Source organism: Meriones unguiculatus, assembly GCF_030254825.1.
Source record: "Meriones unguiculatus strain TT.TT164.6M chromosome Y unlocalized genomic scaffold, Bangor_MerUng_6.1 ChrY_unordered_Scaffold_23, whole genome shotgun sequence".
NCBI classification, from domain to species: domain Eukaryota; kingdom Metazoa; phylum Chordata; class Mammalia; order Rodentia; family Muridae; genus Meriones; species Meriones unguiculatus.
Window position 1 is genome coordinate 21,480,474 of NW_026843709.1, and position 72,089 is coordinate 21,552,562.

Genomic DNA, 72,089 nt, shown 5'->3' on the forward strand with positions numbered 1-72,089 from the left:
CTGGTATCCATCCTCTTTGCCTTTTGTGATGGGGATTGAGCATTTTAGCCAGTCTTCCCTCTTGATTAGTTTCTTTAGCTGTACAGATTTTAGTAAGTTTATCTTTTTTTTCTCTTTCTTTTTTTTTAATTTTATTTTTTCTTATCAGTTACATTATTATTAACTCTGTATCCCAGCTGTGTCCTGATCCCTCATTCCCTCCCAGCCCCTCCCTCCCTCCCTCATCTCCACCGTGCCCCTTTCCAAGTCCACTGATAGAGGGGGACCTCCTCCCCATTCATCTGATCCTATTTTATCAGGTATCTTCAGGACTGGCTGCAAAGCCCTCCTCTGTGGCCTAACAGGACTGCTCCTCCCTTGAGGGGTGGGGAGGCCAAAGAGCCAGTCATTGAGTTCCTGTTAGAAATAGTCCTTGTTCCCCTCACTTTGGGAAACCAATTGGTTACTGAGCTACCACAGGCTACAACTGAGCAGAGGTTCTAGGTTATATCCATACATGGTCCTTGGTTGAATGAGATGGCTCAGAGGTTAAGAGCCCTGGCTGCTCTTCCAAAGGTCCAGAGTTCAATTCCCAGTAATCACATGGTGGCTCACAACCATCTATAGTGAGATCTGGTGCCCTCTTCTGGTACACAGGCACACATGCAGGCAGAACACTGTATACATAGTAAGTTTATCTTATATCTTATGTCAGTTAGTGAATATATACAGTTCTAAAATTATAAATGCAAGAGATGTGCAGGATGAAACTAAACGGTAAGCCAATTTAATCTATATCAATTAAAGATTAGCATAATACATTTTGAGGATATTATAGCCAACAATTTATTGGTATTGTTGAATTCAACAATTCAAGTATTGTTGAAGTTTTGGCTGGAGACACATTTTTATGTCTCAGTCAGTTTTAGAATTGTTCCCATGTAAAGGAATTAGCAATATGTTACCATTGTTATTGAACATACAATCATTATCATCAAAACAAGGCTGCATAGATTAAAAAAATCTTTTCATATCATTACCACAAGTACTTGGCTCTATCTGGCTAATAATGAATAAAAATGGGGGATATAAAGAAACAGGTGTGGGCTTATAGGAAATATTATGAGAAGCCTTAATCCCCTCGTTGAAACATCCTGCATCAGTTCTAGAACTAGCAGTGGTGGAGTCCGAGGTCTGAGTAGGTTCAGGAGACCATTGCCCCCAGGGGCGAGACATGCTCCATGCCAAATGACTAACTCCATGTTTTCCTCCACTTTTGAAAGTCATTTAAGGTTCTTAAATTATTTTTTCCCTTTTTTTTAAAATTTTTCCTCAATTACACTTTATTCATTCTGCATCCCCCCATAAGCCCCTCCCTCCTCCCCTTCCAATCCCACCCTCCCTCCTCCCTCTGCTTGCATGCCACTTGTGGTAATGATACTTGCTTTTTTGCCCAATGCTGGAATGCTAGTAAATTTAGGTATGCCCTGGTTACTCGCATGCCTCGCTGGGTGCTTGTGCCCATTGATGCCCCTCATGCTATGACTGTCTTCAGACAAAAAAGGGATCTTGGAACTACAGCCACCATTTTTACTGCCATCTCATTGGCGGCTGTTGGAGCTACCACCAGGGCATTAGCCATGAGTCATATTGGGCATACTGCTCAGAACCTGAATAATCATTTAGCCAATGTAGCTCATGCCTTAGTTGTACAAAAAGGAATTAATGCTCAACTAAAAGGAAGCTTGATGGTGTTCAAACAGAGGATTGACCTCGTGCAGGAGCAAATTGATACCCTATGGCAAATCGCTCAACTTGGCTGTCAATGAAAATATGCTGGACTTTGAGTCACTAGCATATAACATGAGATTTTTTCCTGTGCTGCAAATCTGTCTGAACAATTGTCGAGCTATATTGTAGGTAATTGGACTGGAGAATTCGATACTACGATGGAGCAGCTGAGAGTGGCCATTATCATGGTAAATTCTTCCAGAACGAATGCAGGACTAGCCACAGGATTATCATCATGGATTGCTGCAGCCATGAATCATCTGAAGGAATGGGCGGGCATGGGAGCGTTAGCAGGCCTTCTGGTGTTGGTCTCCTTGGTTTGCCTGTGGTATATATGCAAGATTAGAGTCTCACAACAGAGTAATGCAGCCATGACCATTCAGGCCTTTACAGTCATTGAAGCAAGACACTCTCCCCAAGCATGCTTGGCTACCATAAAAAGCTAAAATGTTATGCGCAGGATGCGAGACTAAGCACTGCACTCAGGGTCAGCCGCTTTGGACCCAGAGAAGAGCATGTCTGATTGCATGTGGGTTGATGCCCCAGGTCCCGCCTCTGAGAAAAAGGTATCGGACAGGTCTGATGCTCTTTGGGTGGATGACACCTAAATGAACATCAGTACAAAGTCCCAATTTATTTCTAATATCAGAGATCAGACCTCTACTCTTGCCTGATGTGTCTAAAACAAAAAGGGGGAACTGTAGAGAGCTGCGGAATATTGTGCCTTAAAGATGGAGCTGGTTTCTGCCTTCCACCTTCCCGAAGGTGAGTGCGCTCTGTCATGAACAATTCCACATTTGGCTAAGGCTGAGGATCTGGTTTGCTTCCATGTATGTGGACCTATCTGCATTGCCCATGTGGCACGCTGGGGTTGGCTACCCAGAGGCTATTCAAGCTGTGAGCTGGCTTTCCCCAGGGTCAGATGATTGTTCATGGTTCCTGAATAAACTGCATTGAAAAAGAAAGAAAGAAAGAAAGAAAGAAAGAAAGAAAGAAAGAAAGAAAGAAAGAAAGAAAGAAAGAAAGAAAGAAACCCAGAATTGCTAAAACAATCTTCTAAAAGAAAAAAAAAAAATCTTTTCGTACTCCTGCATGCATGTGATATTAGGCTAAGTTGCTACCTATTTCCCTAGAGAAACTTCCTATTAGACAGACAAGATGGTTGAGTTGAGGAATAGAAAATGCATATTTTAAGTAAACTTTATATAAACTCCTTTTTGGCCTTTATAACCAAACTTCTTTATATAAACTCCCTCTTTCTTTAGCATTTAAGCATACCTTAGCCATCTTGTACCTGGGCTTTATATAGATAGTGGCTACTTTTTGGCTTGTCATTTTTTTCTTTATACAGGATGGGCATTTATGCATTTATAGCCAAATTTTATATAAACTCTCTTAGCATTAGTATATGAATATAAATACTTATACACTTAGCATTTAAGTATATCCTAGGCATCTTGCACCTGGATTTTTACATTGGCTTTGGCTATTCTTGGGCTTACCACCTTTTTGATATGGGAAGGACAGTTTTGATTTTTAAATATATGAACATATATTTTTTAGGACTAAACTAGGTTGGCATGTAGTTTGCCATCTTTAAGACTTTTATCTAGGCATAACTAACATGTTTCCCCTGTGAAAATTTCTTATGTTTAAAAGGATAAGGCAGTTTTCAGAGCAGTGTGACATTAACATTAAGGAAATTTTGTCATTTTGAATCTTATAGTATCTCTGCAAGTGGCTAAAATGCAGAAGTTGCCATTCTGGGTTTTATTATGTAAATAAACTTGATCCTGAACTCAGAGATCTGCCTGTTTCTTTTTACTTTGTGTTGGGAAGGAAGGCATGTGCCTTCACCAACTCGTTCAGATAAAGAGACAAGAATATTTTAAATTTGGGGTCAGTTGTGACAATGTAAGCTGTAGCAACCAAAGCTCAGTTGGTTATTTATTTTTTCGGAAATTAGTTGTTGTTTCAGTAAATTGGCGGACCCTTTCCAGAAAAAACTGAGCAGCCAGAAAGCTTTGAATTTTAGCCATTATTAATCTAATTGTTAGGAAGAATGCCCTTTTTCTCATCTGTAACTTAGGACTCCAATGTTTGGCTTTTTCCCATTATCTCCTTGAAATTTCTTGGAGAAGGAATGTCGAAGAACCAACACCATTGAACATATTCCAACCTGATCCATGAATATGACAGAATGAAGCCAAAAGGGATTAAAACACCCTTCATAATGCTATTATGATATCAGAATGTTATTAAGACATTACAATGATATGAAACCACAATGCTTATTACAATGTCACAAAGGTATTATGATATCATAATACAATCATGACATTACAATGTTATGACATTGCAATGGTATTAAGATTTCATAAGTTTGTTATCACATCACAATTCTTGTTCACATCACAATGGTCTTACAACATGATTGTATTATGATAACAAAATAGAATGACGACATTACAATGCTATTATGACTTCACAACAGTATGACTTTATAATGATATTAAGACATATCAATTCTATTATAACATTGCTATATTATATTATAACAATGCTATTATGGTGTCTCAATACTATTAGGATATCACAATGATAAGAAATCACAATGCTATTATGACATCACAAGGTATTTTGAAATCACAATGCTTTTATGACATTAAAATATTATGACATCCCAATGGGACAAATATTTCACAATTTTATTTTGACATCACATTGCTATTAACACTTCACAATGCTATTTCAACATGGGTGTGTTATGACACCAAAATGGAATTTTGAAATCAAAAAGGTATTATGACTTCACAACAGTAAGACTTCACAATGATATTAGGAAATCATCACAATGCTACTATGACATCACAATGGCATCATGACATCAAAATTCAACATAACATCACAATGCAATTATGATATCAAGAAGGTTTGTTGCTGATTGGCTGAGAGGAGGAATGAAGTCATGAAATAGGTGAAAGCCAGTAAGAGTTTCCAGAGCCAGTTATTAAAAGGACCAAGTAGACAGCCTGCTTGAGAGAAAGGTTGAACAGCCCTACATGCATCAGTCTGGGCAGGTGAAAGCATACAATTCAAAGATGACAGTTCCTGTGTCCAAGACACTTAGTTCAGGAGAGATGCCACATATTTCTTTCAAGTTGTCATTAATAAAGTCCCCTGTCCTTGACATGGAACTTCATATTATCACAGATTCCAATGTTATTTATTAAATGCACAGATATGTCCTCAGTCAGTGAATTACTTCATGGGAAAATGCTCCCTGACCAAGGCAACTTTTTGAACAAGTTGGGACCTTGCTTATATTTTTTCCAGAGACATTCCATGATGTCACATCAGCAAGCAGACTACTTGTAGTTCTTCAGCAAAACTGAGAGCTTTTCATACTGAATCAAAAGAAGCAGACACAGAGAGGGAGACTGAGAGACAGAGGGAGAAAGAGCTAGAGATAGAGATTCAGAAATGGAGAGATGAAGACCTACAGAAATAAAGATATAAATTGACCTAGATCAAAAGACAGAGACTCCATTCTGCCTGGACACTTCAGTGGCATAGCAACCTCAAAGCACACCCTTCTAAAATATAACTCCAATAGGAATTATATTATCTAATAAGGCCATACCTCCTAAATCTCACCAGATGTTTCCTGACTGGGGACTCATGCTATAAATAGATGAGCTTCAAAAAGACATTGCAATTCAGATCACCAGGATGTGGAAGAAGATGGATGGACTACTAGGCTAAAAGAATACAGTTATCCTGATAGTTTGTCATTTAATGCAATGATTATAGTCCCATCAACTTCCAAGTTCCAAACAGCAGCACTGACAATCTCCTTTAGGGAAAATATAGAATATTTTCAGCAAGCAGTATTATTCAGCTAAGAAAATGACATCATGGTATTTCCTGGCAAATAGATGGAACTAGGAAAAATCATCCTGGGTAAAGCAACTAAAATTGAGAAAGACAAATATGGAATGTATTCACATATTAGGTGGTCTCCTAATAGTAGGGATAAAGATATAATGGGCCAATTAATTATGACAAAACCAGTCTTCTACAAGTGGGATTGGGTGGCAATAACTTGAGCTCTTGGGCAAGAGCATCCTACAGCAATTTTCAAGGAGCTCAGGCTGTTGTTATTAAAATATGCTTCTCTCTGTCCTCAACTAATTGATCATGTACTTGGATCCACAGAGATGCTTCCTTCTGCATCAAATCGGATTGCATACAAAGACCCACAGTCAGATATTATGCAGAGAGAGAGAGAGACCTTAAAACACCCAGCATTGAATGGGATTTCCCTATGAAATTCTACATTCCCTTCATTCTCTGTTAAGCTTGAAGGAGAGGAGGCAGAAAGAGTGTCATAATTAGAGGAAATTGAGGACACAAAGACCACAATACCCTGAGAATCAGACTGGAGATGAAGATGATGCAGCCAGCTTTGATGAGACCTGATAAGCTTGGTTGAGAAAGAAAGAGGAGGAGGACTTCAACAATGAGGGAACTAGAGAAAGGTCATTTGGGTGGAAGAAGGAGGGTTGTTGGGATTGCAAGAAGAAGGGGAGGGGGCAGCAGATGGGGATACAAATTGAAAAATATGTAATAAATAAATATATAAGAAAACTGTGATCAAGGTGATGCACTATACAGCTCTTCAGGATTGATGGTTTTTTCTTGGCGGTGGAACCAGCGTGCAGGAAAGATGAACTCAGTTTTCTTTAAAGGACTTGGCATTGAGACTCTGACCATGTTTTAATGAGTATATGAATAATACATACTTCAACTGATGTATTTTAAAGACACAAAATTTTAGTCTGACACATAGGTAGGAATTTGAACCTGGGAGCAATGGAACAGTGGTGTAATATATAGTATCAGAATTTCCAACATAATCAATAAAATGATATGTTGTCAACTTTTACAATGAGTTTTAACCTGGAGAAAAGAGTCTACTAAAGGAAGGCAGATTTTGACTCTGTAAGTCCTGCTTTCCAGGAACTCATTATGTAGCAGAGAATCATAGCTTTGAACTAGTGGTTACACAGCTACCACAGACCTCATGAGCTCAGGTGTCACCTCTGAACAAGCACTACTGGCATTAACACTATGTTTGGAGGGTGTTCCTGTAGACCACTGCAGGAAACAGTGCTGTTCTTGTGTCCTAGGCATATAACAGAACCCATTTCTTTGTCCTGAAGGATGAGATTAAACTGGAAACCAAGTCAATGAGAATTGCTAACTAACCACTGAATAGGACACAGCTGCCAATCCATCCAGGTGAGACAAGGCAACCATGCTCATAGAAGTTTGACAACCCTACTTTGAAACAGACCAGCTGTCCAGTGCTTCAATGCCCCTCAGATCTCCTTTTATACTCACAGAACTTTCTCTTTTTCAGCCAAACTAGTCCCAGGAATTACCTAGTTTCCTTCTCTTTTCCCTGCTCTAAAGACTTAATACCCCTGGGATCACTAGGCCTGGCCTGCCTATTATATCAATAAGAATGTGAATGTACATTAGATGAGTAACTGCTCAATTCAAAGTCACAACCTAGGAAATTTCAGATCCAAGAACACAGTAGGAGAGCACCTTGTCATTTGGTACATTAACCTTAAACCCACATCACTGTGAAACTTCCCTACTTAGGAAGTTTTCCAATTCAATAAACAGTAAACTTTCATTTCCTTCCTGACATTGTCACAGAGGTATACAAGAGTAAATGCGTGAGATCTGGATAAAAGGATGAGATAAAGGCATGTTGGCTTTCACAAGAAAAAGTCACATGATAAAAGTACAGGATAAGAGATACTGGAAACAGAGGAAAGATTGTTTACTCATCTCCATGAAAACCTCAAGATTCTCTCAGGTACTGATTGGCTGAGAGGGAGAATGATGTCATGAAACAGGTGCCATGTCAGCAAGTAGTTATCTTGTTTCAGTGTTTCAGCAGAACTGAGAGCTTTTCATCCTGAACCACAAATGAAGGCAGTGAGAGGGTGACAGAGAGAGACAGAGAGTGAGAAACAGATTCAGAAATAGGGAGACCAAGACCAATAGAAACACAGATATAAATTGGCCCAGACCGAGAGACAGACTCCATTCTGTCTGGTCACTTTTATTGACATATCAACCTACAAGCACAACCTCCTATAATATAAATCCTAAAGGAATTATATTTTTTAATATTTTTTTTCATTTTATTTTATTTTTGCCACTGAAAAGCAGGAAAAGCTGCAAAGAATGCAATTACTAATTGTCTACAGGACTTTAATGTTCTAGAAGTTGCTAAGCAATTGTAAACTGACAATGGAACAAGATATACTAGCAAATATTTTAAAAGATTTCGTCAACAGTTTCAAGTTTCTCATATAATTAAAATACCTTATAATCCTCAAGGACTTGGCATGGTAGAGCATGCCACCCAAACAATTAAGATTTATTTTCACAAAACAAAGAAGGGGGAAACCTACTCCACTGGACACATAAGAATCATTTTAGTTATGTTCTTTTCATTCTGCATTTTTTTTAAATTTAGATAAGCATGGTAAATCTGTAGCAGATAGATTTTGGCATACAGAAACCAAGAAAACTTTTGCTAAAGTAAAATGGAGGGATCCTTTAACAAATCAATGGCAAAAACCCGATACTCATATGAGGAAGAGGAAGTGTCTGTGATTTTCTTCAGGAAAATGGTGCATCTCTATAGCTACTGGAACTTCTGGTGCGAAAAGTGGATGAGGAGTTTTCTCCTCACAATTATAATGATGTCAATGAAGACTCCTTCGTTCAAGATGACTGTTGGTTGGGCGTACTTTCCTAATCCACCTCTACTACATCCAGTTTCTGTTGATGATCCAGATGTCCTTGTTTATGTTGACAACCCTTGGTTGCCTTGTTTTCCTGCTTTTAAAGGAAGGCAAGTAAAATAGATACTTAACATTGAGGAAGAAGAAGAGGTCATCCTCTTTGCTTTACCAGAGAGTGTTCATCAGGACTGCTTACCAGTCTCCGCTGTCCAGGAAATAGGTCAGAATGCCTATTACTTTAAATTTAGGGTGGCAGCTCAAGCCTCTCTTTTCAAGCAGGCAAAGTGGAACATTGGAGGGATATTATTGACTGTTCCAATGGGAGTTAAAAATGACAGTCTTACATCTCCAATGAATTACCCACCCTGTGAGAAATGTGATCAACACAATTATCCTTCACTGATGGTTCCTTGGACAAGATATATGGGAGAAACACCCACTATCTACTACTGGGACAATGACCCTGCATTTACAGTCTTAGACTTGGCTCATCTATTGTTAAGGATATTAAGAACGTGGCTTCTGGTAAAGGCAGTCAGATTCCATTTGTTTTAGAAAAAGCTGTTAGTGCTGGACTTTGGAGGACTTCAAATAAAAATTGGCAAACTTATGTATGGAAATTGGGGATGTCTTGGGATATATAGGAATTCTCTCTGGGAATGCAACTAGCTTTGCTAAATTAATCAAGTATACTTCTGTTTTGGCATGTGTTATTCCTCCTTATTTACTCCTAATTGGAAACATTATGGTAAGACATTTTAAGAACAACAATACCTATTCAAATGAATGTGTATATTCCAATCTTATTAATTTTGTTAGTACTGATAATAATGCTCTTTCAGTATTAGTTGTTATTCAACCTGCTTTTGTTATGATTCCTGTTAGGATTTCTGATTCTTGGTATGATGAAACAGAATTTAATTTGACTCAGGTTCAAAAATCACCTTTCTTGTATTGGATCTAGCAAAAACTTCTCATTGGACATTTTGATAATGAAAAATAAGATCCATGACAAAGAATCTGCCAAGAAACCTAGGTTAGAATTGGCCAATACAGCCTGGGATATATTTACTAGCCTTAGGAGGAGCTTGCCATCCTTTGACTCTGTGCTTATAGTGGGGACTGACATTTGCAGGCATCATGAGAGTGGATTTGTTGGCCAGTGCTTGCCTTCCTTTTGTGTTACAATTCCTTCCTCTACAACTTCAATGCATGCAAGTGCAGATGAATGAATTTAAAGATCTCTAACAACCCCAATTGATATGGAGGTAAGTCAATGATGGGGAAGATTAAAATTGAGGTTTTTTCCAAATTAAGACAAATAAAAATAGCAACTGAGACCTTGATGACGAGTAAGGAAAAAGCGCAAATTTTGCCAACCTAAGAGAGGCTCTCCATAAAACAAAGTAGGGATAACATAAGGAGTCTGGTAATTGGAATTCTGCCTCATGGCCGTGGAATTTGCAGGTCTTATCTAAGTTTCATGTCTCAGAGACTATCCTTTTCAGTCTCTGCAAGTGAGCTGTTCTGAGCCTGAGAAATAGAAAGAAAGCTCCTTTCAACCTTGGTAAAGAGAAAGCAAACTTGGTGTAACCGTGAGTGAATTCCTGGGTGCTTTGTCTGGTGGAACAGATGTGTTGCTACTGTAAAAAAAAAATTTGCTTGAACCCTTTACTTTATAACTTGTGTTTGCTCATTCAGTAAACTGAGACTTGAACAGGAATCTGTCTTGTCTCCATTCTTCGTGTCTCTGTCCCCCCATTTACATCCATTTTTCAGGTGGACCATATTAGAAAAGCCCACAGGTCTGTTAGTTGATCTTCTCTTTTCTAGTTTCTTAAAGACTCAATACCCCGGGAACCCAAGACCTAGCCAGCCATTATATCAAAACAAATCTGAAGGTACATTTAGTCAGTATGCCAATAACTGCTCAAAGTCACAACCTAGGAAATTTCAGATTCAAGACCACAGTAGGAGACCACAGTTTCATCCCACATAACTTTGAAACTTCCCTATTTAGGAAGTTGTCCAATTAAATAAAGTAAGATTAAACATTTATTTTCTACCTGACATTGTCACAGAAGTAAACAGGAGTAAATGTGTGGGATCTGGATAAAGGGATGAAATAAAGGCTTGTTTCGTATTACAATAAAGACTCAAGTGTGCACAGGATTGTAGATTCTGGATACTGAGGTATGTTTGTTTATTCATCTCCATGGAAACCTCAAGATTCTCTCAGGTGCGAATTGGCTGAAAGGGACAATGATGCCATACCAAAGGTGAAAGCCAGTAAGAGTTTAAGGAGCCAGTTATTAAAAGGACCAAGTGGACAGCCTTCTCTGCAAAAGGCTGTGCAGCACTACATCCCTCAGTCTGGGCAGCTAAATGCACACAACCCACAGATGTCAGTTTCTGTGTCCAAGACTCTTAGTTCAGTAAATTGTCACATATTTCTTTCAAGTCTTTATTACTATGTTCATGTGTCCTTGACATGTGAATTTCCCATATTCATAAATTCCATTATTATTTGTTAAATGTAGGGATATGTCCTCAGTCAGTGAATTACTTACTATAAAAATGTTCCTTGACCAAGGCAACTCATTGTACAAAAAGCATTTAATTGGGACCTTGCATATATTTTTTACACATCTAATCCAGGAAGTTACGTCATCAAGCAGTCATCTTGTTGTAGTCCTTCAGCAGAACTGAGAGCTTTTCATAGTGAACCACAAGCAGCAGGCTAAGAGAGTGAGACAATGAGTCAGAGAGAGAATGTGCTCAAGTAACAGTTTCAGAAATAGAGATATCGGAACTACAGAAAACAAGTTATGAAGTGAGAGACAGAGATTCCATTCTATCTGGTCACTTTCATTGGCCCATCAACCTCAGAGCACAACCTCCTATCATATAACTCCAATATGAATTGTATTATCTAACAAGGTCATAACTCATAACCCTCCCTAGATATTTCCTCACTGGGAACTAAACATGTAAATGAGCTTAAAGAGGACATTGCATTTCAAATCACAAACAAGTGGAAGAAGATGGAGAGAGTTCTAGGCTTAAAGAGCATACTTATCCTGATAGTTTCTCATTCAATACAATGATTAAAGTCCCAGCAACTTCCAAGAACTAAAGAATAGGACTGACACTCTCCTTTGAGGAAATTGTAGAATATTTCCATAACAGTGTTTTATTCAGCTAAGAAAATGATGTAATGATATTTTCAGGCAAATGGATGGAACCAGGAAAAATCATCCTGGGTGAAGTTACTAAAATGCAGAAAGACAAATATGGTATGTATTCACTTATTAGGAATTCTACTAATAGTGTGGAATGAAGTTCCAACAGACCATGTGTTGTGACCAAACCATTCTTCCACTAAGGGAATTGGTTGGTAGTTAATGGAGTTGTTGGACTAGGGCATCCTACAGAAATTTTCAAGCAAACCAGGCTGTTGTTGCTAAAATAAGTTGCTCTCTGCCCTCAACTGATAGATCAGTGCCATGTTCTTGGATCCACAGAGATGCTTGCTTCTGTATCAAATAATATTGTATATAGTGACTAGCAGACCGATATTATTCAGAGAGAAGCCTTAAACAACAAGCTTTAAATGGGTATTCCATATGAAATTCTCTTTCCACTCAGTGCTCTGGTAAGCCTGCAGGAGAGGAGGCAAAAAGAGTGTCATAAGAAGAGAGAATGAAGGTCACATGGAGAACAATTTCCCAGAATCAGGCCACAGAGGAAGATGATGCAGATAGCCTAGATGATACCTAGTAACCTAGGATCAGTTAGAGGTGGGAGGAGGCCCTCCACTATCAGGGGAATTTTATAAATTTCAAAGAAGTATAAGGAGGCTTGTCTGGACTAGAACGAGATGAGTGAGGGGGCAGCAGAGGTGAAAAGAAGGAAACAAATCATAATAAATAAATACGTAAGGAAAACTGTGATCAAGGTGATGAAGTATAGAGGTCTTCAGAACTGATGGCTTCTTCTTGGGGTTTTGGCCACCTTGCCCAAGGATGAATTCTGTTTTCTTTAAGGGACTTGGCATTGAGACTCTGATCATGTTCCAGTGCGTATATGAATACCACATACTTGAATTGGTGTATTTTAAAGAAAAAAAATTAGTGTGACACATGGGTAGGAGTTTGAACCTGGGAGCAATGGAAATGGAGTGTAATGTATATTATATCATATTCCCACATAAGCAATAAAAATAATATGCTGACAACTTTTACAATGACTTTTAATATGAAAAAATGATTCCTCTAAGGAAGGCAGATTTTGACTTTGTAAGACATGCTTTCCAGGAACTCAATTTGTAGGAGAGAATCCTAGCCAGGGACTAGTGGTTAGCTAGCTTCTTCAGAAACCATGAGCTCAGGTGGCACCTATGAACAACCAGTCCTGACACTAACACTAAATTTTGAGAGTTTATCTGGAAGACCGTAGCAAAAACCCAGCTGCTCTTTTATCCTAGGCATATAACATTGAACCATTTCTCTGTTTTGAAGGATCAGTTTTAATTGTAATCTATAGGACCAGGAGGGTTTCTCACTGATACCTGAATAGGACATAGCTGCTGATCTATAAAGGTCAACGAAGGCAACTCTGGTCATAGAGGGTTCGCAAACCTGTTGTGAAATAGCACCACCTGTGAAATTATATCTTGCCCCTCAGTTCACCATTTACACTCACAGATATTTCTCTGTCTCAGCCAAATCAGTCCCAGGAATTGTCTGGTTTCCTTCTCTTTTATCTTCTCTTAAAGACACAATGCACTAAGGAACCACAGACCCTGCCAGCCTATTATAACAATAAGAATGTGAAGGTGCATTTAATGAGTACACAAGTAACAGCTCAGTTCAAAGTCACAACCTAGGATATTTCAGATCCAAGACCACAGTAGAAGACCACATTGTCATTCGGTACATTACCCCTTATATGTACATCACTTTGAAGCTTCCCTACTTAGGAAGCTGTCTAATTAGAAACACATTAAAGTTTCATTTCCTACCTGATATTGCCACAGAGGTAAACAGGAGTAGTGATGTGGGATCTGGAAAAAGTGATGAGATAAAGGCTTGTTGGGATTCAAAAGAAAAACTCATGTGTCCATAGGATGAGTGATATTGGACAGTGAGGAAAGTTTGTTTACTCACTGCCATGGAAACCTCAAGGTTCTCTCAGGTGGTGATTGACACAGAGAGAAATAAGATCATAAAAGAGGTTAAAGGCAGTAAGTGTTTCATGAGCCAGTTAATAAAAGGTCAAAGTGAACAGCCTGCTTGAGAGAAAGTCTGAGCAGCCCTACATGCCTCAATCTGGGCAGCTAAAAGCATACAGCATAGAGATGTAAATTACTGTTCAAGACTCTTAGTTCAGGAAAAGTGCCACATATTTTTTTCAAGTCTTCATTGATAATGTCACATGTTCTTGACAAGTGAGTTTCACATTATCACAGATCCATTATTATTTGTTAAATTCACAGATATGTCCTCAGTCAATGACTTTCTTACTGCAAGAATGGTCCCTGAACAAGGCAAACATTTGAATCAAAAGCATTTTATTGGGACCTTGCTTATATTTTTACAGATACCATCCAGGATGTCATGTCATCAGGCAGTCATCTTTTGTTGTGCTTCAGCAGAACTGAGAGCTTTTCATACTGAACCACAAGCAGCAGGCTGAGAGATGGAGATTGAGCAAGACAGAGAGAGCAAGAGCTAGAGAGAGAGAGATTCAGAAATAGAACAAGACCAACAGAACCAAAGATATAAAGTTATCTAGACTTAGAGACAGAGACTCCATTTGGTCTGGTCTCTTTCATTGGCATTTCAACCTACAAGTAAAACCTCCTATATTATAACAACAAAAGTAATTATTTTTTAATATTTTTTCACTTTAATTTTTATTATTTACACTTTATTCACTTTGTCTCTCCCCACTAACCCCTCATTTCTTCCCTCCCCATCCCATCTTCCTTCCCCCTTCTGAATGCATGCTCCTCCCCAAACTACTAATAGGGGAGAACTTCTCCTTACTTCTAATCCTACCCTATGTTATGTCATCTGAAGTGGCTTCATTGTCTTCATCTGAGGCCTGGTAAGGTTGCTCCACCATCATGGTGAGGAGATTAAAGGGCTTGACAATCACTTCATGTCAGAGGCTGTCCCTGTTCCCATTAATATGGAACCCACTTGGACGCTGAAGTGCCATGGGCCACACCTGTGGAGGGGTTCTACATTATCTGCATGCATGGTACTTGGTTGGAGTATGAGTCTCAGGAAAGACCCCTGACCTCAGATTTTTGGGTCCTGTTGCTCTCCTTGTGGAGTTCCTGTCCTCTCCAGATCTTACTATTTCCCACTTCTTTCATTAGATTCTATGCACTTTGCCCAATAGTTGGCCATGAGTCTCAGCAACTTCTTTCATAGTTGGCAGGGCAGAGACTTTCAGATGCCCTCTGTTGCAGGCTCCTAACTTGTTCCCAGTTTTCTCCTTCTTCTGATGTCCATCCTCTTTGACTTTCAGGATGGATATTGAACATTTTAGCCAGAGTCCTCTCTCTTGATTAGTTTCTTGAAGTGTACAGATTTTAGTAGGTTTAGCGTGTATAATATGTCTACATGTCTATGTACCTTGTGTCTTTCTGCTTCTGGGAGAGCCTACTCATGGTGATCATTTCCAGTTCCAACCACTCACCTGCTAATTTCATTATTTTCTTTTTGTTTGTTTGTTTGTTTGTTTTTTATTGCTGAGTAATATTCCATTGTGTAGATGTACCACAATATCTGTATCCATTTTTCCATTGTGTAAATATATAACAATTTCTGTATCCATTTTTCTGTTGGGGGTCATCTGTGTTGATTCCAGGTTTTGAATATTACAAATAAAGCTGCTAAAAACATGGTTATGCATATGTCCTTATTATGAATTTGAGCCTCTTTTGGACATATGCCTAGGAGTGGTATAGCTGAATCTCAAGGAGGCGCTATTTCTAGTTGTCCGAGAAAGCGCCAGATTTATTTATAGAGTGGTTGTACAAGTTTATATTCTCACCAGCAATGGAGGAGGGTTACTCTTTAATTATATCCTCTCCAGCATGTGTTATCACTTGAGTTTTTGATTTTGCCCATTTTGATGGGTGTAAGGTAAAATCAGGCTTCTTTTGATTTGCATTTTCCTGATGCCTAATGATAATGAGATTTCAAATGTTTCTCTGCCATTCGATGTTCCTTTATTGAGAATTCTGTTTAGTTCTGTTCACAATTTTTAAATTGGATTACTTGATTTCTTGATTTTCAACTTCTTTAGTTCTTTGTATATACTGGATATTAGCCTTTTGTCCCATAGAGGCTTAGTGAAGATGCTTTTTCAATCTATAGGCATTTGTTTTGTTTTGATGATAGTGTCCTATGCTTTACAGAAGCTTTTCAGTTTCATGAGAACCCATTCATTGATTGTTTCTCTTAGAGCCTGTGCTGTTGGTGTTCTGTTCAGGAAGCTTTCTTCTGTGCCAATGAGTTCAAGACTCTTCACCACTTTTACTTCTAACCGATTTAATGAGTCTGGTTTTATGTTGACCTCTTTGATCCACTTTCACTTTAGTTTTGTGCAGGGTGTGAATATGGATCTATTTGCATTTTTCTATATGTAGAGATCCAGTTAGACCAGGACCATTTGTTGAAGATGCTATCTTTTTTTCCATTGTATGGTTTTGGCATCTTTATCAAAATTCAGTTGTCCAGAAGTGTGTGGGTTTATTCTGGGTCTTCTATTTGGTTCCATAGATCCACATTTCTGATTAAATACCAGGACCATGCTTTTTTTTATTGCTATTGTTCTATAGTATATCTTGAGATCAGGGGTGGAGATATCTCCAGAAGATCTTTTATTGTGAAGGATTGTTTTAGCAATTCTGGGTTTCTTGTTTTTCCATATTAAGATGAGAATTTTTCTTCTAATATCTGTAAAGAATTGTGTTGGTAATTTGATGGGAATTGCATTGAATCTGTAGATTGCTTTTGGTAAGATGGCCGTTTTTACAATGTTAAGCCTGCCAGACAATGAGCATTTGAGAGCTTTATCTTCTGTTATCTTCTTCTAATTCTTTATTCAGAAACTTGATATATTCATCATACAGGTCTTTGTCCTGCTTGTGTATGGTCACACCAAGTTACTTTATGTTTTTGTCTGAATACAAGAACACAACAAAGATATCATCCACTATGACCAAGAAAGCTTCATCCAAGGTATGCAGGGGTGGTTCATTATACAGAAATCCATCATTGTATTCCACCATATTAACAAACTGAAAGGAAGAAAAAAAATATAGGATAATCTCCTCAGATGCTTAAAAAGCATTTGATGAACTCCAACATCCATTCAGGTTTAAAGTATTGGAGAGATTAGGGATAAAAGGCATATATCTAAGCATAGTAAAGGCAACATAGAGCAAACCTATAGCCAACCTCAAACTAAAAGAAGAGAAATTTAAAACAATCCTGCTGAAATCAGGACAAAGCAAGTTTGCAAACTTTCTCCATATCTCTTCAACTGAATTCTAGTCCTTGCTAGAGCTATAAGAAAATTGATGGAGAATTGGGGGCTAGAAATCAGAAAAAAAAAAAGAAGTCAAACTATCGCTATTTGGAGATGATATGATAGTATAACTAAGTGATATCAAATTCTACAGGAGATATCCTACAGCTGATAAACAACTTCAGCTAAGTGGCTTGATACAAAATTAACTCAAAAATATCAGTAGCCCTCTTGTATACAAAAGATAAAAGGGCTGAAAAAGAAATTAGGAAAACAAAAAGAATTATATGATCTAGAAATGGCATAATTCCTAACCCTTCCCAGACATTTCTTCACTGTATTCCACATGTAAACAGATGGGTTTAAAGGGGACACTACAATTCAAATCACCAGGAAGTGGAAGAAGATGGAGAGACTTTTAGGCTAAAAGAACATAGTTATCCAGATAGTTTGTCGTTCAATAAAATGATTAAAGGCACAACAACTTCCAAAGACTAAAGAACAGGACTGACAGTCCCCTTTGGAAAAAAAATGTGGAATATTTCCATAATGGAGTATTATTCAGCTATGGAAATGACATCATTATATTTTCAGGCAAATGGATGGAACCAGGAAAAATCATCCTGGTTGAAGAAACTAAATTGCATGTGGAAAATATGGTATGTATTCACTTATTAAGAGCACAATCTGTCAAATAGTTTATTCCCTCTCAGCTCTCATTTTATACTCAACATTATTTTTTTCTTTCAGCCAAACCAGGCTCAGGAATTGTCTTCTCTCCTTCTCTTTTCCATGCTCCTAAAGACTCAATACTCCAGGAACCCTAGACTCTGCTAGCCTATTATATCAATAAGAATGTGAAGTTACATTTAGTGAGTTCATGAGTAATTGCTCAGTTCAAAGTTACAACCTAGGAAATTTTAGATCCAAGACTATAGTAGGAGAACACATTGTCATTCAGTACTTTCCCCTTATTTCCACATCACTTTGAAGGTTCCATACTTAGGAAGCTGTCCAATTAAACATTAAATTGTCATTTCCTACCTATCATTTTCATACAGGTAAACAGGAGTAAAGGTACAGGATCGGGATAAAAGGATGAGATAAGGCTGAGATAAAGATGAGATATGTGTTGGTTTGCACAAGAAAAAGTCACATGTGCATAGGATCAAAAATACTGAGGAATGTTTGTTTATTCATCTCCATGGAAACCTCAAGATTCTCTCAAGTACAGATTGGCTGAGAGGAAGAATAATGTCATGAAATAGGTGAAAGCCAGTAAGAGTTTCAGAAGCCAGTTATTAAAAAGGGCCAAGAGAGAAAGGTTGGTCAACCCTACATTCTTCAATCTGGGCAGCTAAAGCACACAAGCCAGAGATGACAGTTCCTTGTCCAAGATTCTTAGTTCAGGAAAAGTGTCACATATTTCTTTCAAGTGTTCATTAATAAGTCACTTATCCTTAACTTGTGAGTTTCACATTATCACAAATTCCATTATCATTTGTTAAATGCAGATAGGTCCTCAGTGAATTACATACTGGGAAAACACTCCCTTAACAAGGCAACACTTTGTACGAAAAGCATTTAATTGGGACCTTGCTTATATTTTTACAGAGACCATCCATAATATGATGTAAGCAAGCAATAATCTTCTTGTAATCCTACAAAAGAAGGGAGAGCTTTTCACACTGAGAAAAAGTACTAGAGAGACAGATTCAGAAATAGAGACAGAGACCCACAGAAACAAAGATATAAACTGACCGAGACCAATAACCAGAGACTCCATTCTGTCCATTAATAAGTCATTGATATGTCACATGTCCATTCTGGACACTTTCATTACTATGTCAAACTCTAAAGCACACCCTCCTATAACTCCAACAAGAATTATATTATCTAACAAGGTCATACATCCTAACCCTTCCCAGACATTGTCACACTGGGGACTGAATGTGTAAATAGATGAGCTTAAAGGGGACATTGCAATTCAAATCACCAGGAAGTGTAAGAAGATGGAGGAATTTCTAGGCTAAAGAATAGTTATCCTGAAAATTAGTTATTCAATTATGATTAAACTCACAGCAACTTCCAAGAAAGAAAGAACAAGACTGACAACCTCCTTTGGGGAAAATGTGGAATATTCCAGAAATGGAGCATCATTCTGCTAAAAAAATGACAACATGATATTTTCAGGCAAATGAATGGAACCAAGAAAAATCATCCTGTGTGAAGTAACTGAAATGCAGAAAGACAAATTTATTATTTATTCACTTATTAGAAGGTCTTCTAACAGTGGGGGATAAAGTTCCAATGGGCCATTAATTGTTATGAAACCAGTATTCCACTAGGATGGGGGATGTCAGATAATTGAGTTGTTGGGCCAGGGCCTACTAAGAAAATTTTTAAGCAACCCAGGCTGTCGTTAATAAAATATCTTGCTCCCTTCCCCTCAACTGAAAGATCAATGCCATATTCTTGTATCCACAAAGATGCCTCTGTATGCATCAAATGGAATTGCATAGAGATACCCACAGTTTGATATTATGCAGAGAGAGACCTTAAAATACCCAGGTCTAAATAGGATTTCGTTATGAAATTCTACTTACCCTCAGAGCCTAGGTAAGACTGTAGGAGAGGAGGCAGGAGGAGTCTCTTAACTGAACTAAGGACACAAGTAGAAAAATACCCTGACAATCAGGCTGGAGGAAAATGATGCAGCTAGACTTAATGAGACCTAATAAGCTAGGATAAGATAGATGGCAGAGGAGGACCTCCCCTATCAGAGAATTAGAAAAAGGGCATAGGGAAAGAACAAGGAGACTGAATGGGACTGGAAGGAGTAGAGGGGAGGGGGCAACTGTGGAGATACAGGTGAACAAATGTTCATAAATACATAAGAAAGACATTGATCAAGGTGATGCTATATACAGCTCTTCAGGACTGATGGCTTCTTCTTGGTGGTGGTGTCATGATGCTGCATTGATGACTTCAGTTTTCTTTAAGGGACTTGGCACTGAGAATCTGATCATGTTACAACAAATATATGAACAACACATACTTGATCTGATTTATTAAAAATTAACACATGGGTAGGAATTTGAACCTGGGAGAATTGAAAAAGGAAGGTAATGTATATAATATGAAATTTCCACATAAACAATAAAAATAATGTGTTGACAACTTTTACAGTGATTTTAACATGGAGAAAAGATTTCTGCTAAAGGAGTACAGAGTTTGACTCTAAACAAGTGGTTCTGCACTAACACCACCTTTAGAGTGTTTGTCTGGAAGAACATAACAGGTAACAGAGCTGCTCAGTCCTAGTCATATAACACAGACCCATTTCTTTGTCCTGAAGGGCTAGTTTTAACGGTAAATCTCAGGACCAGTAGGATTCCTCACTGACCATGCTGTAGGAGATAGCTATCAATCCATCCATGTCAGCCAAGGCAAACCTGATCATTCATAGTTGCCAAAACTAGTGTGGAAGAGCACCAGCTGTCAAATACTTTACGACCCTACACTTCTCCTTTTAAGTACATCAATCTTTCTCTGTTTCAACCAAAACGGTCCCAGGAATTATCTAGTTTCCTTCTATTTTCCTGTTCTTAAAGACTCCATACTCTAGGGAATGCTAGGCCCTGACCTGCTATTATATCAATAAGAATATAAATTTACATTTATTGAGTACAAAAGTAACAGCTCAGTTCAAAGTCACAAACTAGGAAATTTCACATCCAAGACCACAGTAGGAGAACACCTTGTTATTCAGTACATTCCCCTTAATCCCACATCACTTTGAAGTTCCAGTTCAATAAACAATTAAATTTCATTTCCTACCTGGTATTGTCACAGAGGAAAACAGGATCAAAGCTGTGTGATGTGGATAAAGGGATGAGATAAAGGCTTGTTGGGTTTCACAAGAAAAAGTCACATGTGCACAGGATCAGAGATACTGGACACTGAGAAAAGTTTGTTTACTCATCTCTATGGAAACTTCAAATTCTCTCAGGTGCTAATTGGCTGGGAGGGAGAATGATTTCATGAAACATGTGAAAGCCAATAAGAGAAAAAAAAGACAGCCAATAAGACTTTTAAGAGCCTGTTATAAAAAGGGCCAAGTGGACAAACTGAGCAGCTGAAAGCGCACAAGCCAGAAATGCCAGTTCCTATGTCCAAGAATGTTAGTTCAGCAAAAATGTCACATATTTTTTTCAACTGGTAATTAATAAAGTCACTTGACTATCACATTATCACATATTCCATTATTTTTTGTTAAATGCACAGATATGTCCTCAGTCAGTGAATTACTTACTGGGAAAACACATCTTGATGAAAGCAAATCTTTGAACAAAAGGGTTTAATTAGGACCCTGCTCATATTGTTACAGAGATCATCCAGGTTGTCATATCAGCAAGCAGGCCTCGTGTTGTAGCCCTTCAGCAGAACTCAGAGTTTTTCATACTGAATCACAAGCCACAGGCAGAGAGAGGAAGACAGAGAGAGAGACAGACAGAACAAGAAAGAGGTAGAGAGACAGATTCAGAAATAGAGTGACAAAGACTAAAAGAAACAAAGATATAAAGTGACAGAGACTGAGAGACAGAGACTCCATTCTGTCTGGTCACTTTCATTGGCATATCAACCTCAAAGCACACCTCCTATAATATAACTCCAAATGGAATTATATTTTTAATTTTAAATTGTATTGATTAGTCTTTATTCATTTTGTATCCCCCATTCTAATAATCCCCTTCCAATCTGACATTCTCTCCCCCTTCTCCACACATGCTCTTTCCCAAGTCCACAGAAAGGGGAGTACTTCTCCTTCCTTCTGATGCTCATCTATCAGATCTTATCAGGAGTGGCTGTATTGTCTTCCTCTGTACCTGGTAAGGGTGCTCACCCATGAGGGAGAGGTAATCAAAGAGCAGGCTAATCACTTCATGTCTGAGGCAGTCACTGTTCCCTTTAGTCTGGAAGCCCCTTGGACACTGAAATGTCATGGTCTATATTTGTGTAGTGGTGCTAAGATCTCCATGCATGGTACTTGGTTGGAGTATGAGTCTCAGGAAATACCCCTTTGCTCAGATTTTTTGGTTCCATTGCTCTTCTTGTGGAGCAACTGTCCTCTCCAGATTTTACTATTTCCCCCTTTGTTCATTGGATTCCATGCACTTTGCCTAACAGTTGGCCATAAGTTTAAGTATCTGCTTTGATAGTCTACAGGGCAGACAGAGTCTTTCAGATGCCCTCTGTGGCAGGTTCCTAACTTTTTCCCTGTTTTCTCCTTCTGATCCTCTTTGCCTTTCAGGATGGGGATTGAGCCTTTTAGAAAGAGTCCTCTCTCTTAGTTTATTTAGGTGTACAGATTTAAGTAGGTTTATCTTATATTATATGTTTGTTGAGTATATACCATCTGTGTTTTTCTGCTTCTGGAATAGCTCATACAGGGTGATCTTTACTAGTTCCATCCATTTACCTGCAAATTTTATGATTTCCTTGTTTTTTTGTTTTTTTTTTATTGCTGAGTAATATTCCATTGTATAGATGTACCACAATTTCTGTATCCTGTATCCATTTTTAAGTTGGGGAGGGGAGGGTATCTGAGTTGTGGCTATTACAAATAAAGGTGCTGAAAACATGGTTGAGCAAAAATCCTTATTATGTACTTGAGCCTCTTTTGGATTTATGGCTAGAGCTGAATAGCTGAATCCCGAGGAAGCGCTATTCTTAGTTGTCAGAAAAAGTGCAAGATTGATTTCCAGAGTGGTTGTAAGTTTTACATTCCCTCCAGCAGTGGAGGAGTGTTCTCCTTTGTCCACAATCTCTCCAGCATGTGTTGTCACATGAGTTTTTCATTTTGGCCATTCTGATGGGCATAAGGTAAAATCTCCGGGTCATTTTGATTTGCATTTCTCTGATGGCTAATGATGTCAAGCATTTCTTTAAATTTTTCTCTGCCATTCAATATTCCTATATTGAGAATTCTCTGTTTAGTTCTGTTCCCAATTTTTTTTTAATTGGATTACATGATTTGTTGTTTATCACCTTCTTTAGTTCTTTATATATCCTGGATATAGGCCTCTGTCACATAGAGGCATAGTGAAGACTCTTGCCCAATCTGTAGGCATTCACTTTGGATGACAGTGTCTTTGGCTTTACAGAAGCTTTTCAGTTTCATGAGGTCCCATTTACTGATTGTTGCTAATAGAGCTTGTGTTGTTGGTATTCTGTCCAGGAAATTGTCTCCTGTGCCAATGAGTTTAAGGCTTTTCCCCACTCGTTCTAACCTATTTAATGTAACTGGTTTTGTGTTGATGTCTTTGATCCACATGGACTTTAGTTTTGTGCACTGTGATAAATATCTATTGGTTTGCATTTTTCTACAGGTAAACATCCAGTAAGACCAGCACCAGTTGTTGAAGATGTTTTCTTTTTTCTATTGTATGGTTTTGGAATCTTTGCCAAAATTCAGGTGTCCATATGTGTGTAGGTTTATTTCTGGTCTTCCATTTGGTTAGATTGATCTACCATTCTGTTTCTATGCTAGTAAAATTCAGTTTTTATTGCTGTTACTCTATAGTACACCAAGATATCAGGGATGGAGATACCTCCAAAAGATCTTTATTTGTAGAGAATGGTTTTAGCAATTCTGTGTTTCTTGTTTTTCCATATAAATTGAGCTTTTTCTTTCAAGTTCTGCAAACAATTGTGTTGGTAATTTAATGGGAATTGCATTGACTCTGTAGACTGCTTTCCGTAAGATGGCCATTTTTACTATGTTAAGCCTGCCAAGCTATGAGCATTGGAAAACTTTCCATCTTTTGATATGTTCTTCAAATTCTTTCCTCAGAGACTTGAAAAATTTTTAATACAAATCATTGACTTGCAGGCTTATGGTCACACCAAGGTACTTTATGTCTTTGACTGAATATAAGAACATATCAAAGATATCATCCATTATGACTTAGAAGGCTTCATCTCAGCTATACAAGGGTGGTTTAATATACAGAAATCCATCAATGTAACTGAACATATTCAAAATATGAAAGGAAAAAATACATGATATACTCCTTAGATGCTGAAAAAGCATTAGATAAAATTCAACTTCCATTCATGTTTAAAGTATTAGAGAGATCAGGGATACAAGGCACATATCTAGATATAGTGAAGTCAATACACAGCAAGCTTATAGACAATATCAAACTAAAAGGAGAGAAACTTAAACCAATCCCAATGAAATCAGGTACAAGGAAGGGTGCCCACTCCTCCATATCTCTTCAACATGTTTCTGTAAATTCTTGCTAGAGCAATAAAACAATTGAAGGAGATCTAATAGACACAAATTGGAAAGTAAGAAATTAAAGTATTGCTACTTGCAGGCGATATGATAGTTTACCTGAGTGACCCCAAAAATTCTACCAGGGAACTCCTACCGCTGATAAACACCTTGAACAAATTGGCTGGATAAAAAAGTAACTCAAAAATTCAGTAGCCCTCCTGTATTCAAAAGAACAAAGGGCTGAGAAAAAAAATAGGTAAACAAAAGGAATTATATTATCTAACATGGCCATAAGTCCTAACCCTAAAAATCATTTGCTCAAAGTGGACTTCACATGTAAATAGATGGGCTTGGAATGGACATTTCAAATCAAATCACGAGGAAGTAGAGGAAGATGAAGGGAATTCTACGGTAAAAGAACATTGTTATCCTGAAACTTTGTCATTCAATACAATGATTAAATTCCCAGCAACTTTCAAAGACTAAAGAACAGGCCTGATAATTTTCTTCTGGAAAAATGTTCAATATTTCCATAATGGTGTATTATTCAGCTAAGAAAATGACAACAAGATATTTTCAGGGAAGTGGATGGAACCAGGAAAAATCACCCTGGTCGAAGTAACTAATTTGCCAAAAGACAAATATGGTATGTATTCACTTATTAGCAGGTCTCCTAATAGTGGAGGATTAATTTCTAATAGGCCATCTATTGTGTCCAAACCAATTTTCCAGTATGGTAATTGGATGTCCGTTAATTGAGTTGTTAGGCCAGGGCATACTATGAAAATTTTCAAGCAACCCAAAATAAGTTTTACTAAAATAAGTTGCTCTCTTCCCTCAACTGATAGATCACTGCCTTGTTCTTGGGTCTACAAAAAAAATCTCTTTCTGCATCTAATGGGATTGCATGCAGAGACCCACAGTCCAATATTATGCAGAGAGAGACTTTAAAACACCTTGGTCTAAATGGGATCTCCCTATTAAATTCTACCTTCCCTCAGTTCTCTGCTAAGCATGCAGGAGAGGAGGCAGGAAGAGAGTCATAAGTAGAGGGAAATAGAGGACACAAGAACAGTGCCCTGAGAATCAGGCCATAAAGGATGATGATGCAACCAGCCTTGATGATAAGCTGATAAGCTAAGGTCAGATAGAAGGGTGATGAGGACCTACCCTCTCAGGGAACTAGAAAAAGTTCATAGACATAGAAGAAGAATGGTGGGATGTGAATGGAAGGAGAAGGTGAAGGAGGGCAGCATAGGGGACACAAAGTGAGCAAATCATAACAAAAAAATATAAAAGAAAACTCCAATCAAGGTGATGAACTTTCGAGCTCTTCAGGAATGACAAACTTCTTCTTGGGGGTGGTGCTAGGGTAGGTCATGGATGAACTCAGTTTTCTTTAAGGGACTTGGCACTGAGACTCTGATCATATCCAATGAATATATGAAGAACACTTCAATTAATATTTTTGTTTTTGTTTTAAATTAGTTTGACAAATAAGTAGGAATTTGAACCCGAAAGCAATGGTAAACGAGTGTAATATATGTAATATGAAATTCCCACATAATCAATAAAAATAATATGTTGACAACTTCTACAATGACTTTTAACATGGAGAAATTATTCCACTAAATGAGGGCAGAGTTTGACTTTGCCAGGCATACTTTCCAGGAGCTCATTATGTAGCAGAGTCCTTGCCCTGAACAAGTGGTTACACAGCCATATCAGATGCCATGAGCTCAGGTGGTACCTCTAAACAAGCAGTCCTGACAGTAACAGTACATTTACAGGGTTTGTTGGAGGACCACAGCAGGTAATACAGCTGCTCTTGTATCATATAACACCAACTCATTTTTCTGTCTCAGTTTTAACTGTAAACTCCAGGACCAGGAAATGTGTTTATTGATCACTGAGTAGGATACAGCTGCCCATCCAGCCATGGCAGCCAAGGCAAACGTGCTCATAGAGGGTTGCCAACACTAGTGTAGAATAGTAGCACTGTCATATAATATCTTGGCCTTCAGTTTTGCTTTTACAGACATAGATCTTGTTCTATTTCAGCCAAACCCATCTCAGGAATTATCTAGTTTCTTTCTCTTTTTTCTGCTCTTAAAGAATCAATACCACAAGAAACCCTAGACACTGCCAGCATATTATATTAATAAGAAAGTGAATATACATTTAGTCAGTATGCCAGTAAGTGCTCAGTCCAAAATACAACCTATCAATTTTCAGATCCAAGATGACAATAGGCAAACAAAAAGGTCCCCAGAAAAATTACCCAGTTTAGGAAGATGCCCAGGCTCGCAAAGGCCAGAAAGGCAGAGCCACACAGGTCTGTGCCTGTGGGTTCTACTCACCATCACAGACAGAACTGTGGTCCCCAAAGCAAAGACTGGGTGTCCCTGTCAGGAGGAAACTCCACAGAGGGGTTAGATCATCAGGTCTAATGCTCAGGGTACCCAGCACCATAAGACTTTCTGGATTCATGCATACTCTAGGCTCAAGCTTTCTAATGCAGGCAGGAGCGCTGTGCTTACCCACCAATATTGAGAACCAGTAGGGCACTGGGGCACACAGATGCATCCTCAGACCTACAAAAGCCAGAGTGACATTACAGCAGCCCTCAGATACTGTGCCAAGGATCAACCAGTTATCCCTCGATAGACTAACAAAACGTTGGGAATCCCTTGTCCTTCAAGAGGGCTGCACCCAAAAAATTACACCTTAAGAACAAAAGCTGCTGCTCACTAAATTCAGAGCAAGAAACCCAGCAGCAGGGCAGCCATCATCAGGACCTCTCCTGATGAGAAGAGAGCCTTCCTGAATACCACAGTTACCACACAGGTCCATACATCTGAAATGAACTGTGACGATTCCTGAGAAGCACCAACATTCAGTTGACCATACCCAAAAAGCAGAAAACTTCAGAACCCTGCCAAGTGGATTCTTCCTGCCCCATGACTCAGCAGGCACCAGAAATTAACAGACAACATCTGAAACAGATAGATGGGTGGAGGCCAGCAAAAAAGCACAACCAACAAAAGGCAAAACAACATGGCATCCCCAGAACCCAGTTATCCAGGGGCAAGTAGTCCTGGACACCCTAACATAAGTGAAATTCAAAAAGATGACCTTGCATCTATGCTAAGGAAGAGATTAATGGAGGAAGTAAATAAAATGCATAAAAAATTAGGGGAAGATATAATAAAACAGATTATGGTCATCTGTAAAGAAATATAGGAAGATGCAGCCAAACGATCTGTGTCACTGAAAGAAATGAAAGAAACAGAGGAACGTTCAAACAAACAGCTGAAGGAATTGAAGGAAAAACAAGAAAATACAGTCAGATAGGTGAAGGAAATCAACAAAATGGTTCAAGATATGAAGATAGAATTGGAAGAATTAAAGAAAACACAAACAGAAAAAATCATGAAGAAGGGGAACCTAGGGAAAAAAATACAGGAACTACAGAGGTAAGCATAACCAACAGACAACAAGAGATGGAAGAAAGAATCTGAGGTGTGGAAGATACAATGGAAGAAAATGATGTATCCTTCAGATAAAATAATAAATCTAAAATAATTCCTGACACAAACCATCCAAGAAATCCAAGACAACATAAAAAGACAATACCTAAGAAGAATAGGAATAGAGGGAAAAGAAGATTCCCTCCTCGAAGGCCCAGAAAATATTTTCAACAAAATCGTTGAAGAAATTTCCCCAACTTAAAGGGGAAGCCTGTAAGAATACAAGAGGCCTACAGAACACCTAATAAATTAGACCAGAAAAGAAAATCCTCCCATCACATAATAATCAAATAAGTAAGTATACAGAACAAAGAAAACTTATTATAAGTTCCAAGGCAAAAAGACCAAGAAACGCATCAGAATCACACCTGACTCCTCAACAGAAACTATGAAAGCCAGAAGAGCCTGGACGGATATCATGCAGAACCTAACAGAAAACAGATGGGTACTGTGCCCAGCAAAACTTTCAGTCCTTATAGATGGACAAAACAAGATATTCAACAACAAAAACAAATTTCAACAATACCTACACACAAATCCAGCATTACAGAAGTTACTAGAAGGAAAAATACAACCCAAGAAAACTAACTACTTTCAAGAAATCACAGGAAATAAATAACCTCACTACAGCAAAACAAGTAGCCAAACACACCAACACACTACCATGGGCAACATCAATGCCAAAGATCTAACAGCTACTGGGCATTAATCTCCCTCAACATCAATGGACTCAAATCTCCAATAAAATGACACAGACTAACAGAATAGATGCGTAAACAAGACCCAACAATTTGTTGCATACAAGAAACACACTTAAATCACAAAGATAGATATTACCTGAAAGTAAAGGGTTGGAAGACAGTTTTCCAAGCACGTCGACCCAAGAAGAAAGCAGGAGTAGCCATCCTAATATCTAATAAAGTAGATTTTCAAATAAAATCAATCAAAAGAGATAGAAAAGAACACTTCATACTCATCAAGGGAAAACTCAACAAGATACACAAACCCTTAGCCAAGCTACCTAAAAGACAGAGAGACACCACCCAAATCAACAAAATCAGAAATGAAAAGGGGGATATAACTACAGACACTGAGGAAATCCAAACAATCATTAGGACTTACTTCAAAAGTCTATATGCCACAAAATTTGAAAATCTAAATGAAAGGGACAATTTTCTTGATCGATTTGACTTACCAAAGCTGAACTAGGACCAGGTAAATCAACTAAATAGACCTATACCCCCCAAAGATATAGAAGGGGTCATCAAAAGTCTCCCATCCAAAAAAAGCCCAGGACCAGATGGCTTCAGCGCAGAATTCTACCAGACCTTCAAAGAAGAGCTAACACCAATTCTCTTCAAACAATTCCACAAAATAGAAACAGAAGGAACATTACCAAACTAATTCTATGAAGCCACAGTCACCTTGGTAACTAAACCTCACAAAGACTCAACAAAGAAAGAAAATTCCCAGCCAATCTCCCTTATGAACATTGATGCAAAAATACTTAATGAAATACTTGCAAACCGAATCCAAGAACACATCAAAGATATTATCCACTATGACCAAGTAGGCTTCATCCCAGGTATGCAGGGGTGGTTCAATATACGGAAATCCATCAATGTGATCCACCATATTAACAAATTGAAAGAAAAAAAACCACATGATAATCTCCCTAGATGCTGAAAAAGCCTTTGACAAAATCCAACATCCATTCATGTTCAAAGTATTGGAGAGATCAGGGGTACAAGGCACATACTTAAACATAGTAAAGGCGATATACAACAAGCCTATAGCCAACATCAAACTGAATGGAGAGAAACTTAAAGCAATCCCACTGAAATTAGGGACAAGACAAGGCTGCCCACTCTCTCCATATCTTTTCAACATAGTTCTGGAAGTCTTTGCTAGAGCAATAAGACGGTTGAGGGAGATCAAGGGGATAAAAATTGGAAAGGAAGAAGTCAAATTATCACTATTTGCAGATGATATGATAGTATATGTGAGTGAGCCCAAAAACTCTACCAGGGAACTCCTACACCTGATAAACACCTTCAGCAAACTGGCCGGATACAAAATTAACTCAAAAAAATCAGTAACCCTCCTGTATACAAAAGACAAAAGGGCTGAGAAAGAAATTAGGGAAACAACACCCTTCACAATAGCCACAAATGACATAAGGTACCTCAGAGTAACCCTAACCAAGGAAGTCAAAGACTTGTATGAAAAAAAAATTTTCAAATCTCTGAAGAAAGAATTAGAAGAAGATATGAGAAGATGGAAAGATTTTCCATGCTCATGGCTTGGCAAGATTAACATACTAAAAATGGCCATCTTACCAAAAGCAATCTACAGATTCAATGCAATGCCCATCAAATTACCAACACAATTCTTTACAGACCTGGAAAGAAAAATTCTCAACTTCATATGGAATAACAAGAAACCCAGAATTGCTAAAACAATCCTCTACAATAAAAGATCTTCTGGGTATCTCCATCCCTGATCGTAAGTTGTACGATAGAGCAACAGTTTTAAAAACTGCATGGTACTGGCATAGAAACAGAATGGTGGATCAATGGAACCGAACAGAGGACCCAGAAATAAACCCACACACTTATGGACACCTGATCTTTGACAAACACGCCAAAACCATTCAATGGAAAAAAGATAGCATCTTCAACAAATGGTGCTGGTCCAACTGGATGTCTACATGTAGAAAAATGAAAATAGATCCATACTTATCACCCTGCACAAAACTGAAGTCTAAGTGGATCAAAGACCTCAACATAAAACCAGACACATTAAATCGGCTTGAAAAAAAGTGGGTAATACCCTAGAACTCATTGGTACAGGAGAAAACTTCCTGAACAGACCACCAACAGCACAGGCTCTAAGAGCAACAATCAATAAATGGGACCTCTTGAAACTGAAATGCTTCTGTAAAGCAAAGGACACCATCATCAAAACAAAGTGACCGCCTACAGATTGGGAAAGAATCTTCACCAACCCTTTATCTGACAGAGGACTCATATCCAGTATATATAAAGAACTAAAGAGGCTGAAAAGCAGCAAACCAAGTAATCCACTTAAAAATTGGGGAACAGAGCTGAACAGAGAATTCTCTGTAGAGGAATACCGAATGGCAGAGAAACACTTAGAGAAATGCTCAACCTCACTAGCCATTAGGGAAATGCAAATCAAAACAACCCTGAGATTTCACCTTACACCCATGAGAATGGCCAAGATCAAAAACTCAAGTGACAACACATGCTGGAGAGGTTGTGGAGAAAGGGGAACCCTTCTCCACTGCTGGTGGGAATGTAAACTTGTACAACCACTCTGGAAATCAATCTGGCACTTTCTCAGACAACTAGGAATAGTGCTTCCTCAAGATCCAGCCATACCACTCCTGGGCATATATCCAAAAGAGGCTCAAATACACAAAAAGGACATTTGCTCAACCATGTTTGTAGCAGCTTTATTTGTAATAGCCAGAAGCTAGAAACAACCCAGTTGCCCCTCAACCGAAGAATGGATGCAGAAATTGTGGTACATCTACACAATGGAATATTACTCAGCAATGAAAAATAAGGAAATCATAAAAATTGCAGGTAAGTGGTCGGATCTGGAAAGGATCATCCTGAGTGAGTTGTCCCAGAAGCAAAAAGACACACATGGTATATACTCACTCATATAGACATACAACATAGGACAAACCCACTAAAACCTGTGTATCTAAAAAAACTAAGCAAGAGAGAGGACCCTAACTAAAATGTCCAATCCCCATCCGGAAAGGCAAAGAGGATGGACATCAAAACATCAAAAGAAGAAGAAAACAGGAAACAACCTAGGAACCTACCACAGAGGGCCTCTGAAACCCTCTGCCTTACAGACTATAAAAGCAGATGCTGAGCCTGATGGGCAACTGTTGGGCAAAGTGAATGGAATTTTAGGTAAGAACTTGGAAATAGTAAGAGCTGGAAAGGACAGGGTCTCCACAAGGAGAGCAACAGAACAAGAAAATTTGAACACAGGGAACTTCCCAGAGACCCAGACTCCAACCAAGGACTACTCAGAGAGATAACCCAGAACCCCTACACAGATGTAGCCCAGGGCAGTTCAGAGTCCAATTGGGTTACATAGTAATGTGAAGAGGGACTGCCTCTGACATAATCTGATTGGCCTGCTCTTTGATCACCTCCCCCTGGGTGGGGGGGGAGCAGCCTTACCAGGCCATAGTAGAGGACAGTGCAGCCACTTTTGATGTGAACTGATAGACTAAGATCAGAAAGGAGAGGAGAACCTCCCCTATCAGTGGACTTGGGGAGTGGCATGCAAGCAGAGGGAGGAGGGAGGGTGGGATTGGGAGGGAAGGAGGGAGGGGCTTATAGGGGGATGCAGAACGAATAAAGTGTAATTGATGAAAAATTAAAAAAAGGGAAAAATATTTCAAGAACATTAAAGGACTTTCAAAAGTGGAAGAAAACATGGAGTTAGTCAATTTACATGGAGCATGTCTCGCCCCTGGGTGCATGGTCTCCTGAACCTACTCAGACCTCGGACTCCACCACTGCTAGTTCTAGAACTGATGCAGGATGTTCCAATGAAGGGGTTAAGGCTTCTCATAATATTTTCTATAAACCCACACCTGTTTGTTTATATCCCCCATTTTTATTCATTATTAGCCAGACATAACCAAGTAATTGTGGTAATGATACTTGCTTTTTTGCCCAATGCTGGAATGCTAGTGAATTTAGGTATGCCCTAGTTACTAGCATGCCTCACTGGGTGCCTGTGCCCATTGATGCCCCTCACGCTATGACTCTCTTCAGACAGAAAAGGGATCTTGGTAGTACAGCCACCATTGTTACTGCCATCTCATTGGCAGCTGTTGGAGCTACCACCAAGGCATTACCCATGAGTCACACTGTGCAGTCAGCTCAGACCCTGAATAATCTTTTAGCCAATGTAGCTCATGCCTTAGTTTTACACAAAGGAATTAATGCTCACCTAAAAGGAGACTTGAAGGTGTTCAATCAGAGGATTGACAGAGCAAATTGATACCCTATGGCAAATCGCTCAACTTGGCTGTCAATGGATGTATGCTGGACTTTGTGTCACTCGCATACAATATGAGAATTTTTGCTGCAAATCTGTCTAAACAATTGTCTAGCTATATTGTAGGTAATTGGACTGGAGAATTAGATACTACGATGGAGCAGCTCTGAGTGGCCATTGTCAGGGTAAATTTTACCAGAGTGGATGCAGGACTAGCCACAGAATTATCATCATGGATTGCTACAGCCATAAATCATCTGAAGGAATGGGCGGGCATGGGAGCGTTAGCAGGCCTTCTGGTGTTGGTCTCCTTGGTTTGCCTGTGGTATAAATGCAAGATTAGAGTCTCACAACAGAGTAATGCAGCCATGACCATTCAGGCCTTTATAGCCATTGAAGCAGGACAGTCTCCCCAAGCATGGTTGGCTACCATAAAAAGCTAAAATGTTACGCTCAGGATGCGAGGCTAAGCAGTGCACTCAGGGTCAGCCGCTTTGGACCCAGAGAAGAGCATGTCTGATTGCATGCAGGTTGATGCCCCAAGTCCTGCCTCTGAGAAAAAGGTATCAGACGGGTCTGATACTCTTTGGGTGGATGACACCTAAATGAACATCAGTAAAAAGTCCCAATTTATTTCTAATATCAGAGATCAGACCTCTACTCTTGCCTGATGCGTCTAAAACTAAAAGGGGGAACTGTAGAGAGCTGCGGAATATTGCGCCTTAAAGATGGAGTTGGTTTCTGCCTTCCACCTTCCCGATGGTGAGTGCTCTCTGTCATGAACAATTCCACATTTGGCTAAGGCTGAGGATCTGGCTTGCTTCCATGTACGTGGACCTATCTGCATTGCCCACATGGTATGCTGGGGTTGGCTACCCAGAGGATATTTAAGCTGTGGGCTGGCTTTCCCCAGGGTCAGATGATTGTTCAAGGTTCCTGAATAAACTGCATTGAAAAAAAAAAAGACATGAAAAAAAAAAGAAAAGAAAAGGACACTTCATACTCATCAAGGGAAAAATCCACCAAGAATATATAACAATCGCAAATATCTATGCTGCAAATGCAAGGGCACCCACATTTTTAAATGAAACTTAAACCACACATAGACCCCCACACATTAATAGTGGGAGACTTCAACACCCCACTCTCAACAAAGGACAGGTCAACAAAACAGAAATTAAACGAAGAAACAATAACTCTGACAGAGGTCATGAATCTAATGGACCTCACAGACATCTACAGGAACTTTCACCCAAACTCAAAAGAAGATATCTTCTTCTCAGCACCTCATGGGACCTTCTCCAAATAGACCATATATTTGGTCACAAAGCAAGACTAAACAGATACAAGAAGATTGAGATAATCCCTGTATCCTATCTGATCACCATGGACTAAAACTGGACCTCAATGACAAAAATAGCAAAAGGCCTACACACACATGGAAACTGAACTACTTGCTTCTAAATGAAAGCTGGGTAAGAGAAGAAATAAAGAAAGACATTAAAGACTTCCTAAAATTCAATGAAAATGAAGGCACAACATACCCAAAATTATGGGACACAATGAAAGCAGTGCTAAGAGGAAATTTCATAGCACTATTTGGCTTCAAAAAGAAATTAGAAACATCTCAAGCAAGCAACTTTATGGATCACTTAAAAGCCCTAGGGGAAAAAAAAAAAGAAGCAGACCCACCAAAGAGGAGTAGACAGATGGAAATAATCAAACTCAGAGCTGAAACCAATAAATTAGAAACAAATAAAACAATTCAAAGAATCAATGAAACCAAGAGCTGGTTCTTTGTGAAAATCAACAATATAGACAAACGCTTAGCCAAACTAAATAATAAGCAGAGTCTATCCAAATCAACAAAATCAGGAACGAAAAGGGGGACATAACCACAGACGCTGAAGAAATCCAAACAATAATTAGGTCTTACTTCCAAAGTGCATATGCCACAAAATTTGAAAATCTAAATGAAATTGACAATTTTCTTGACCGATTCTACATGCCAAAATTGAATCAAGACCAGGTAAACCAATTAAATAGTCCTATATCCCCTAAGGAAATAGAAGCTGTCATCAAAATCTACCTTGCAAAAATAGCCCAGGGCCAGATGGTTTTAGCACCGAATTCTACCAGACCTTCAAAGAAGAGCTAACACCAATACTCTCCAAATTATTCCACAAAATAGAAACAGAGGGAACACTACCAAACTCATCTATGAAGCCAGAGACACCTTGATACCTAAACCTCACAAAGACCCAACAAAGAAAGAGAATTTCAAGCCAATCTCCCTTATGAACATTGATGCAAAAAGACTTACTAAAATACTTGCAAACCGGATCCAAGAACACATCAAAGACATCATACACTACACCCAAGTAGGATTCATCCCAGGCATGCAGGGGTGGTTCAATCCTGGAAATCCATCAATGAGATCCACCACATAAAGAGACTGAAGGAGAAAAACCACATGATTATCTCCTTAGATGCTGAAAAGGTATTTGACAAAAGCCAACATCCATTAATGTTAGTCTTGGAGAGATCAGGGATACAAGGCACATACCTGAACATAGTAAAGGTGATATACAGCAAGCCTATAGCCAACATCAAACTCAATAGAGAGAAACAAAAATCATTCCCACTGAAACCAGGTACAAAGCAAGGCTGTCCATTCTCTCCATATCTTTTCAACATTGTTCTTGAAGTCCTAGCTAGAGCAATAAGACAATTGAACAAGATCGAGGGGATACAAATTGAAAAAGAAGAAGTCAAAGTATCACTATTTGCAGGTGATATGATAGCATACCTGAGTGACCCCAAAAACTCTCCGAGGGTACTCCTACAGCTAATTAACACCTTCAGCAAAGTGGCTGGATACAAAATTATCTCAAAAAAATCACTAGCCTTACTGTATACAAAGGACAAAAGGGACGAGAAAGGAATTTTGGAAACAACACCCTTCAAAATAGCCACAAAAAACATAAAGTACCTTGGTGTGAACCTAACCAAGCAAGTCAAAGACTTGTATGAAAAAAATTCCAGTCTCCGAAGAAAGAATTAGAAGATATGAGAATATGGAAAAAATCTCCCATATTCATGGCTTGGCAAGATTAACATAGGAAAAATGGCCATCTTACCAAAAGTAATCAACAGATTCGATGCAATTGCCATCAAATTACCAACACAATTCTTACAGACCTTAAAAGAAAAATTCTCCCCTTTATATGGAACAACAAGAAACCCAGAATTGCTAAAACAGTAAAAGATCTTCAGGAGGTATCACCATCCCTGATCTCAAGCTGTACTATAGAGCAACAATACTAAAAGATTGCATGGTGACTGGCATAGAAACTGACTGGTGGATTAATGGAATTGAATACAAGACCCTGACATAAATCCACACAGTTATGGACACCTGATTTTTGACAATGATGCCAAATCCATTCAATGGAATAAAGACAGCATCTTCAACAAATGGTGCTGGTCTAACTGGATGTCCATATGTAGAAAAATGCAAATAGATCCATACTTATCACCCTGCACAATGCTAAAGTCCAAGTGGATCAAAGACTTCAACATAAAACTAGACACACTAAACCGCTTAGAAGAAAAATTGGGGAATACCCTTGAACTCATTGGCATAGAACAGAACACCAACAGCACAGCCTCTAAAGAGCAACAATCAATAATGGGACCTCATGAAACTTAAAGCTTCTCTAAAGCAAAGGATACTGTCCTCAAAACAACAGTCTAAAGATTGGGAATGTAAATTTGTACAACCACTCTGGAAAGCAATCTGGCATTTTCTCAAACTACTAGGAATAGTGCCTCCCCAAGATCCAGCTATAACACTCCTAGGCATATATCCAAAAGATTCTCAAGTTCAAAATAAGGGCATTTGCTCAACCATGTTTGTAGCAGCCTTATTTATTATATCCAGAAGCTGGAAACAGCCCAGATACCCATCAGTGAAGGAATGGATGCACAAATTGTGGTATATCTACACAATGGGATATTACTCAGCAATAAAAAAAAAAAAAAAAACAAGGAAATCATGAAATGTGCAGGTAAATGGTGGGATCTGGAAAAGGTCATCCTTAGTGAGCTATTCCAGAAGCAGAAAGATGCACATGGTATATACTCACTCATATAGACATATAATGTAATATAAACCTACTAAAATCTGTATACCTAAAGAAACTAATCAAGAGGGAGGACTCTTGCTAAAATGCTCAATTCCTATCCAGGAAGGCAAAGAGGCTGGACATCAGAAGAAAGAGTAAAGAGGCAACATTCAGGAGGCTGACATAGAGGACCTCTGAAAAGCTCTTCCCTGCACACTATCAATGTAGATACTGAGACTTATTGGCAACCTTTGGTCAGAGTGCAGGGAATCTTAGGAAAGAAGTGGGAAACAGTAAGATCTGGAGAGGACAGGAACTCCATAAGGAGACCAACAGAACCAAAAAATCTGAACACAGGTTCTTTCCTGAGACTTCTATTCCAACCAAGGACTATGCGTGGAGATAACCTAAGACCCCTGCAAGATGTAGCCCATGGCAGTTCAGTATTCAAGTGGATTTCATTGTAATAGGAACAGGGACTGTCTGTGACATGAAATGATTGGCCTGCTCTTTAATTACCTCCCCCCGAGTGGGAAGCAGCATTAAGATGCCACAGAAGAAGACAGTGCAGCCAATCCTGATGAGACCTAATTGACTAGAATCAGAAGGAAGGAAAAGAAGTCCTCCCCTATCAGTGGACTTCGGGAGGGGCATGCAGGCAGAGGGTGGAAGGAGGGAGTGAGGGAGTGATTGGGATGGGAGGAGGGAGGGAACCATGAGGGGGATACAAAGTGAGTAAAGTGTAATTAATAAAGAAAAATAAAATAAAAAAAGAAAGAAAGAAAGAAAGAAAGAAAGAAAGAAAGAAAGAAAGAAAGAAAGAAAGAAAGAAAAAAACAATGGAAATCATAGCTGCCATCAATCCTGAAGATCCCTATACATCATTCCCTTGATCACAGTTTTTCTTTTTTCTTTTTCTGTTTTTTTTGTTTGTTTGTTTGTTTGTTTGTTTTTTAAGAGACTTATCACTGAGAATCTGGTCATGTTCCAATGAGTATATAAACAACATTTACTTTAATTATTTTATTTTAAAGAAAAAAAAATAGAGTGGCACATGTTTAAGAATTTGAACCTACCCAATGGAAAAGGAGTGTAATTATGTTATGTAATATTCCCACATAATCAATAAAAGCAATATCTTTAACATGAAGAAAAGATTCTGCTAAAGGGGGGGCAGTTTGACTTATATTATAAAGGTATGCTTTCCAGGATCTCATTATGTAGCAGAGAATCATAGCCATAAACTAGTGTTTACCCAAGTACAACAGATCTTCTGAGCTCAGGTGACACTTCTGAACAAGCAGCCCTGGCACTACCTGCATGATTAGAGTGTTTGTCTGGAGGACAAGAAGAGACACAGCTTCTCTTGTGTCATCAGCATATGATAGGGATCCATTTCTCTGTCCTGAAGGCACATTTTTAACTTTAATCCCCAGGAATAGGAGGGTTCCTTACTGACTACTTAGTAGGACAAACCTACAGATCCATCCAGGTCAACCAAAGCAACAGTGGTCATGGAGGTTAGCCAACACTAGTGTTGAACAGCAACAGCTGTTAAATACTGTATTGCCCCTCAGTTCTCCTTTTACAGTCAATGATATTTTCCTGCTTCAGCCAAAACAGTCCCAGGCATTATGAGGGTTCCTTCTCTTTTCTCTGCTCTTAAAGACTCTATATCCCAGGGAACCCTAGACCCTGCCTGCCTATTATATCAATAACAATGTGAGGGTACATTTAGTGAGTACAGAAATAACTGCTCAGTTCAAAGTTACAACATAGAAAATTTCAGATCCAAGATCACAGTACATGACAACCTTATCATCCCATGCATTCCCACATCATTTTGGGGCTTCTCTACTTCAAATTAAATAAACAAAAATATTTCATTTCTTACCTGTCTGGAGGTAAAAAACTGACCATGCCAGTTATTATATCATTAAGAACGTGAAAGTGCGTTTAGTCAGGAAGTGAGTAACTGCTCAGTTCAATGTCACAAGTTAGGAAATTTCAGATCCAATACCACAGTAAGAGACCACCTTGGCATTGTGTATATTCCCCTTAAAACCACATTACTTTGGAGTTCCCTGTTTAGGAAGCTGTCCAATTAAACATTAAATTTTCATTGTCACAGAGGTAAACAAGGGTAAAGGTGTGGGATCTGGAAAAAGTAGGAGATAAAGGCTTGCTGATTTTCACTAGAAAAAGTCACATGTACACAGGATCAGAGATACAAAATACATTGGAGAGTTGGTTTTCTCATCTACATGGATACCTCAAGATCTCTCAGGTGCTGATTGGCTGAGAGGGAGAATGATTTCATAAAACAGGTGAAAGCCATTAAGAGTTTCAGGAGCCAGTTATCAAAAAGGCCATGTGGATAGCCTGCTTGAGAGAAAGGCTGAGCAGCCCTACATGTAACCCTTTGTACAGTCATTTAATTGCGACCTTGCATATATTTTGACAGAGACCACCCATCATGTAATGTCAGCCAGCAGTCATCTGGTTGTAGTCCTTTAGCAGATCTGAGAGCTTTGTATACTGAACCAAAACTGGCAGGCAGGCAGAGAAAGAGCTAGAGAGACAGATTCAGAAATAGAGAGACCGAGTCCTACAGAAACAAAAATATGAAGTGACAGACTAAGAGACAGATACTCCATTGTGTCTGGTGATTTTAATTGGTGTATCAACCTCAAAGCACACCATTGTATAATATAAGTCTTATATTATACAATGATATAATATAACATTATCTTACACGGCCATACCATCTAACTTTTCCCAGACATTTCCTCACTGTGAACTAATGTTGTACATACATGAGCTTCCAGGGGACATTGCAACTCAAATCACAAGGAAGTGGAAGAAGATGGAGAGACTTTTAGGCTAAAAGAACACAGTTATCCTGATAGTTTGTAATTCAATACAATGATTCAACTCCCAGCAACTCCCAAGTTGTAAAGAACAGGACTGACAATCTCCTTGGGAAAAAAAGATGTGGATAATTTCTGTATTATACAGGTAAGAAAATGACATCATGATACTTTCAGGCAAATAAATGGAACCAGGAAAAATCATCCAGGGTGAAGTAACTAAAATTCAGAAAGACAAATATGGATACGTTGACTTATTAGAAATGCATACCATAGATTTCAGGATACTATTTTCCTAATAGTAGGAGATAAAGTTTCAATAGGCTATTGTGACCAAACCAGTCTTCCACTAGAGGGATTAGGTGGCAGTTAATTGAGTTGTAAGGCCAGGGCACTATATGGAAATTTTCAAGAAACCCAGGCTATTGTTATTAAAATATATTGCTCTTTGGACTCAAAAGATAGATCAGTGCCATGTTCTCGCATGCACAGAGATGTTTCCTTCTGCATCAAATTGGTTTGTATACCTCCCACACTCCGATATTATGAAGAGAGTGACTTTAAAACACCCAGCTCTTCATGGGATTTCCTATAAAATTCTCCCTCCCATTAAAGCTCCAGGAAGACTGCAGGAGAGGAGGCGGGAAGAGTGTCATAAGTAGAGGGACCTGAGGACACAAGAAGAACAATGCCCTGAGAATCAGGCCACAGAGGTAGATGATAAAGAGAGCTTTGATGAGACCTGATAATCTAGGTTCAGGTAGAAGGAGAAGGAGGTCCTCACCTATTAGGCAACTACAGAAAGGATATAGTGGTAGAACGAGAATGGTTTTGACTGAAGGAGAAGTGGAGGAGACAGGAGAGGGGATACAAAGTGAAGAAATCATAATAAATAAATACAAAAGAAAAACTGTGATCAAGGTGATGAACTATAGAGTTCTTCAGGACTGATGGTTTCTTCTAGGGGTGGTAGAATGGTATGGCAAGGACGAACTCAGTTTTCTTTAAGGGACTAAGCACAGATACTGTGATCATGGTCCAATGAATAGATGACCAACACATTCTTAAATTGATATATTTTAAAGAAAAAAAATATTTTAGTGTGACACATGGGTAGAAATTTGAACCTGGAAAAGGAAATGTATATTATGTGAAATTCCCACATCATCAATAAACATAATAGCTGACAACTTTAAAATATCTTTTCACAACATGTTAAAATGACTTTTAACATGAAAAAGAGCCTTGAAACACGGCAGAGGATGACTTTTTAAGGTGTGCTTTCCAAAAACCCATTATGTAGCAGAGAATCCCAGCCATGAACTAGTGGTTACCCAGCTAACTCAGACCCCATGAGCTCAAGTGGCACCACTGAACTAGCAGTCCTGGCCCTAACACTAGGTTTAGGAAACACATCTGGTCTTGTATCTAGGCCTTTAGCAGGGAACCATTTATAAGCTCTAGGAACATTTTTAAATTAAAACCCCAGGACTAGGAGGTTTTCTCACTGAACACTGAGTAGGACACACCTGCCTATCCAGCCAGTCAGCAAAGGCAACCCTGCCTATAAAGGGTTGACTACGCTAGTGTGGAACAGCACCAGCTGTTAAATAGTTTATTGCCACTCAGTTCTCCTTTAACACTCACTGATCATTTACTGTTTCAGCCAAACAAGTCTCAGAAATTGTCTGGTTTCCTTTCTTTTCCATGCTCTTAAAGACTCAATATCCCAGGAAACCCTAGACCCTGCCAGCCTGTTATATCAATAAGAATGTGAAGGTACATTTAGTGAGGACACTAACAACTGCTCAGTTCAAAGTCACATATTAGGAAATTTCAGAACCAAGACCACAGTTAATGACAACGTTGCCATTTCATCCATTCCCCTTAATCTCACATCATTTTGAAGCTTCCGTACATAAGAAGCTGTCTAATTAAATAAATATGAAAGTTTAATTTCATACTGACATTATCACACAGGTAAACAGGAATAAATAATGGTGTGGGATCTGGATAAAGGGATGAGATAAAGGTTTGTTGGGATTCACAAGAAAAAGTCAGGTGTGCACAGGATCAGAGATAGTGGACAGTGAAGAAAGTTTGTTTACTCATCTCCATGGAAACCTCAAGAATCTCTCAGGTGGTGATTGGCTGATAGGCAGAATTATGTCATGAAACAGGTAAAATCCAGTAAGAGTTTCATGAGCCAGTTATTAAAAGGGCCAAGTGGACAGCATGCTTGATAGAAAGGCTGAGCAACCCTACATGCATCAATCTGGGCAGATGAAAACACACAACTCAAAGATCCTGTGTGCAAAAGTCTTAGTTCAGGAGAAGTGCCACAAACTTCTTTCAAGTGGTCATTAAGAAAGTCACTTGTCCTTGCCATGTGACTTTCACAGTATCACAGATTCCATTATTATTTGTTTAATACACAGTTATGTCCTCAGTCAGTGAATTACTTATGGTGGAAATGCTGCCTTACCAAGGCAAATCTTTGAACAAAAATTGTTTAACTGGGATCTTGCTTATATTTTTACAAAGTCCATCCCTGATGTCATGTCAGCTAGCAATGTTCTTGTTGTAGCCTTCATCAGAATTGAGAGCTTGTCATACTGAACAACAAGAGGCAGGCTGAGAGAAGGAGACAGAGAGAGAAAGAGCTAGAGAGACAAATTCAGAAACAGAGAGACCTAGACCAAAAGAAACAAAGATATGAAGTACACAATTATGACATCAAAATGCTATTATGAATTCACAATTTTATGACTACCCAATGGTATTATGATTTCACAAAGTTATTATCAAATCATACTGCTCTGATGACATCACAATGCTATTATGCTATCACAATGCTGTTATGACTTCACAATGCAATTATGACATTGCAATGCTACTATGACATCACAATGGAATTATGACTGCACAAAGTTATGATGCCATCATAATGCTATTATGACATCACAATGGAATTACTTCGTAATGCTTTAATAACATCACAATGTATTACGACATCAAAATGACATCAGGACATCAAACTTCATCAGGACATCAAAATTCATCAGTACATCAAACTTCATGACATCCAATGGTGTTATGATATCAAAATGCTATTATGTCATGATTGTGGTATGACATATGTATGTTATTTTGACATCACTATGATATTATGACATCACAATTCTATTGTGATATCACAATGCTATTAAGACATGATAAAGGTGTTGTGACCTGAATATTATATGATGACATCACAATTATATTATGGCTTGACAAATGTATGACTTCACAATTATATTGTGAACATTATCCTATTATGATATTAAAATGCTGTTATTTTAATTACATTAAAATAATTACATTACAAAGCTATGATGACATCCCCAAGTGATTATTTCATCAAAATATTATAAGGATATCACAATGCTATGACATCAAAATTGTGACAAGACCACCCAATGGTATTATGACATCAAAATTTTATCATGACCTCATAATGCTCTTACAAGATGATTGTGTTATGACATCACAAGGGAATTATGACATTTCAATGCTTTTGTGACTTGACAATGATGTGATTTTACAAATGATATATGGACATGCCAATGCTGTGATGACACTGAAATGCTTTTATGCTATCACAATGGTGTTAGATCTTTACAATGCTATTATGACATCACTATGGTGTTATGATTTTACAATTGTATTATGATATCACCACACTATTATAACATCACAGCATGATTGTGGTATGAAATCACAATGAAATTATGATATCAAAATGCTATTAAGTCTTCACAACAGTATGATATCACAATGGAATTTTGACATCCCAATGATATTATGATATCACAATGCTATTACAACATCACAGTGCTATTATAACATCACAAAGGTATTATGACATCACAATGCTATTATGATATCACCATGCTATTATAACACCACAATGTAATGACAACATCATAGTGTATAATATCACAATAGAATTATGGCATCAAAATGGTATAATGACATCACAGTAGATTTTATTATTAAGATGATTTTATGACATCACAATGGTATTATGTGTTCACAATGGTAGTCTGACATAATATCACAATATTATGATAAAATCACAATGGAATTATGACATCAAAAAGTATTATAATATCATTATGCTATTATGACATCACAGTGCAATGACATCATATGGTATAATATTGCAATGGAATTTTTATACCATAAACCTATAATGACTTACCAATGCTATTATGATATCCCAATGGTATTATGGCAGCACAATGTTATTCTTACTTCATAATGGTATTATGATGTCACAATGCTATTATGACATCACAATACTATGTTGACAGCACAATCCTATCATTTAATAACAATGGTATTATGACATCACAATGCTATTAGGACATCCCAAAGGTATTATGATATCACAATGCAAAGAAGAAATTACAATGGTATTATGACATGACAATGGTGTTGTGACATCACAATAGAGTTATGCCATCACAATGGTATTATGCCATCACGGTGGTATGATATCCAAATTGTATTATTACATCCCAATTGTAGTATGACATCACAGTTTTGTTATTACTTCACAATGGTGGGTATTGGACATCACAATTCTATGATATATCACAATGCTATTATGAAATCACAAATCTATAATGACATAGCAATGGAATGACCTCTCAATGCTATTATGAAATCACAATGCTATAATGACTACATGATGGCATTATGCTTCACAATGATATGACATCACGATACTACTATGACATCACATTGCTATTATGAACTCACGATTGTGTTATGTCTTCACTGTGGTATGATGATATCACAATGGCATTATGGTATCTACATTCATCATGACATCCCAATGCTGGTATGACAGCATATGGAATTATGACATCACAATGGTATTATGTCATCATATTAGTATCATGGCATCCCAATGGTTTTATTATTTCACACTGCTATTATGACATCACAATGCTGTTATGACCTCACATTAGTATTATGATATCCCAATGGAATTATGATTTCTTCATGGTATTATAACATTACAATGTTATTATGATATCAATGCTATTTTGAAACCGAAAATTTAAGGATATGAATTAAAGAAAATTTTGACCAGAGCTGGAGAGTTGGCTTAGAGATTAAGAGCATTGGTTACTCTTACATATGTCCTTCTTTATTCGCAGCAACCATACAATGGCTCACAACCGTCTATAATGAGATCTGGTGCCCTCTTTCAGAATGCAGGCAGAACACTATAATATATACATACATATATATATACATATATATATATACATAAAATAAACAAGTAAATAAATAGTTTGTACAATGTTCCTTTGGAAAGAATACAGTTTTCTCTTGTTCAATTCAATTCAAATGCTGATTTCTGGCCACCACTCTCTGGTTTCAATCCAGAAATTGTATTGTGATGTTTATTCTATGCATCACCTGTCTCAAGGTAGTGTAAACATGCCACCATTTGTTCTTTGTATATTCAATAAAACAACCAGCTACAGTGCTGAGCAATGGAGAGGATAGGGAGGGACATCCTGGTCCATAGCGGGAGGAAGAGAAAGGAAGCAGAGGAGGAGAGGTGGAGAATCAGGAGGAGATTTCTTGGAACCACATAGAAAGATGGCCCATACCTAAGATATGACTAAAACACATACAATGAGCAAAATCTGAATGGTAGGAATCTATGCTGCCTTGGAGGTATAGGAATAACTTTTGCCCAGCATTGGACTATAGGTTAATTAAATAATTCCTGTTTCTGTGTCATGATTTGGGTTTACAGCTGGTTTAGGAATAACTGCTGCTTAACTATGAGATATTTCAATAGTAAATATTAATAACTATCAACAATTGGCCCCCAGCTAATCTAGCTATATAATAAAAGGCCACCAACTAATTTAAGTATCCACACCTTTTAAATCATTCTTTAACATAATTTAGTGGGGGAATTAAGCTCGTAGTAATACAACCCCAATAACCCAAACCTAAAACCTAAAAATTCCCAGGTCAATTACTCTCTCTTTAAGAGAGACTCTTAAACAGGCCCAGGAGTAAAAGACAGTCTATTGTGGACAGACCTGAGTCTTAACATAACAAAACTGGCTGCTGCTACAATCTAACAGGAGGATACACAAGTATGGCTTCCTTATACTGTGGCTCAGCTCACCTCAACTCACCAGCCATGTATGGAGAGAAAGGAACTTCAGGCACACAGACCTCTAGACAAAGCTTGGCCTAAAACTGCATCTAAAATTAAAAAAAAAAAAAAAATGCCATGGCAGAGGGTATTTTAATCCTCTTTGGCTTTGTTTTGGTTGCCATAGTCTTGGATCTGGTTGCAATATATTTAATGGTGGTGGTCTTCTGGAGGACTTCTCCAAGAAAGTGTAAGAAGAAAATGGGAAAATCAACCAAGGAATGGAATACTAATTTACAGACAACAGAAAGGGTACTCTTCCTAATAAAAATTAGATTAATAACAGCTAAAATTTGATCAAAGCTCTCTGGCTGCAACACAAGTGTCAGCTCTTTCTGGTAGGAGTCCACCAATTCTTTAAACACCAATTAAATTCCAAAAACAGCCAACTGGGCTTTGCTTGTCACAGCATAACAACTGACACAAAACTGAAATTTTTCTTGACTCTTTGACACTTGTCTCTTTTAATTTTCATTTAAAGGCTTTGTGTTACAATTATCTTGATTTGAGAAAAAAAAATATTTGAACAAGCTGATGAAGGCACATGCCTTTAATCCAAACACAAAGTAAAAAGAAACAGGCAGATATGTGAGTCCCTGATTAGTCTAATTTACATAATAAAAGCCAGGGTACAAATCCTGCTGTTTAGTCACATAGAGAGATAGTCTAAGATTCAAAATGACAAAATTTTATGTAAGGTTACTATGTAAGTTTGTTTTTCTTATTTATAGATATTATGTCCTTACTGTTTTAAAGATCGAATTCACATCATTTTAAGTTTATATGAGGAGAGATGATGTCACAATGCTCTGAAAAGGCCAGCCAATCTCAGAAAGTGGGACTTCCACAGAAGAACTGGTGCTAAAGAGCATTTTGGCTTAAGAGATATGTTCTGTTGGTCAATGGAAGGACCTAAAAGTAGGCAGGGAGAAAAACAGGGAAACTGCACACCTGCCATATCATTAAAAAAAAAAAAAAAAAAAAAAAACTTTTATATGCTGACTAAATTAACATGTCACACTGCCCTGGAAGCAGACTTATCCTTTCAACATGAGATATTTTCAAGGGGAATAAATACTGGTAATGCCTAATGAAGCTAGACACAGGATGCTTACAGCTGACAAAGTATACACCAGCCTAGTTAAGTACTAAAAACTCAAAAATTATACTTTATATATTTAAAAGGCAAAACTGTCCATCCCATGTCAAACAAGGCAGAAACAAAAGCCCAAATAAATGTCAAAACCCAAATCCATAACCCTAATTGTAAACCTAACCCTAACCCTATGCTATGTTCACATCAAAATGATATAATGGCTTCAAAAATGCTATTATGACATCACAAAGGAAATTTGACTTCCAAATACTATTATGATATCACAATGGCACTTAACATCACAATTATAGTATGACATCATGAAGGAATTATGATATCACAAGGATATGATGGCATCACAATAGTGAAAATAACATCCTAATGATAATATGACATCACAATGTTATTATGACACCAAAATGCTTTTACGAAATGATTGTCTTATGACATCACAATGGAATTTTGAGATCACAATTTCATTATGACCTCAAAATGCTATTATAATATCACAATGGTATTTTGACAACATAATGGTAGTATGAAATCACAATGGAATTATGACATCACAATGCTATTATGAGATCATGTGGTATACTATGACAATGGAACTGGAACATCAAAATTATAATACAACAATAATATAATTATGATATCACAATGCTATTATGACAGCAAAGTGGTTTGACTTCCAATGGTAATATGATTTCACAAAGGTTTTATGACATCACAATAGTATAATGAGTTCAGAATGCTATTATGACATCATAATGCTTTTCCAACATAACTGCGGTATGACATCACAATGGAATTTTGACATAACAATGGCATTATGACCTAAAAATACTATTAAATCATCACAATGCACTCATAATGTCACAACAATATTATATCACAGTAGTATTATGACAGCACAATTTTTTTATGATATCACATAGTATTAGACATCACAATAGTATGACATCCAAATGCTGTTATAAGATCATAATGGTATCATGATATCAAATAATATTGTGATATAACATTTGTGTCATGAATTCACAATGGCATTATGATATTCCATGCTATTATATCATTTTAAAAGCTATAAAACATTTTAAAAGTTATCGTTATTTTAAAAATAGTAACCCTTGGATCTGGCTTGCTTCCATGTATGTAGACCTATCTGCATTGCCCACATGGCACGCCTGGGTTGGCTACCCAGAGGCTATTTAAGCTGTGGGCTGGCTTTCCCCAGGGTCCGAGGATTGTTCAAGGTTTCTGAATAAACTGCATTGAAAAAAAAAATAGTAACCCTTGGGCAGACTAACAGAGAACTTAAAACAGTTTCTCAACACTTTGGAAATAAAAAAAGCTTTGTATTTATTTAATTAAGTTCACAAAGTAAAACCAAGCCATGCTGTTTAAGACAATTAAACAAAAATTGCAGTTATTACAATATATCATGTAAAAAATAACTATAAAATATATTGTTCTTCATTTAAATAGCTGGAGATTCTTCAATGCAAAATATTTGCTTATGCTCTTTTACACGAAAAGGACTATAGTTCCATGTTAGCCCAGGGTTGTACACAGTTATATATATGCCTGGCTGCCAGTACCTAAATAAATGAATTAATGCTGTTTCTTTCTGGCCTGTAGATTTGGTAGGGCCAGAGTAGCGAATTTTTGCTGAGGGCTACACTCTGATTTTAGAACTCTGTATAATGCTAAATAAAACTTTGCATTCATTTTTTTGTTGTTAAATTTTAATAAAAAATGATAGGATTAATAAGATTTGCTAGCCTTTTTATAAATTGTTTAATTACAAGTTTTGCTTAGATTTTACTTTAAAACTAGCAGATTTAAAGTTATGCTAAAGATTATAGTTGAGTACAAGATTTGAGTTTTACCTAGTCTCTTTGTTTAGATTGTTTTTTTATTTAACTTTTATTAATTACACTTTATTCATTTTGTATCTCCCCATAAGCCCCTCTCTCCTCCCCTCCTGGTCCCACCCTCCCCTCCTTTTTGCATGCATGCCCCTCCCCAAGTCCACTGATAGGGGAGATCCTCTTCTCTTTCTTTCTGATCTTCATCTATCAGTTCTCATCAGAAGTGGCTGCATTGTCAGGGTTCTAGGTGATCTCCATGAATAGTCCTTGGTTGGAGTATGAGTCTCTGGGAAATTCCCTGTGTTCAAATTTTCTTGTTCTGTTGCTCTCCTTATGGAGTTTCTGTCCTCTACAGCTCTTACTATTTCCCACTTCTTACATAAAACTCCATTCACTCTGCCTGTCAGTTGGTCATCAGGCTCAGCATCTGCTTTGACAGTCTGCACAGCAGAGGCTTTCAGAGGCCGTCTGTGGCAGATTCCTAGGTTTTTTTCCTGTTTTCTTTTTCTTCTTCTGATGTCCATCCTCTTTGCCTTTCAGGATGGGGATAGAACATTTTAGTTAGCTTCTTCTCTTTTCTAAGTTTGTTTAGATGTACAGATTCTTTTTTTTTTTAGGTTAAATCTAAAATGGGTAGCCATTAAAGTTTGCCTATACAGATCTACCTATAATTTGGTTCTAAAACATACATTTAAAAAATATGCCAAAATTGAGATTATTACGTCATGTTTTATAGGATGTTATAGAGCTGATAAAGGTAGACAAAGAGTAAATCAAATATGATGGCCCTCAGACTTGTATGAGATCTGATAAATATGACATTTTAACATATGTAATCTTATTATGACAAAGTCCAACCTGTTGAGGCACAAAAAAAATAAAACAAATTAATTCAGTTTTTATAGGTGCAATCTGTAGATTTTTCCATTTAAAGCAAAAGTTAGCCCAATTGTTGATACTTTAATTTTTTTTAATACTTTGATGATTCATTATCTGGAGTTGCTGCCTATCCTAATAAAAAAAATCTTGTCAAGTGTCTAATATATCTGTGCAAATTACAGAGTTATCTGCAGTATTGGCTAAGTTTCAAAGTTTTTTTTTAATTGCACTTTATTCACTTTGTATCCTCCAATAAGCCTTTCTCTCCTCTCGATCCCAACCTTCCTTCCCCTTCTTCACCCATGCCCGTCCCCAAGTCCACTGATAGGGGAGGTCCTCTTCTTCTTCCTTATGATCTTAGTCTATCAGATCATGTCAGGAGTGGCTGCCTTGTCATCTTCTGTGGCCTAGGGTAAGGGTGATACCCCCTCAGGAGAGGTGATCAAAGATCAGGCCAATCAGATTATGTCAGAGGCAGACCCTCTTTCCATTACTATGTAACCCACTTGGACACTGAACTATCATGTGTTACATCTGTGCAGGGGTTCTAGGTTATCTCCACGAATAGTCTTTGGTTGGAGTATGAGTCTCTGGAAAGTTCCCTGTGTTCAAATTTTCTGGTTCTGTTGCTCTCCCTGTGGGGTTCCCATCCTCTCCAGGGCTAACTATTTCCCACTTCAAAGTTTTAATAATCAGTCTTTGAACATGTTTACAGATACTGCAAATGTAGCTCAATCTTTGCCTGGGTTAGAGACTGCAGGTCAAATTCAGACATCTTCTCCTGCTGGAATTTTAGTTTTACAAATTCAAAATTTGATACAAAAAAAGTTCCCTTTTTTTTATAGGACATTTGAGAGCTCATTCTAATTTGCCAGGACCCCTGTCTAAAGGATATGCATTGGCAGATAAAGTCACCAAAATTTATTGTTCACAGTTAAGAAGAGCACAGAATGCCCATATTGTGCATCATCTTGATAGTCAAACCTGGAGCCTTAAATATGGATTGACTAGGGAACAGACCCATAGTATAGTCAAGGCTTGTTGTACTTGTCCTCAATTTCAGCCTGTTCCTCATTTGTGAGTCAGTCCTAAAGGACTGGTTGAATTCGATTTGGTGAATGGATATTACTCCTATACTAGAATTTAAACAATTAAAATACATGTTTGTATAGATACCTATTCTGGATTTATTTTTGCCACTCCTCAACCAGGAAAAGCTGAAAAGTATGTAATTACTCATTCTTTACAGGATTTTAATGGTCTAGCAGTTCCTTTTTGGGAGCCGCGTGATCATCTCACCTTCAGAAATGCAGGCAGACACAGGGATCCTCCCGCAACAAACTCTTTATTACAGTCACGCAATGAAAAGAGGAGAGGAGAGAGCCGTGGGCATTGGCTGAGAGAGCCGTGGCATCCCGCGGGCCTCCCGCCCCAGGCGGGGAGAGGGGGAGGAGGAGAGATGAGAGAGAGCCCCTATGTGGCGCTGTTTATATAAGCCCGGGTCGCACCTAAGTGACGTGTCAATACCCTGATTGGCTGCTCACTCTTTACCCCAGCTGATGACTCGGGCCCAGCGTGCTTAGCATGCTTACACAATTCGCGCATGTATACTGGAGGCTGTTTACAGTTTTGAGGGTGGAATGTCAACACCATCTAGTGGCATCTGAGTCTCAGCTCTCCACATCCCCCTTTTGTTTTAATAAATGAAAACTGCCTTAAAGCCTATATAAGCACGGTACAAGAGGGCCCTAAGCTCAATCAAGCAAACTCCTTCTTTGGGGAGTAAGCGATCAAGAGCTTTAGATTACTCCCTTACCCCACCAGGTGCAATGGAGACAGGTCCTCTGGGTGCAGGGGCTAAGGGAGAAGATTAAAGAAGGATGTGACACCCATTCCCGTGCAATGAAATAAAATTCCAGGGAGTGAAAGGGCTGTCATTCTCCTATTTAGGTACCATAGCCGCTTAGGCAAAGGCAAACATTGAGACTTGGATCACTCATCGACTCAGTGCAATGGGTAAAACCCCTGAGGTGCATCGACTGAGTGTCACAGTCTGTTTTAATTTTTTAACATGGATAACCAAATTTTTGGGAGATGATCCTTGTTCTAAGGCTGCTAGTACTTGCGTGATTGCGACCTAGATATGTTTGTTTTGGGTATTGAGTTTGCAGAACAACCAGAGTAAAAACACTAAGCCACGACATAGCGCTGCACCAAACATTCCAACCCCCACCCAATCTTAAAGAAAAGGCAGAAGAAACCCAGGGTAAAGCCATCTGTGGGCAATGAATCCACTCGAGTAGAATTAGTGGTCATCCTCGCCGCCCTTGACTCTTTAAGCAGTAGCAGGTGTATCTGTTGAAAGATCATCTTCAGCTGTCACGAGCTTTCACGTGAGGCGCTCTGGTACCCAGAATGGATTGTTTTCTTCCTGTGGGAAAACACAGACAGCTCCCCTGGATCTTATTAAAATAGGATCTGGGCCTTTCCACTGACCAGTTAAGACATCCTTCCATTTGATCATTTCCTTGGGCCTATTAGGCCCTGAGCAATGGTGATCAGCCGCCGAATGGCCTTGACTGTCCAAATTTAAAAAAATTGAGTGTGAAGAGTGCCAAGGAAATGGTCACTCGTGGCACTGAGGGCAGAGCCTCCTGGACTCCTCCCTTTTGTTTTATTAAGTAGGATTTTAGGGTGCGGTGATCACGTTTAATAATACCCTGACTTTGAGGGTTATATGGGAGATCGGTTAGATGGGTTATTTCCATCTGATGACAAAACTGTCTAAATTTTTGAGAAGTATAGGCTAGCCCATTGTCAGTTTTTAGAATTTTGGGCTTTCCCCCAGGCATTCCATGCCTCTAGGCAATGTTGAATAACATGGGCTGTCTTTTCTCCAGTCAGGGGAGAAGCAAACATAACTCCAGAGCAAGTATCAACAGAAACGTGCAAATATTGAAGTTTACCAAAAAATGAAATGTGGGTAACATCCATCTGCCACACTTGTAGTGGACAGATTCCTCTGGGATTAATCCCAACATGAGGCATAGGTAAGAACTGACAGCAATTTTGACATTGGGTAACAATATCTCTAGCTTTTTTTTTAGTTATGTCAAATCGATGACGCAATGTCTCAGCTGTAACATGAAACCTTTTATGAAGTTTCTTAGCCAATTTTAAATTTGAAAGGAGGGCAAATGTAATCATCTTTGTGGTTCGATCTGCCAGGTCGTTTTCATGAGACATGGGCCCCGGTAGACTGGAATGAGCCCTAATATGTGTAATGAAATCAGGGGATCTTTTGGTAATTAAGGCAAACTGAATCCTTTGAAAAATTTTTGCAAGCTTGCTAGATGCTTTAATTAATCCAGCAGCCTTTAAGATTTTGGTTGCATTTACCACATAACTAGAATCAGAAACAATATTTAAAGGACCTGGAAAATTTTTCAAAACTTCTAGCACTACTAAACATTCCACAATTTGAGGCAAGGTCTCATGATATTGCTTAGAAATAACTTTATTATTAACCACATAAGCTCCTATTCCTGTTTTTGACCCATCTGTATAAACTATCAGTCCATCCCGAAGTGGTTTTTGGGACGTTACATGCGGGAAGACTACCTCCTGAGTTAAAGCAAATTGCAAAATAGGATGTCTTGGGTAATGATTATCAATTAAACCACTAAAGGAGGTAACTAGCACCACCCAAGTATCAGAGGTAGCAGTTAATACCTGAACTTGGTGAGCCGTTTAAGGCACTATTAAAGACTTTGGCTCCTTCCCAATGTATGTAATCGCTGTTTTTAACCCACGAATTGTGAGTTGAGCGACTGCATCCGGATACCATTCAATAATTTTTTTAGGAGAAGCATTGGGATGAACCCACACTAAGGGTCCATCTTGCCATAATACAGCAGTTGATAAATGTTTAGTTTTAATGACACACAGGTCGAAGGTCGTAGTTTCATCTACACGTTTTAATTGGGCATCCTGTAAAGCATTTTCTACCACTCGCAGGGGGTGGCTTGCAGCTGGTGTTAAGGCTCTGGGTGAAGAAATATGAGCATCCCCTTTCAAAATATGAAATAGGGGTTTTAATTCAGCAGAAGGAATCTTTAAAAATGGCCTAAGCCAATTTATATCACCTAATAATTTTTGAAAATCCTTTAAGGTATGTAAATGATCCCTGCAAATTTTTTTTTTTTGAGGAACTATTCGTTCTGGATAAATAACAGTCCCTAGAAAGGAACCTACTTTTGAAATTTGGACCTTTTTAGTGGCAATATGCAATCCCCATTGTTGTAGGGTTTTTTGCAACAAAGGATATGGCATTAAAATTGAACAGTACCTGAACAACATGGTGGCAAACTCATAGCTCCACCATCTTTATCTACAGACCAGTATGGCGACTGGCCACATGCAACTGAACTCAGCTGGAAACCCTAAACAAACATGGCAGCCAAACTACAGCTTTACGTGCCTTTTATTGCTGAACCATCATGGCGGCAGGCCATGTGCTAGCATTAGCAGGCTGCGACTGACAACACCAAGTATAGCCACTAGGTGTTTCTGATACACTAAACACTGTGGAGCATCTATAATCCCCCACAACCAAAAGTTTTTAGTGATTAAACAAGCTTTAAAATTAACTGCTTAACAGAACAATTTTAAACTGTAAAAATTATGTTAGCTATACCAAACCTATCAGCTAGAATTTTTTTTCTTAAAAGAGTATAAAAAACATTTTGTAATGAACAATCACCAGTCCTTTAAATGAATTATGTGGAGAGCCCATGGGAGGCAGGGCCTCTTTGCCAGAATCAAAGATGGCGCGGCCTCGTGGGGCGGGCTTCCTTGCCCGAATCAAAGATGGCGCTGGCCACGTGGGGCGGGGCCTCCTTGTCCGAACTAAAGACGGCGCCAGCCACATATACCCAAGGTCCCACCCATTTTTCCCAAAGCCAAGATGGCTGCGCCCAGTTGCCAGCCACGTGGAAGCCTCTGATGAAAGCCAAGATGGCTTCGCCCAGGCATTTAGCGGGAATTGTAATCTTATTGGATAAAGAGCCTTTTTTATTGGGTTTTTTCTTTTCCTTTTACCTTTTATTCCCAGGGCATTCTTTCCCTTATCTCTCACTTCCGTGACTTTAACATTCACAGAAGGGCCTTTCTTCTTAGAGACGTCTCTATTTCTATCCATTGGGGCCCCTAATCTTTCATGTCCTGTTTCTGGCATGTTGTCTCGCATCTCCCCTACCCTTAGCCTTTTGCTAATCCCTTTCCTTCCGAGGCAGCCCTCAAGTTTGCATGAAACCAAAAGAAAGAGAACTATGGCAGCTATCACAGCAGGGAAGGCCATAAGGACCTCTGCTAGCCAAAATGAGAAACAAGATAAATCGAGATCGAACATGTCTCTCAGGACAAACCTCAATGTTGCGGTTCTTAATCCCTCCCAGCAAACGGGCGCTCTTCTCGGTACCGGTGGTGTTCCCGGGTTTCGGCACCAGATGTTGGGAGCCACGTGATCATCTCCCCGGCAGAAACGCATTCGGACACAGGGATCCTCCTGCAACAAACTCTTTATTACAGTCACGTGATGAAAAGAGGAGAGGAGAGAGCCGTGGGCATTGGCTGAGAGACGCCGTGGCGTCCCTTGGGCCTCCCGCCCCGGGCGGGGAGAGGGGGAAAAGGAGAGGAGAGAGAGAGCCCTGATGTGGCGCTGATTATATAAGCCCGGGTCGCACCTAAGTGACGTGTCAATACCCTGATTGGCTGCTCACTCTTTACCCCGCCTGATGACTCGGGCCCAGCGTGCTTAGTGTGCTTAAGCAATTCGCGCATGTGTACTGGAGGCTGTTTACAGTTTTGAGGGTGGAATGTCATCGCCATCTAGTGGCGTCTGAGTCTCAGCTCTCCACAGTTCCTAAGCAATTGTAAAATGACAATGGAACAGGATATACTAACAAATCTTTTAAAAGATTTTGTTAACATATTCAACCTTCTCATATAATTAAAATACCTTACAATCCTCAAGGACAAGGCATGGTAGCGCATGCCCACTAGAATAAGATTTATTTGCAAATATTATTTATTTGCAAATATCTGTAATCATATGGGGATGAGGAAATTTGTCTGTTTTTTTTTCACAGGAAAATGATGCAGCTTAATAACGACTGGAACGTCTGGTGCAACAAGTGGGTGAGGAATTTTCTCCTGCCACTTCTGAGCATGGTGGGTATGAGTATGTTGGCCTGTGCCTGCCTTTCTTGTGTGTTACAGTTCCTTCTTCAACAACTTCAACTCATGCAAGTGCAGTTGCATAAATTTAAATTAAAGGTCTCTAACAACCCCATTTGAAATGGAAGTAAGTCAATAATATGTAAAAGTAAAATTGTGGTTTTTTCAAACAAAGACAGAGGTTTGGAAAAATTGCATCCTAGACTTTGATGACAAGTGAGGAAAAATGCATATTTCACCAATCTAAGACAGACTCTCCATAAAACAAAGAAGGGCGAACTGAAGGAGTCTGGTAATTAGAATTCTGCCTCCTGACCCATGGCAGATATGGTTCTAACCTAAGTTCAATGTCTCAGAGACATTCCTTGGCAGTCTCTGTATGTGGGGTGTTCTGAGCCTGAGAAGTAAGTAGCAAGCTCTCTGCAATCTTGGGAACCAGAGTGCAAAACTGGTATAACCTTGAATAAATTACTGGATGCCTTGTCTGGTGGCACAGATGTGTTGCTACTGTGAAAAAAAATTACCTGTACATTTGCTTTATAAGTGTTATTTGCACCTTCAGGAAACTGAGACTTGATCAGGAATCTGTCTTGTCTCCAGTCTTCCTGTCTCTGTCCCCTATGTATACTCCCTCTTCCAGGTGGTCCCTGTTATACTAGCAGCCTGTACTGTCAGATTACCTTCTCTTTTCCTTCTCTTAAAAACTCAGTACCCTAGGGAACCATAAACACTGCCAGACAATAATATCAGCAAGAATGTGAAGGTACATTTAGTCAATGTGCCAGTAACTGCTCAGTTCAAATTCACAACCTAGGACATTTCAGATCCAATACCACAGTAGGAGACCATCTTGTCATTTGGTACATTCCCCTTAATTTCACTTTAAATCTTCCCTACTTAGGAAGCTGTCCAATTAAATAAACATTAAAGATTCATTTCCTACCTGACATTTTCACAGAGGTAAACAGGAGTAAAGGTGTAGGATGTGGATAAAAGGTGAGATAAATGCTTGTTGGGTTACACAAGAATGAGTCAAGTGTGTACAGAAACAGATAGTGGACACTGAAGAAATTTTGTTGCTTATCTCCATGGAAACCTCAAGATTCTCTCATGTGCTGATTAGCTTAGATTTAGAACGATGTTATGCAACAGGTGAAATGAAGTAAGAGTGTAAGGAGCCATTTATTAAAAGGGCAAAGGGGATAGTCTAATATAGAGACAGGCTGGGCAACCCTACATTTCTCAATCTGGGCAGCTGAAAGCACACAACACAGAGATAATAGTTCCTCTTTCTAACACTCATAGTTCTGTTAAATTGTCACATGTTTCTTTCATGTGGTCATTAATAAAGTCACTTATCCTTGACATGTGAGTCCCATATTATCACAGAATCCATTATTATTTGTTACATGCACAGATACATCAGTGAATTACTTAATGAGAAAACACTACATGACAAGGCAACTCATTGAACAAAAAGCAGTTAATTGGGACCTTGCTTATATTTTTACAGAGACTATTCATGATGTCACAACAGCAAGCAGACAACATGTTGTAGTTCTTCAGCAGATCTAAGACCTTTTCATACTGAACAACAATTGGAAGGCACCAAAAGGGAGTCTGAGAGAGACAGAGATAAAAAGAGGTAGAGAGATAGATTCAGAAATAGAGAGACTGAAACATATAGAAACAAAGTTATAAAGTGACAGAAATAGAGAGACAGACCCCATTCTCTCCGGTTACTTTCATTGCCATATCAACCTCAATGCACAGCCTCCTATAATATAAGTCCAATAGGAATTATATTATCTAACAAGTCCATACCTGTTAACAATTTCCAGATATTTCCTCACTGGGGACCCAACATATAAAGAGAGGAGCTTCAAGGGGACATTACAATTCAAATCACCAGGAACTGGAAAAAGATCGAGGGACATCTATGCTAAAAGAACACATAGTTTGTCCTTTGTAATTTATAGTTTGTCATTCAATACAATGATTAAAATTCCATCAACTTCCAAGTTCTAAAGAACAGGACTTAAAATCTCCTTTGGGGAAAATGTGTAATATCTCCATAACTGAGTATTATTCATCTGTGAAATGATGATATTTTCAGGCAAATATGTGAAACCAGGAAAATTCATAATGGGTAATGTAACCAAAAAGCAGAGGACAAATAAGGTATGCATTCACTTAATAGGAGATCACATAATACTGGGAGATAAAGTTCCAATAGTGATCTAATTCTGACCACACCCATTTTATTCTAGGGGTATTGGATGCAATGAATTGAGCTTTTGGGCATCCTATTGAAATTTTCAATCACTTCAGGCTGTTTTTATTAAAATATGCTGCTATCTGCCCTCAACTCATAGATCAGTGTCATGTTCTTTGATCCACAGAGATGCTTCTTTCTTTCTGCATCAAATGGTATTGCATACAGAGACCCATAATCTGATATTATGCAAAAACAGATCTTAAAACACACAGGTATAAATGGGATTTCTCTATTAAATTCTCCTCCATCCCCTCAGAGTTCTGTAAACCCTGCAGGAGAGGAGGCAGAAAAACTGTCATAAGTAGAGGAAATTGAGGACACAAAGAAAACGATGCCCTGAGAATCAGGCCACAGAAGAAGATGGTCCAGCTATCCTTGATGAGACCTGATATGCTAGGTTCAGATAGAAGAGCGAGGGCGGTACAAGATGGCTGCACTAGGAGGACTCTCATTCTGAGCAGCAGCACAGCAGGATAGGCACAGTGAACAGCAATCAGAACTTGCAGCCATAAAACACCTGTGTTTCCCAGGTGAGAAGATATCCCACGGTGGGGGATTCAATCAGCTTTTAACTCACCCAGCTAAGCCCAGGAAGAGGTTCCCATTTCACCAGATGCTTGGTCACCAGTCCAGAGCCACATGCCAGTGATGGTTCCAGACAGAAATGTGGGCCCACAACATCACAGACTGGATTTTCCAGTCGAGAGATAATTCCACGGAGCAGGAAAAAATTGGGACTGACCTTAGGTCACCCAGACATCCCCTGGAAAAGACTAGGGTTCCACAGGCACCCCAAGAGCCAGCCTGTAGCCAGAGCCAGGGAACTCAGGCTCCGGCACAGAGCCCTGCCTGGGCGCCTGATTTGCCACCCTAGATAGAACCTTGGGCCCTAGGGGACCAGAGACTGAGTTTCATTGTTGGATGCAAACCCACAGGGAGTGAAAAAGCTGGTCTGATCTCAGAGCACTCAGCTGATACCACCACCCAGAAAAGGTCTAAGGAAAATTACCCAGTTTAGGCAGACACCCAGGTTCCCAAAGGCCAGAAAGGCAGAGCCATGGGTAGGAGTCTGTGTCTGTGGGGTCTACTCACCACCCCAGACAGATCAGTGGTCCCAAAGCAAAGACTGGCTGTCCCTGGCAGGAGGAATCCCCTCAGCGGGGTGGAGGGATCATCAGGTCTAAAGCTCAGGACACCCAGCACCAAAAGACTTTCTGGAATCATGCAGACTCTAGGCTCAAGCTTTCTAATGCAGGCAGGAGCACTGTGCTCAGCTGCCATTATTGAATACCCCTAGGGCACTGGGGCACACAGCTGCATCCTCAGACCTACAAAAGCCAGAGTGCCATTACAGCAGCCCTCAGATACTGTGCCAAGGATCAACCAGTTATTCCTAGCAAGACTGACAAAACAGTGGGAATCCCTGGTCCATCAAGAGGGCTGCACCCACAGTGTCCACACCAGAGCAGTGCCTGCAGCCAACATCCCAGACAGGGACATACAGCTTCTGGTCCAGAGTGAGGCACCAAGCCTTCAAACCAGAGTGGAGCCCTCAGTTACCAGCCTCCAGACCAGAGTGGCGCCCCCAGGTGCCAATTCAACCTAGGTGCACATTCTCCAGGCCCAGAGTGGAGCACTCAGCCTCTGGCCCAGAGACTTGCTGGGCGCTCCTCTCAGTTTCCCGGACAGGACTGTGTGCCCCAGGATAACAGACTGAGTTTTCCTGTTTTGAGAAAATCCCAAAGCTAGGGAATCAGCAGGTTCTTCAAGAGGACTGTACCTGGAAAGCTGTAACAACAGCAGCAGCTCACTAAATTTATAATGAGAAACCCAGCAGTGGGGCAGCTGTCTTGAGGAATTCTATGGGTAAGAGGAGACACCCCCCCCCCCGCATAACAAAGACCACAGCTAGTACTCAGGTCTATACACCTGAGGTGAGCAGTGGCAATTCCTGAGAAACACTGGCCATACAGTGACCATACCCAAAAAGCAGAGGAGGACTCCTTCAGGAAATATCATCTTCCTGCCAACAGGATTCTCCCTAGCTCAGGACTCCAGGAAGCACAGAAACTAACAGCCAACACCTAAAATAGCCCAATGGGTAGAGGTCAGCGTAAAAGTTCAACCAAAAAAAGATAGAGCAGTGTGGCATCTCCAGAACCCAGCCATCCAGGGGCGAACATCCCTAGATAATGCAGCATAATAGAAAATCAAGATGACCTTACATCTATGCTGATGAAGAGGATAATAGAGGAAACAAATAAAATACATAAAGAATTACAGGAAGATAAAACCAAACAGATCATGGCTATCTGTAAAGAAATGGAGGAAGTTAAAAACAAGCAGATTATGGCCATCCATGAAGAAATATGGGAAGATGCAGCCAAACACCTTGCAGCCTTCAGAGAAGAAATAATTAAATCATTAAAAAAAATACAAGAAACAGAGTTCAAGGAACTAAAAGAAAAATAGGAAAATATAATCAGACAGGTGAAGTAAACAAAACAAATCAAGACATAGTTAGAACTGGAAAAATTAAAAAAAACACAAATGGAGGAAATAATGGAGAGGAAGAATTTAGAGAAGAAAACAGGAACTACAGAGGTAAGCATAACCAACAGACTACAAGAGATGGAAAAAAGACTCTCAGGGGTAGAAGATACAATGGAAGAAATTGATGTATCTGTCAAAGAAAAATGTTAAATCCAAAAAATTCCTGACACAGACGGTCCAAGAAATCCAAGACAATATGAAAAGACAAAACCTAAGAATAATAGGTATAGAGGAAAAAGAAGACTCCCTCTCCAAGACCCAGAAAATATTTTCAATAAAATTATTGAAGAAAATTTCTCCAAGTTAAAAGAGAGGACAGTAAGAATACATGAGGCCTAAAAAACACCTAACAAATTTGACCAGAAAAGGAAATCCTCCCGCCACATAATAATCAAAACAGAAAGTATACAGAACAAAGAAAAAATACTAAAAGCTGCAAGGGAAAAACGCCAAGTAACATATAATGGCAAACCCATTAGAATCACACCTGACTTTTCAACAGAGACTATGAAAGCTAGAAGGGCCTGGACAGATATCATGCACCCCTAAAAGGACACAAGTGTCAGCCCAGGCTACTATACCCTGCAAAACTCTCAGTCCTCATAGATGGAGAAAACAACATATTCAATGACAAAAACAAATCAACAATACCTACATACAAATCCAGCATTACAGAAGTCACTGGAAGGGAAAATAACCCAAGAAAATTAGCTTTTGTCAAGAAAACACAGGAAATAATTGACGTTACTACAGTAAAACAAAAAGCAACAAATCACAAAACTTTATGACCACAGCCAACATCAAAATCAAAGGATCTAACAGCCACTGGTCATTAATCTCTCTCAATATCAATGGACTCAACTCTCCATTAAAAAGACACAGATTAAGAGAATGGACATGTAAACAAAACCCAGCAATCTGTTGCATACAAGAAAAACACCTAAGGCAAATAGATAGAGATGACCTGAGGGTAAAAGGTTGGCAGATGACTTTCCAAGAAAATGGAACCAAGAAACAAGCAGGAGTAGCCATTTAATATAAGATAAAATAGACTTTTAACCAAAATTAATAGAAAGAGATGGGGAAGGACACTTCATACTCATCAAGAGAAAATTCCACCAAGAACACATCACAATCCTGAACATCTATGCCCCAAATAAAAGAGCACCCACATTTGTAAAAGAAACAGGAATAAAATTTAAACCATATATAGATCCCCACACAATAATAGTGGGAGATTTCAACACCCCACTCTCAACAAAGGACAGGTCAGCAAAAAAGAAATTAAACAAAGAAACACTAACTCTGACAGAGGTCATGAATCAAATGGACTTCACAGACATTTACAGAACTTTACACCCAAACACAAAAGAATTTACCTCCTTCTCAACACCTCATGGAACCTTCTCCAAAATAGACCATATAGTTGATTACAGAGCAAGCCTGAAAAGATAAAAGAACATTGAAAATAATCCCTTGTATCTTGTCTGATCACCATGGAATAAAGCTGGACCTCAACAATAACAGAAATAACAAAAAGGCTACACACACATGGAAACTGAACAACTTGTTACTAAATGACAGCTGGGTCAGGGAAGAAATAAATAAAGAAATTAAAGTCTTCTTAGAAATCAATGAAAATGAAGACTAACATACCCAAACTTGTGGAACAAATAAAAGCAGTGCTAATAAGAAAGTTCATAGCACTAAGTGACTTCAAGAAAAAATTGGAGAGAGCTCATTCAAGCAACTTAATGTCCCACTTAAAAACCCTAGAAAAAGAAGAAACAGACACACCAAAAAGGAGTAGATGGCTTGAAGTACTCAAACTCAAGGGCTGAAAGCAATCAATTAGAAACAAATAAAAAATTCAAAGAATCAATGAAACCAAGACAGGTTCTTTGAGAAAATCAATAAGATAGACAAATTCTTAGTTAAACTAACTAAAAGGCAGAGAGACACCACCCAAATCAACAAAATCAGAAATGAAAAGGGGGACATAATTACAGACACTGAGGAAATCCAATCATCAGGACTTACTGCAAAAGTCTATATGCCCAAAAAAAATGTGAAAATCTAAATGAAATGGACAATTTTCTTGATCAATTTGACTTACCAAAGCTGAAACAGTACCAGATAAAACAATTAAATAGTCCTATATCCCCCAAAGAAATAGAAGCAGTCAAAAGTCTCCCATCCAAAAAAAGCCTAGGACCAGATGGCTTCAGCACAGAATTCTACCAGACTTTCAAAGAAGAGCTAACGCCAATTCTCTTCAAACTATTCCACAAAATAGAAACAGAAGGAACATTACCAAACTTACTCTATGAAGCTACAGTCACTTAGGTACCTAAACCTCAGAAAGACTCAACAAAGAAATAGAATTTCAGGCCAATGTCCCTTATGAACATTGATGCAAAAATACTTTACAAAATACTTGCAAACCGAATACAAGAATACATCAAAGATATTATCCACTATGACCAAGTAGGCTTCATCTCAGGTATGCAGGGGTGGTTCAATATATGCAAATCCATCAATTTGATCCACCATATTAACAAACTAAGAGAAAAAACAAATACATGATAATCTCCCTAGATGCTGAAAAACATTTGACAAAATCCAACATCCATTCATGTTTAAAGTATTGGAGAGATCAGGAATACAAGGCACATATATAAACATAGTAAAGGCAATATACGCAAGCCTATAGCCAACGTCAAACACAACAGAGAGAAACTTAAAGCAATCCCACTGAAATCAGAGACAAGACTTTTCCATATCTCTTCAACATTCTGCTGGAAGTCCTTGCTAAAGCAAAAAGACAGCTGAAGGAGATCAAGGGGATACAAATTGGAAAGGAAGAAGTCAAAATATCACTATTTGCAGATGATATGATAGTATACATGAGTGACCCCAAAAACTCTCCAAGGGTACTCCTACAGCTGATTAACACCTTCAGCAGAGTGGCTGGATACAAAATTAACTAAAAAAAAAAAAAATCAATAGCCCTCCTGTATACCAAAGACAAAAGGGCTGAGGAAGAAAATAGAAAAACAACACCCTACACAATAACCACAAATGCCGTAAAGGTCCTTGGTGTAACCCTAACCAAGGAAGTTAAAGACTTGTATGAAAAAATTTCAAGCCTCTGAAGAAAGAATTAGAAGATATGAGAAGATGGAAAGATGTCCCATGCTCATGGCTTGGCAGGATTAACATAGTAAAAATGGCCATCTTACCAAAAGCAATCTATAGATTTAATGCAATTCCCATCAAATTGCCAACACAATTCTTTTCAGACCTGGAAAGAAAAATTCTCAACTTCATCTGAAATAATATGAAACCCAGAATTGCTAAAACAATCCTCTATAATAAAAGATCTTCTGGAGGTATCTCCATCCATGATCTCAAGCTGTACTATAGAGAAACAGTTATAAAAACTGCATGGTACTGGCATAGAAACAGAATGGTGGATCAATGGAACCAAACAGAAGACCCAGAAATAAACCCACACACTTATGGACACCTGATTTTTGACAAAGACTCCAAAACCATACAATGGAAAAAAGATAGCATCTTCAACAAATGGTGCTGGTCCAACTGGATGTCTACATGTAGAAAAAGGAAAATAGATCCATATTTATAACCCTGCACAAAACTGAAGTCCAAGTGGATCAAAGACCTCAACATAAACCCAGACACATTAAATTGGCTAGAAAAAAAGTGGGAAATACCCTAGAACTCATTGGTACAGGAGAAAACTTCCTGAACAGAACACCAACAGCACAGGCTCTAAGAGCAACAATCAATAACTGGGACCTCATGAAACTTAAAAGCTTCTATAAAGCAAAAGACACCATCATCAAAACAAAGTGATTGCCTAAAGATTGGGGAAGAATCATCACCAACCCTTTATCTGACAGAGGACTCATATCCAGTATATATAAAGAATGAAAGAAGCTGAAAAGCAGCAAACCAAGTAATCCACTTAAAAAAATGGGGAACAGAGCTAAACAGAGAATTCTCTGTAGAGGAATATCAAATGGCAGAGAAGCACTTAAAGAAATGCTCATCCTCACTAGCCATTAGGGAAATGCAAATCAAAACTACCCTGAGATTTCACCTTACACCCATCAGAATGGCCACAATCAAGAACTCAAGTGACAACACATGCTGGAGAGGTTGCGGAGAATGGGGAACCCTTCTCCACTTCTGGTGGGAATGTAAACTTGTACAACCACTCTGGATATCAATCTGGCTCTTTCTCAGACATGTAGGAATAGAGCTTCCTCAAGATCTAGCCATACCACACCTAGGTATATATCAAAAAGATGCTCAAGTACACAAAAAGGACATTTGCTCAACCATGTTTGTAGCAGCTTCATTTGTAATAGCCAGAAGCTGGAAACAGCCCAGATGCCCCTCAACTGGAAAATGGATGCAGAAACTGTGGTACATCTATGTACAATGTAATACAATGGAGTATTACTCAGCAATGAAAAATATGGAAATCATGAAATTTGCAGGTAAATGATGGGACCTGGAAAGGATCATCCTGAGTGAGTTGTCCCAGAAGCTATAGTCACACATGGTATATACTCACTCATATAAACATAAAACTTAGAATAAACCCACTAAAATCTGTACATCTAAACAAACTAAGCAAAAGAGAGGACAGTAACTAAAATGTTCAATCCCCTTCATGAAAGGCAAAGAGGATGGACATCACAAGAAAAAGAAAACAGGAAATAACCTAGGAACCTGCCACAGAGGGCCTCTGAAAGCCTCTGCCTTGTGGACTGTCAAAGCAGATGCTGAGCCTGATGGCCAACTGTCAGGCAGAGTAAATGGAATTTTTTGTAAGAAGTGGGAAATAGTAAGAGCTGAAGAGGATAGGAACTCCACAGGAAGAGCAACAGAACAAGAAAATTTGAACACAGAGAACTTCCCAGAGACTCATATTCCAACCAAGGACTATTCATGGAGATCACCTAGAACCCTGACAATGCAGCCACTTCTGATGAGAACTGATAGAGGAAGATCAGAAAGGAGAGGAGGACATCCCCTATCAGTGGACTTGGGGAGGGGCATGCATGCAGGAAGGGGGAGGGTGGGACCAGGAGGGGAGGAGGAAGGGGCTTATGTGGTGATACAAAATGAATAAAGTGTAATTAATAAAAGTTAAATAAAAAAAGAAAGGGGAGGAACAACTTCCCTATCAGGGTACTAAAGAAAGGGCATTTGGGTAGATGAAGGGGGCATGGTGGGATGGGCAGGAGAAGGGGAGGAAGCAGTATCGGGGATACAATTTGAACAAATATCATTATAAGTAAATACATGAGAAAAACTGTGATCAAGTTGAGAAGCTTGATCAACTCAGAGCTATAGAGCTCTTCAGGACTGATGGCTTTTTATTGGGGTCATAGTAGCATACAGCAAGGATGAACTCAGTTTTCTTTAAGGGACTTGGCACTGAGACTGTGATCATGTTTCAATGAGTATATGAATGTCACATATTTCAAGTAATGTATTTCAATGAAAAAAAACATTTAGTGTGACACATGAGTAGGAATTTGAAACTAGGAGCAATGGAAAAGGTATACAATGAATATTATATGGAATTTCCACATAATCAATAAAAATAATATGTTGAAAACTTTTACAATGACTTTATCATAGAGAATAGATTCCACTAAAGGAGGGCAGACTTTTTAATTTTAAGACATTTTTTTTCCAGGAACTATATATGTAGCAAAGTATCCTAGCCATGAATTATTGGTTACCCAACTATCTCATACCCCATGAGCTCAGGTGGCAGAACTGAACAAACAGTCCTGGCACTAACAATATGTTTAGAGAGTTTGTCTGGAGGAACACAACAAGAAACACAGCTGCTGTGTTTGCTGGGCATATAATATAACACAGAAACATCTCTTTGTTCTGAAGGACCATTTTTAAGTTTAAACACCAGGACCATATGAAGCTTGCTCACTGACTACTCTTTAGGACACAGGTGCCAATGCAGCCAGGACAGCAAAGGCAATCCTGCTCATAGAAGGTTGGCAACACTAGTGTGGAACAGCATCAACTGTCAAACACTTGATTGCCACTAATTTCTCCCTTTATATACACTTATCTCTTTCTGTTTCAACCAAACAAGTCCCAAGAATTGTCGGGTTTCTTTCTTTTTCTCTGCTCTTAAAGACTCAATATTTCAGGGAACCCTAGACCCAGCCAGCCTATTATATCAATAAGAATCTGAAGGTACATTTATTGAGTACATGAGTAACTGCTCAATTCTAAGTCACATACTAGAAAATTTCAGTTCCAAGGGCACAGTAGGAGACAACCTTCTAATTTGGTACATTCCCCTTAATCCCACATCTCTATAACCTTCCCTACTTACAAACCTGTCCAGTTAAATAAACATTAAAATTTCATTTACTACCTGACATTGTCACAGTGGTAAAAAGGAGCAAGTTGTGGGATGTGTTAAAAAGTGATGAGATAATGGGTTTTCTTGGGTTTCACAAGAAAATGTCATCTGTGCCAGAGATACTGGAAATCAATGAAAGCTTGTTTAATCATCTCCAGGGAAACCTCAAGATTCTCTCAGGTGCTGATTTGCTGAGAAGGAGAATGATGTCATGCAACAGGTGAAAGCCAGTATGAATTTCAGGAGCCAGTTATTAAAAAGGCCAAGTGGACAGCCTGCTATAGAGAAAGGCTGAGCAGAGCTACATGCCTCAATCTGTTCAGCTGAAAGCACAAACCCATAGATGACAGTTCCTATGTCCAGACTCTTATTTCAGAAAAATTATCACATATTTCTTTCAAGTGTCATTAATAAAGTAAGTAGTCTTTGACATGTGTGTTTCACATTATCACAGATTTTATTAGATTTTATTAAATGAACAGATATGTCAGTCAGTGAATTACTTACTGGGAAAATGTTCCCTGACCAAGGCAACTCTGAAAAAAAAACTGTTTAAATGGGACCTTGCTTATATTTTTTCAGAGACCATCCAGAATGTCATGTTAGCAAGCAGTCATCTTGTTACAGTCCTACAGCAGAACTGAGAGATTTTCATACTAAACCTGAAGCTGCAGGTAGAGAGAGGGAGACAGAGAGAGAAAGAGCTGGGGCAACAGATTCAGAAATAAAGAGACCTGAACAGACAGAAACACAGACATAAATTGGCAGAGTCTGAGAGAGTGAGACTACATTCTGTCTGGCCACTTTTATTGGCATATCAACCTCAAAGCACATCCTTCTATACTATAACACCAGAAGAAAATATATATTTTTTCAATATTTTTCTTTTAATTTTTATTAATTACACTTCATTCCCTTTGAATCCCCCATAATTCCTTCTCACCCCCTCCTATTATCACCTTCCCTCCCCATTCTTTACCTATGAACCTTCACAAATCTACTGTTAAGTGAGATCTTCCTCTCCTTCCTTCTGATGCAAGTCTATCAGACCTCATTAACAGTGGCTGCATTGTCTTCCTCTGTGGCCTGTTAAGGCTGTTTCCCCATCAGGGTGATTTGATCAAAGAGCAGGCTAATCAGTGCATGTCAGAGGCAGTCCACATTGCCATCACTATGGAACCCACTTGGACACTGAACTGCCATGGGATATATTTATACAGGGGCTCTAGTTTATCTCCATGCATGGTCCTCATTTGGAGTATGAGTCTCAGGAAATACCCCTGTGCTCAGATTTTTTGGTTAGGTTGCTCTTCTTGTGGAGCTCCTATCCTTTCCAGATATTACTATTTCCCATTTCTTTCATTACATTCCATGCACTTTGCCCATCAGTTGGCCATATCTCAGCATTTGCTTTGATAGTCTGAAGGGCAGAGCCTTGCAGAGGCTCCCTGTGGCAGGCTCCTAACTTCTTTCCTGTTTTCTCCTTCTCCTGATGTGTGACCTCTTTGCTTTTGGGGATAGGGATTGAGCATCTTAGCCAGAGTCCTCTTTCTTGATTAGTTTCTTTAAAAGTACAGATTATAGTAGGTTTATCCTATATTATACGTCTACATGAGTCAGTATATCGTGGTGTGTCTTTTTCCTTCTGGGATAGCTCACTCAGGATGATCTTTTCCAGTTTCTACCATTTACCTGCAAATATCATGATTTCCTTTCTTTTTAAATTGCTGCATGATATTTCAATTTATAAAAATACCACAATTTCTGTATCCATTTTTCAGTAAGTGGGTGGTGTCTGGGTTGTTTCCACGTTGTCTATTAAAAATAAAGTTGCTACAAACATGTTTGAGCATATGTCCTTATTGTACAATTGAGCCAATTTTGGATATATGCCTAAGAGTGCAATAGCTGGATCTTGAGGAACTGCTATTCCTAGTTATCTGAGAAAGCGCCAGATTGATTTCCAGAATGGTTGTACAAGTTTACATTCTCACCAGCAGTGGAGGAAGGTTTCCCATTGTCCACAACCTCTCCAGCAAGTGTTGTCATTTGAGTTTTTGATCTTGAACATTCTGATGGGTGTAAGGTGCAACCTCAGGGTCCTTTTCATTTGCATTTCCCTGATGGCTAATGACAATGAACATTTCTTTAAGTGTTTCTCTACCATTCGATTTTCCTCCATGGAGAATTTTCTGTTCAGCTCTGTTCCCCATTTTTTAAATTGGAGTATCTGATTTGTCCTTTTTCAACTTCTTTAGTTTTTTATACATACTGGATACTAGTCCTCTGTCACATAGAGGGTGGGTTAAGATTGTTTCCCAATCTGTAGTAATTCATTTTGTTTTAATGACTTTGTCCTTTGCTTTAAAGAAGCTTTTCGGTTTGATGAGGTTTATGTACTGCTTGTTGCTTTTAGACCCTGTGCTGTTTGTGTTCTGTACAGGAAGTTGTCTCCTGTGCCAAACATTTCAAGGCTCTTCCCCATTTTTTCTTCTAACCAATTTAATATAACTGGTTTTATGTTGAGATATTTGATCCACTTGCACCTTAGTTTTGTGCTGGGTGATAAGCCTGGATCTATTTACATTTCTCCCCATGTAGACATAAGTTAGACCAGGACCATTTGTTGAAGATGCTGTCTTTTATCCATTGTATGGTTTTGGCTTCTTTGTCAAAACTCAGGTGTCCATAGCGTGTGGGTTTATTTGTGGGTCTTCTATTTTGTTCCATTGATACATCATCCTGTTTCTATGACAGTACCATGCAGTTTTTATTACTGTTGCCCTATAGTAAAGCAAGAGATCAGGGATGGACATATGTCCAGAAGATCTTTTATTGTAGAGGATTTTTTGGCAATTCTGGGTTTCTTGTTTTTCCATATGAAGTCGAGAATTTTCTTTCAATGTCTGTAAATAATTGTTTTGGGAAATTTTTGGGAATTGCATTGAATATGTAGATGGCTTTTGGTAAGAGGGCCATTTTTCAATGTTAATCCTGCCAAGTTATGAGCTCTTTCCATCTCCTGATATCTTCTTCTAATTCTTTCTTCATAGAATTGAAATTATTTTCATACAGGTCTTTGACTTGCTTGCTAGGGTCACACCATGGTACTTTATGTCTTTGACCGAATACAAGAACACATCAAAGATATCATCCACTATGACTAATTTGGCTTCATCCCAGTTATGCAGGGGTGGTTCAATACATGGAAATCCATTAATGTAATACACCATATTAACAAATTGAAAGAAAAAAAAAACATGATAATCTCCTTAGATGCTGAAAAAGCATTTGACTAAATCTAAAATCCATTCATGTTTAAATATTGGAGAGATCAGGGATACAAGGCACATATATAAATACAGTAAAGACAATAAACAGCAAGCCTATAGCCAACATCAACCTAAACAGAGAGAAAATTAAAGCAATCCCACTGAAATCAGGGACAAGTTAAGACTCTCACTTTCTCCATATTTCTTCAACATTGTTCTGGAAGTCATTGCTAGAGCAATAATACAATTGAAAGAGATCAAGGGGATAGAAATCAGAAAGGAAGAAGTCAGAGTATCATTATTTGCAAATGTTATTGTTGCATACCCAAGTGACCCAAAAAATTTTACCAGGGAACTCCTACAGCTGATAATCACCTTCAGCAAAGTGGCTGGATACAAAAAAATAAAATAAAATAAAATAAAATAAAAAACTAAAAAAACAAATCAGTAGCCCTCATATATACAAAAGAAAATATGGCTGAGAAAAAAATAGGGAAAAAAGGTATTATATTATCTAAAAAAGCCACACTTCCTAACCCTTCCCAAACAAATCTTTACTGGGGACTCCACACATAGATAGATGAGCTTCAAAAGGACAGTGAAATTTAAATCACTGCAGGTGGAAGAAGATGGAGGGATTTCTGGGCTAAAAGAACATAGGTATCAGATAGTTTGTCATTCAATACAATGTTTAAAGATCAAAATATTTCCAAGTTCTAAAGATTAGGACTGACAGTCTCCTTTAGGGAAAATGTGGAATATTTCCATAACAAAGTATGATTTACCTAAGAAAATGACAACAAGATATTAGCAGGCAAATGGATGGTAGCAGGAAAAATAATCCTGGGTAAAGTAACTAAAATGCAGAAAGAAAAATATGGTATGTATTCACTTATTAGTAAGTCTCCTAATTGTGGGGGATAAAGTTAGGCCATATATTGTGATCAAGCCAATCTTCCACAGGGTGATTACATAGCAGTTAATAGAGATGTAGGACCAGGGCATCCTATGGAAATTTTCAAGCAACCCAGGCTGTTGTTATTTAAATATGCTGCTCTCTGCCCTCAACTGATAGATCAGTGTCATGTTTTTGGATCCACATAGATGCTTACTTCTGTATCAAATGGAATTGCATAAAGAGACTCACAGTCAAATATGCAGAGAGAGACCTTAAAACACCCAGGTCTAAATGTGACTTCCCTATGA